The sequence below is a fragment of the Pelmatolapia mariae genome, linkage group LG7 (assembly GCF_036321145.2).
Source record: "Pelmatolapia mariae isolate MD_Pm_ZW linkage group LG7, Pm_UMD_F_2, whole genome shotgun sequence".
Taxonomy (NCBI): domain Eukaryota; kingdom Metazoa; phylum Chordata; class Actinopteri; order Cichliformes; family Cichlidae; genus Pelmatolapia; species Pelmatolapia mariae.
This window is the reverse complement of record NC_086233.1, coordinates 51,821,372-51,892,178: the sequence shown is the minus strand read 5'-3', so window position 1 is coordinate 51,892,178 and position 70,807 is coordinate 51,821,372. Positions and strand designations below refer to the sequence as shown.

Sequence of the window (70,807 nt, the reverse complement as noted above, 5' to 3'; positions counted from 1 at the left end):
CTGTGCCCTTCCTATTACTCTGTGATGCAGTGAGATGAAGTTGTGAGTTAATGTAGTTTTAGCTCAGCATGTCCATAACGGTCAGGCTCAGACAAACATGATCTCAGTGCTTTGTGCAGTCGTGAAGAATATGTAAATAACATTTACAGTACGGTAAACAGCCAGAGTGAAAACAGTCATTGTTGGTGTCAGTTGGAAGTCGCTACATGACTTATGTCTCGTTAGACTTGCAAAATAAATATAAACATTTTTTTTTTCCTATTGAACTGATTAAAATAGGTATAAGCAACACTATGTGATTCCACACACTGCACCACGCACAGGCTGTGGTGCAGTTCATCCACTCATCTCAGAAAAACTGATAACAGAATCGCCATGTTGTTCTGAAAGGACTGAAGGTGAAACGTATCTATTTGATTCAGTTTTGGTCACCAATCATGTACATATTAAAAAACAAAAGAAAAAAAAACAGCAACGCAAGTCTCAAGTCTTTGTGAGTTTTTCACTAAAGATGAGCTCAGTGAGCTGAAAGCCGGGTTGATAATGAAAAGTAAATCTCACGTCTAAAAAAGCACTCGGCTATTCTTTTTATTTAACAAATTTACGAAGAAAAAAAAAACAGTTTTATATACCTGGAATGTTGGAATAGCTGATTTGGAAGGCTGAGAACACAATCCCCAAAAACAGAAGGCCCGTCATCTTGCTGCTTGTCTTTGTGCTGTCTTTCATGGAGTGAGAGAAGGTTATAAACTAGAGTGGGAGTGGGTGGTCATAACTGACCTTTGGACTAGAGTTTCTCTAATGGGGACACCTTTAATCGAAACAAAGGGTAGTGCTAGTGCTTTATTACCTTTACTGTATAGAAACTGTTAAAACAGTTATTGCCACTCCTATTTTTTGTTATTGTGATCACCTACAACACAGCAGAAACATACACATATACACTCACCGGCTCTTTTTTAGGTACAACTGTTCAACTGCTTGCTAACAGAAATATTGCATTGCTGTAACTCCTTGGATTTGGATATGAAGATATGGTCAAGATGACCTTCGGAATTTCAAACTGAGCATCCAAAAGTAGAAGAAAGGCTAAAAGCTTCAAGAAACCAGTTTTTATATATATTGTTACAACCTGACTCAAAGGCAACATAAATATGGAGACCAACACCAGAGTTTCATAAAGAAGAGGTTTTATTTTAAATTACGTAATAAATTAGCTAAAATAGTTGCCTGAGCTCTCCAAAGTCAGCCAAAGTCAGTTTATCCACACCTCGCTAGGTGTGGTCTGTTAGCAATTCAACCCAAGCAACACCGGAAGACTCCTGCACTGCCACTGCAACGAGATTAGAGATTGCAGAGGGGTGAAAGCATCTATTAAAACTGGTTTCTTGAACAACGTTTTTTTTTAATTCAGACTTTGGGTTAAAAAGAAAAATATATTTGTCAATATAACTCGAAACAGCAAATTATAGAGATAGATGGGTCCCCTTTAATCACAAAGTAAAAATGCTGTTTGTGGGGGTAAATAGGTCCCATTGTGTTAAAGGAGAGGTTTAGAGCAGCTGTCCCCAACCCATGAGCCATGGACTGCTACCTGTCTGTGAGTCGTTTGGTACTGGGCCCCGAGAGTTGAGGCTCGGGTGTGAAATTTATGGTTTTCAGGGTTTTATCGGTTTTTATTGATAATTTTTTTTAAATCATTTTTATCATTAACTTGGTTTCCCTGGGCCTTTTCCCATGTGTTATTAATAAATCTTCTTATTTTTGGTACCTGTACTGGTTTTATTTTGTTGTATTTATCTGCGACACCTTAAAGGCCGGTCCATGAAAATATTGTTGGACACAAACCAGTCCATGGCGCAAAAAAGGTTGGGGACCGCTGGTTTAGAGTAGTCACTGTTTCCATATATTATTGTCTATATTTTACATATTCAAATGCATAAAAGTGTATGGAAATGTGTTTCTTTTGTGGAGGAGACCCAGGAGACCCAATTTGCACAGCTATCTCCAAAGAGGGAGCCATGACTGGTGAACACAAGCAGGCAATCCAATTTCTCAGCAATGAGCATAAAACACTCTCCTGATAAACAGGTGCTGATACTCTCGACCATGCTGGAGATCTGCTCCAATGCCACTAGCCCCATTCAGATAAAACCTATTATGGTTTTATCTAAGTTGGGCTAGCGTTCTTTGAGTTGGGCCACTGCAGCGGGTTTTTGTTGAAGCGCTCACTCACTAAATGAAGGATGAGTTAACTTACATGACGAACTGTCATCTTTCAAAAGCTTAGTTTCCTTTTTACTCAGGATCAATAATTGCCTGAGGGAAAAGGGAGATTAAAAAGAGGGATGCTATAGAGGAGTACATCTGTGAGTCTCTGGCAGCAGACATCATCCATCCGTCCTCTTTCTCCGGTAGATACAGGATTTTTCTTTGTGGCAAAAAAGGATAAGACTCTTCGACCATGCATTGAGTCAGTGGCTTGAATGAAATTACAGTAATGAATAAATACCCTCTTCCGCTCATTAACTCTGCCTTTGAACCATTTCAGGGGGCCACTATTTTCACCTCGATCTCTGCATTTGGAGGGCGACAAATGGAAAACAGCTTTCAACACTCCTTTAGGCCACTTCGAATACCTAGTAATCCCTTTTTGACCCACTAACTACCTGCTGTTTTTCAAGCTCTAGTAAACGATATACTAGGAAGATTTTGTAAATGTTTTTGTCTTTGTTTATCTGGATGATATTTAAATTTTTTCCAAGTCTCCCCAAAAGTTGATTCTGTTCATCTGGACATAGCTTTTTCAGTGGGAGTAACATTTTGTCTCTCATCCAAGTGACTTCTTCAGTCTCAGCTGACTGCAGGTTTCCCCAACCTTATAAACAGTACATTTGCATAATGACTGAAACTACTGTAGCACCACTGAGGGAACAGTGGGTTAGGAGGTCAGTTCCTTGATCATTAATATGCAAATTCTCATGACCATTGGTCAACAACCACCATCTGTCTTCTGTGTCCAAAATGAACATTGGCATGCTCAAAGGAATGACCTTTGTCCTTTAGATGCAGATGGACAGCCGAGTCTTGTGACTCTTCAAGGAAAGAGAATCAAGGAAAGAGAAGACAGGTGGTTTGAAAGAGGAGTGAAAGAGGCCATCTATGTCCACTTTGAGCGACCATCTTTGAACAGAGGCGGTGGCTTATGACACTAACTGTCTCCATTCTATAAACCAGTTTTGAGATCCCTTCCCAGACGCCTTAACACCCACTCACATCCTAGGCCTTCTGACCTCAGGAAATCACATGATAGGGTGGGGCTAGGTTTCACAAGGAGTTCACCTGAAACCTTGGCTAATTGTGACCTACACCCGTTGTGACACCTTGGCTCGTGTGATTAGGTAGAGGATCATTAGGGGGTCAATTGTCCTTCTGGGGGAGGGGGGACACTCTCCACCATTTGACCTTAGAACTGAAGAAGCTTCTCAGATGAGAGGTGGGACGCCTTCAAGCTACTTAAAAAAGTCCAGACGCTTTTCTTTCCAACCTCCTTAGACTACGATGACCTGGATGACTGAGAACCACAGACATATGTAAATACCATTTCCAAGGGATTAAATGTGCAGTAAATACCAATGGTCAAAATGGAAGACAGTCATTATTCACTTGCAAGTCATACTATGAACATGAAGTCAGTAAAAACCAATTATTACCAAAATAACAACTTCAGGATTTTAGAACCAAGCTTAAACATAACCCTGACAGAAAACAACGAGAAGACATCAGTCTATGTGCTAATAGCCTGGCCCGTTATGAAAAGTAAACTTAAGTTTGGAATAGGTTTTTTTTAATGATTTTAAATGAAGTCTTATTTAAGACAAAAACATTTTTATGTACCTAGAATGTCTGAATGTCCGATTTTAAAAGCCGAAAAGACAAACCTCCAAAACAGAAGGTGCTTCATCTTGCTGCTTGTCTTTGCGATATCTATCTATATATATAAGTGAGAAAATGTTGTAAACTTCAGTGGGAGTGGGTGATCAGTACTGACCTTGTATGGCAGAGTGACATCTTCCAAAGGTAATGGCAGAGCTATGGCTTTATTACCTTTATTGTATAAAGTTGGGGTTAATGTATGATAATCTTTGATGTAAGGTGTGGTGGGGCGTGGTCGGGCGTGGTCTGCGGTGCCACTGCAGGAGCGATGGACCCACCTGCACGGCATCTGCAATCATGCCTCGCCGGCTTGAAAATCTGCACTAGGTCCTGAGGGTTGCGTTGTTGTTGATGTGAGTCGGGCTGTGAGCTGGAAGGCTGCAGCCGACTGAGTGTGTTTGTAGCAGCCACCGGAGTTAATAAAAGATGCTGTAAAACATGTTCATAAAAACGTCATCGTGTCTGCCGTGGTATGTTTACCGAAGGCTTTAAGAAGAAAGTCATCCAACTATTTTCCTCTTCTTATGCAATTCAGGGTCTTGGGGGGAGCTAGAGGCTCTTCTTCTTCTGTCTCAGGTGATGCTGAAAAACTAGTTCATGCATTTATTATTCTAGGCTAGACTCCTAAAAACTAAAAAGCCTTTAGTTGACCCGAAATGGTGCAACAAGACTACAGGCTGGAACTAGAGAGCGCATATTTCTCCTAACTTGGCTTCTCTTCATTAGCTCCCTGTCAAATCCAGAATCCTTCTCACCACTTACAAGGTCTTAAATAAACAGGCCCCATCTTATCTTTAAAACCTCATAGTAACATCCCAAAAAGAGTACTGCAGAATTACTTTTGGTTTCTGGTATATTTAAAACTAGAATGGGAGGCAGAGCCTTCGGCTTACAGGCCCTTCTTCTGTGGAACCAACTTCCAGTTTGGATTTAGGAGACAGACGTTAAGGGCAGACATTTTAAGATTAGGCTCAAAATTTCCTTTTTGATAGAGCACATAATCAGAGCTGATTGGGTGACCCTGAATCCTTCCTTAGTTATGCTTAGTTATGTTGGTCTAGGCTGCTGGGGGGGCCTTCCCATAATGCCCTGAGCGTTTCTTCTTCACTCACTATGTGTTTACACACCAATCTGCATTTAATCATTAGTTATTATTAATCTCTGGCTCTTTTCCAAAGTGTGCCTTTCTTCTGTCTTGTCTTAAAGTAAAAAAGCACCTTAAAAAGAAGGCTCGGTAATACACTCCATAGAACAACGCTGAGAATATTTCCCGTGGTGGATAATAAACAGTAGATGGTAATTAACATGTTTTATGAACCTTTAGGACCATTAAAAAGGCACTGAATACTGAGAATGCATTTCATGCAGCTAGTACAATACTCAAGCAACACAACATAATATTGTAAGATTTATGAATATCTAGCAAGAAAACAGAGAGTCAAAAGGCATCACAGTGCAAAAACAGGTTTAAACATATCTGGTGTTTTTTTAATTGGCACATGCATTCAGATTTAGTTCAGTTTTCAACAAAACACTGGCTGATAATGCTGTTATACTTTGGAAACACTTAAATAATTATGAGACCACAAGACTAAAAGACTTTCAGGCAATTGTGCACAAGTGAATAAGTATGAGAACCTAAAATTACACTTTTAGGTTCTCATACTAAGAAAACCTAAAAGTTTACTGCTGTTGTTGAGGTTTTTTTCCCTCTTTTTCTGCTTCTGAGTGACGGGTGTCCAGAATTCCTGAAACACAACTCATAACATGTGAAATTACTTTCTGTGTCTGATCAACACTTTAAAAAAAGCCAAAATTTAAGTTTGTTATAACATAAGGCAAGGAAAAAATTCTCAATATGAAAAGTAGTTACTAAAAAGTGCTCAGAAAAATAATAGAATAAAAAATCATTACTTTACATTTGTAATGTTGATTAAGTAAAACATAAAACTGAGAACCATGTAAGACTTTTACATACATGAGGAAGAAAAATCAAAAGTAGAACATTGAATCAGTGACCACCATGATATTATTTGATAGAGTCAAATGTTGTCCTGAATTATCTAGTGGATTAAGGGCCTAAAGAAAGGAAAACAAAAGTTAAAGTTAAAGTTAAAACTGCTTAAAAGTGGACATTAACTGTTGAGTGCAATCAAAACTCCACATAATATGGTAATTAAAAAAAGACCTGTTTAAAGATTATAGAAATTAAAGACAAAAGATTGTTTCATCCCTAAGAATCTTCAAAATCTGTTAAACAGTACATATATTTATGTTGGCAACCAGGTTGGACTAAAGCAAACGTATCCTACATTGTCTCTTTTTACATGAGAGTGTGATCTACTGACCAGTTAGAGTATCCACCTCATCCTCCTCAAGACCATCTAAAATCCAAAACAGTTCATGTCAGTCTTGATGCATGCTCCATCATCTACATAAGGACATCGAAAAAAACGTTGATTCTGTTCATTTGGACGTAGCATTTTCGAAATGTTTCTCCCACTGAAAACGCTACTTCCAGATGAACAGAATCAACTTTTTGGGAGTTGATGTCAGTATGTATAATTACATATCGCTGTGTTGTTTTGGATAGAATTATCACTGACTAATTAGTTTTTAAAACATGTAATGATTTATGGATATATGAACACATGTTAATACCTGAAAGTGTGTATAGAAAAAAAGAGAGCACACTGTTCTTACCTTTGACACCTGAACAGGTGGAGTTGCAGCTGTTATAGTCGTGAAATCTGTTTCCATTTCCAGAGCAACCGGTCCAAATGACTTCTTTGCATTTTTTATCACTGGGATCATAGTAGTACTTCACACAGTTGCCATTGCATTCACCTTCAGCTCTTTTTAGGAGGCAAGCTTTAGATGCTGTTCAGAGAAAATGTGCTCGTCATTATCATCATCAAAGTAGGCATAACAGTTGTTTTGGTTGTTTTAGCATTTGTAATTGTCATTATATGAAAGGTTTTTGTCAGAGGTAAAATTTAAACACAAATCTTTTAAATACTAACACAACATATTTGAAGGCATTCGACTTTCAGATATGTAGACAATATAAGCCTCAGTAAACATTTACCAAAGCCTCAGGCATGCTGCCAGTAGATTTGACCAAACTTATGAATACTAAAAATAAAGACGCTGCTTCTAATTTTTTTATTTAGAAAAAAATGGCAGTTAACAAAAATTTGTACATAGTAGTACTGCTGATCTTTGAGAACTTGGTGACATCTGGCTGGTGCTTAGTGTGAACATTTTGTTCCTACAGCCTCTCGTGAAGTAATTATATGTAGAAAAGGTTCTGTCACGGTTCTGGGTCCGTTGGACCCAGTATTTTGAGTTGTTATGTTTTAGTGTGTTTTTGCATTTTGGATTCTTTTCTTATGATTATGAATCTATGTTTTGCTTATTCTTTAGGGATTAGTTCGTAGGGTTTGTGTTCTCATGTTTACTGCAGGTTGAGTTCAGTTTCATGTGTCATGTTCTGTCTGTCTCTCTGTGTTGAGTCCGTGTCTTTGAGTAGTGTTTCATGTTTCCTGTTTTACTGTGAAAGTCTTTGTCTTATGTTAGTGTGCGCTGCTTTGTTCCCCCTGTCCCGTTAGTCCTGATCTCTCCCAGCTGTGTCTCCCTCCTGTTGTCCATTCCCTCATTACTACCCTGTGTATATAAGCCCTGTGTTTTCCCATGCTCGGTGTCGCGTCGTACCATCAGATCATGCCTGTGTGTTCCCGGTTCTCCATGTTCAGTGTTCACTTCATGTTTTGTTTTTGTACCAGCAATAAAGCTGAGGTTTTTGAGTTTAAAGTTAGTGTCTGAGTCCTGCGCTTGGATCCTCCTCTCCGCCTGCCCGCACACAGAGCCCTGACAGAACGACGCGACCAGTATGGATCCAGCGGACTCACATTTTGCCTCCAAGGGAGAGAATCTCGCACACCTATGGGATTACTGTTGGAGGATAGCCCACGCAGCGAGCCCCGAGAAGAGGCTGTTGGAGGTAGTATTTTTTGATAATTTTTTGTCGTCCACTGCCTCGACTATCAGTTTTCTGAATATAAATGGACTCAAACACATAATAACAGCTCTAAGAGCGAGGCTAAATTTCGAACTGTTTGGCATGGGCGGCCCAGGGAAAGAGGATTCAGTTGTTCTCCTGGAGGCCCTCGCAACTTGGTGCTCTCAACAACAGCAGCATTTTTTGCCAAGGTTTATCGCCAAATCGTTTGATCCGTCCTTAAAGAAGAAATGCAACCCTCACCATCATCACCCAACCACACTTACATTCTCTCCTGTAGTACGGTCTGGTGTAGCTTTCATTTCCACACCTTCAGCTCAGCTAGCTGCTCAGCAGTCACCTGTAGCTCAGTGTCCAGTGTTCCCTGCTCAGCAGTCACCTGTAGCTCAGTGTCCAGTGTTCCCTGCTCAGCAGTCACCTGTAGCCCAGTGTCCAGTGTTCCCTGCTCAGCAGTCACCTGTAGCTCAGTGTCCAGTGTTCCCTGCTCAGCAGTCACCTGTAGCCCAGTGTCCAGTGTTCCCTGCTCAGCAGTCACCTGTAGCTCAGTGTCCAGTGTTCCCTGCTCAGCAGTCACCTGTAGCTCAGTGTCCAGTGTTCCCTGCTCAGCAGTCACCTGTAGCTCAGTGTCCAGTGTTCCCTGCTCAGCAGTCACCTGTAGCTCAGTGTCCAGTGTTCCCTGCTCAGCAGTCACCTGTAGCTCAGTGTCCAGTGTTCCCTGCTCAGCAGTCACCTGTAGCTCAGTGTCCAGTGTTCCCTGCTCAGCAGTCACCTGTAGCTCAGTGTCCAGTGTTCCCTGCTCAGCAGTCACCTGTAGCTCAGTGTCCAGTGTTCCCTGCTCAGCAGTCACCTGTAGCTCAGTGTCCAGTGTTCCCTGCTCAGCAGTCACCTGTAGCTCAGTGTCCAGTGTTCCCTGCTCAGCAGTCACCTGTAGCTCAGTGTCCAGTGTTCCCTGCTCAGCAGTCACCTGTAGCTCAGTGTCCAGTGTTCCCTGCTCAGCAGTCACCTGTAGCTCAGTGTCCAGTGTTCCCTGCTCAGCAGTCACCTGTAGCCCAGTGTCCAGTGTTCCCTGCTCAGCAGTCACCTGTAGCCCAGTGTCCAGTGTTCCCTGCTCAGCAGTCACCTGTAGCCCAGTGTCCAGTGTTCCCTGCTCAGCAGTCACCTGTAGCCCAGTGTCCAGTGTTCCCTGCTCAGCAGTCACCTGTAGCTCAGTGTCCAGTGTTCCCTGCTCAGCAGTCACCTGTAGCTCAGTGTCCAGTGTTCCCTGCTCAGCAGTCACCTGTAGCTCAGTGTCCAGTGTTCCCTGCTCAGCAGTCACCTGTAGCTCAGTGTCCAGTGTTCCCTGCTCAGCAGTCACCTGTAGCTCAGTGTCCAGTGTTCCCTGCTCAGCAGTCACCTGTAGCTCAGTGTCCAGTGTTCCCTGCTCAGCAGTCACCTGTAGCTCAGTGTCCAGTGTTCCCTGCTCAGCAGTCACCTGTAGCTCAGTGTCCAGTGTTCCCTGCTCAGCAGTCACCTGTAGCTCAGTGTCCAGTGTTCCCTGCTCAGCAGTCACCTGTAGCTCAGTGTCCAGTGTTCCCTGCTCAGCAGTCACCTGTAGCTCAGTGTCCAGTGTTCCCTGCTCAGCAGTCACCTGTAGCTCAGTGTCCAGTGTTCCCTGCTCAGCAGTCACCTGTAGCTCAGTGTCCAGTGTTCCCTGCTCAGCAGTCACCTGTAGCTCAGTGTCCAGTGTTCCCTGCTCAGCAGTCACCTGTAGCTCAGTGTCCAGTGTTCCCTGCTCAGCAGCCACCTGTTGCTCGGTCTCCACCTCCACCAATGTTTTCATCTCAAATTCAGTCACCCGTAGCTCGGTCTCCACCTCCACCACATTCAGCTCCGCTACCCATAGCTCAGTCATTTCCACAATCAGACTTACTACAAACTTTGTTACAGTCCATAACCCAGTCAGTAGCGCAGTTAGTAAAGGAATCATTAGCTTTGTCAACTGCTCGGTCAGCCACTCATCTTCACCCTCAGCCAGGGGTCCCAATTGCCTCTGGCCCTGCATCTGCTCTAGCTGGAGGGCCCGAGGAGCCCGTCCAGCCTCATGTCTCAACAGCTGGGGGTTCGGGAGAACCCAGCCAGCCTCAAGTGTCGTCAGCTGGGGGTTCGGGAGAACCCAGCCAGCCTCAAGTGTCGTCAGCTGGGGGTTCGGGAGAACCCAGCCAGCCTCAAGTGTCGTCAGCTGGGGGTTCGGGAGAACCCAGCCAGCCTCAAGTGTCGTCAGCTGGGGGTTCGGGAGAACCCAGCCAGCCTCAAGTGTCGTCAGCTGGGGGTTCGGGAGAACCCAGCCAGCCTCAAGTGTCGTCAGCTGGAGGGCCGGAGTCGCCCGTCCAGCCTTGTGCCACGTCTGCTGGTGGGTCCGAGGAGCCCACCCAGCACCACACCTCTTTAGCTGAGGGTCCTGGAGGACCCAGACAGCACATCCTCCCGTCTGCTGGCGGTCCGGGGAGGGCTGTTCAGCCGTCACCCACATCATCATCATCGCCGCCTGCAGCATCATCATCATCGCCGCCTGCAGCATCATCATCATCGCCGCCTGCAGCATCATCATCATCGCCGCCTGCAGCATCATCATCATCGCTGCCTGCAGCAGCCGCGGCCTCACCCACGCCTGCAGCAGCCGCGGCCTCACCCACGCCTGCAGCAGCCGCGGCCTCACCCACGCCTGCAGCAGCCGCGGCCTCACCCACGCCTGCAGCAGCCGCGGCCTCACCCACGCCTGCAGCAGCCGCGGCCTCACCCACGCCTGCAGCAGCCGCGGCCTCACCCACGCCTGCAGCAGCCGCGGCCTCACCCACGCCTGCAGCAGCCGCGGCCTCACCCACGCCTGCAGCAGCCGCGGCCTCACCCACGCCTGCAGCAGCCGCGGCCTCACCCACGCCTGCAGCAGCCGCGGCCTCACCCACGCCTGCAGCAGCCGCGGCCTCACCCACGCCTGCAGCAGCCGCGGCCTCACCCACGCCTGCAGCAGCCGCGGCCTCACCCACGCCTGCAGCCGTCTCGCTGCCGTCAGGTTCCGCAGCCGCTCCGCCTTCGTCCACGCCTGCAGCCGTCTCGCTGCCGTCAGGTTCCGCAGCCGCTCCGCCTTCGTCCACGCCTGGCCCGGCCTCTGCTCCGCCTTCGTCCACGCCTGGCCCGGCCTCTGCTCTGCCATCGTCTGGCCCTGCGGTTGCCGCACCGTCATGGGACCCGGTCCGTCCTGTTCCGCCTCGGCTCTGCCGGCCGTTTTCAAGGCCTCTAAGTTGGCATCGTGGCCGTCGAGGACGGCCTCCGGAAAGAGTTCGTCGCCGCCGCTGGCATCACGGCCGACCTCCAGACCAGCTCAATGGCCGCCACTGCCTTCCAAGTGGTCGGCCTCCCGATTGGTTTTGCCTGCGGCGCCGCCGTTGCCGTGCGCACGGTCGGCCACCAGAACCGTTTGCCCGTCGCCACCGTTGCTGTGTGCACGGTCGGCCACCGGAACTGTTTTCCTGTCGTTGCCGTTCGCACGGTCGGCCTCCTGAACTTTTTGTGGACTCGTGTTGAGTTCCGGTCTAGTTTTGTTTGGATTGTTTCTGTATCGCTGGACTTTGGATTTCTTGGACTGTTTCTAGGTCTCCAGTGTTTGTGTTGTGCTGTTTTTGTTTTTTTTGTGTTTATGGACTACTCTGGACTCATGCTCCTTGTTTTTTGTTTGGATTCTGTCCCTCCTTCCTGGACCCCCTCCACCCGCCCTGGCCTGGTGCTTTCTTGTGCTTTTTTGTTTAGGGCTGTCGGGAGCCAGCCCTTAGAGGGGGGGTACTGTCACGGTTCTGGGTCCGTTGGACCCAGTATTTTGAGTTGTTATGTTTTAGTGTGTTTTTGCATTTTGGATTCTTTTCTTATGATTATGAATCTATGTTTTGCTTATTCTTTAGGGATTAGTTCGTAGGGTTTGTGTTCTCATGTTTACTGCAGGTTGAGTTCAGTTTCATGTGTCATGTTCTGTCTGTCTCTCTGTGTTGAGTCCGTGTCTTTGAGTAGTGTTTCATGTTTCCTGTTTTACTGTGAAAGTCTTTGTCTTATGTTAGTGTGTGCTGCTTTGTTCCCCCTGTCCCGTTAGTCCTGATCTCTCCCAGCTGTGTCTCCCTCCTGTTGTCCATTCCCTCATTACTACCCTGTGTATATAAGCCCTGTGTTTTCCCATGCTCGGTGTCGCGTCGTACCATCAGATCATGCCTGTGTGTTCCCGGTTCTCCATGTTCAGTGTTCACTTCATGTTTTGTTTTTGTACCAGCAATAAAGCTGAGGTTTTTGAGTTTAAAGTTAGTGTCTGAGTCCTGCGCTTGGATCCTCCTCTCCGCCTGCCCGCACACAGAGCCCTGACAGGTTCATAGAAAAGTCTGAAAATCTTAACAAACCACAAATGTTCCTCTCTCTATATATATAAGATTCTGCCTTGTCAGACAATTCATGCTTCAAAGTCCTCAGAAAATAAGGAAGTAGGACAAATTTTTATCTTGTCACATCTGCTTTTGGTGGTCATTAAAGATACATGACGTACATTTACCATCTGAGGGATATCATTTAAACATAATAAATTATTCAGTTATTCTTTTGTCCTTATAAATCTTACCATCCATAGGGTAGATATTTTCTGCATTGGGTGAACAGTTTCTCATGCACTCTGCTTCATTTTCAAAGCGGTTGGCATTTCCTCCTTCACCTTTATATATGAAAGGACTGCACTGATCTTTGGTGGAATCATAATACACAGCAAAGTTGAAGCTTGAGCCATGACCTTCATCAGGAGGTAAATAACACTTATCTGATAGATGAGAAAAAATAATCAGTGACACACATTTTATTAAGAAAATGTAAGACAGTCACTGCACAATACACTGTCTGTTTCAGCTAAAATCAGTAGATGCATTGCAGAAAACAGACTTTATAAAAGAAAATCTTTAAATAATCTTCAACAGGCAGACAAATAGATACTGCAGGTAAGAAATCCAAAACTCCGTTTTCATTTTAAAATGATGCATTTCTATTTTAATAACTACAGAATGCAATGATTTGTTTATAAAAAGGTTTCTAAATTGCACATTTAAGAGGATTGGTCCTCAGTGTTAAGTAACAAAGAACGAGTGGATTAATAATCTATTTTGAATATTTATCATTAACCAAGTCACATAATCTAGAGAAAACATGTGTAACTGTCCTGTATTTTGGATAGAAGTATCACTGACTAATGATTTTAGAACATGTAATGAGTTATTGATATATGAACATGTGTAAATATCTGAAACTATGTGTAGATGCGACAGAGCACACCGTTCTTACCTTTGACACCTGAACAGGTGGAGTTGCAGCTTTCAGAGTCGTGAAATCTGTTTCCATTTCCAAAGCATCCGGTCCAAATGAATTCTTTGCATTTTTCATCCCTGGAATCATAGTAGTACTTCACACAGTTGCCATTGCATCTACCTTCCGTTCGTTTTAGGAGGCAAGCTTTAGACACTGTTCAGAGAACATGTCGTTATCATTATCAAAATAGGTATGACAGTTGTTTTTAATCTTTTGATTTATTTTCCAAAGGCATTTTGTTGACAGATTTCACCAAACTGATAAAGTCAAAGGACATTTTATCTATATTTCTTATATTTTATTTTAGATTTTTTTAGATGTAAACAAAATTGTTACAGTTTTCTCTCTTTCTTTCGTTTTTTAAATACTATAGTTTGTTACTATACGGGCATTACCCAAAGTGGGGGAGAAAGAGCAAAAACACAAACCAAAACCACTGTAAGCCTACTAAGACCATTATACTGAGTTATAATATTACCAACAACCAAAGAAAAATCACTGTACTGCTCACCTGTCAATGGGGTCGTGAAAAGAGAAGAAGAAAGACCTTTTTTAGATACATATACTGATTGTCCATTAAAATAAATAATCTAGATACAATCAACCTTTATTTGTCACATACACAATCATACAGAGTATAGCATGTAGTGAAATGCTTGTGTCCAAGCTGCGGACGTAGCCGCACCATACTAGTCTAGCCAGGACCCTTACCGGGTGGGAATCGAACTTTCAACTCCTGCTCCGAAGGTGTGTAGTTTTATCACTACACTATCCAGGTGCTGATACACTTCACTATAGAAGAATTTAAATTCTAGCAGTTTCACTAGCAGTCCTAATTTGCACTGTCACAGGACTACACACAAAGATATACACTGACATATTTGTGGAAAAAGTCTCTAACCCCTTGGGCTATTATGGCTAAAGAAGATTGTCAATGCAGACATCTACTTTTAACATCTCTGTGATTGTTGATGAATTCAAACACGCTTAATCCCAAAGTGTACCATGTAAAATCATCACCGTTTTGTATAAAATTTGAGTTCATGTTATCTGTAGTGTAAAGCATAATAATCTTGCAGGTTATCTGTATTGTTTCCCTGCATGTTTGATCAGTTTGGGACAATTTGTCTGCAGTGCCAAGAAAGTTAGAAATGTTTTGAGAAATGTGCTGAAGCAATTGTAAAATCATAATTAGTAGTCCTGCTGCTCTTTGAGCACTTGGTGGCATATGGTAATTGCGCAACACTGTGAACACTTTGTACATGGTGTACATGACATTATATTTTGCATCTTACCATCTGAGGGTTATCGGTCAAACATAATAAATTATTTAGTTTTTCTTTTGTCCTTATAAATCTTACCATCCATAGGGTAGATATTCTCTGCATTGGGTGAACAGTTTCTCATGCACTCTGCTTCATTTTCAAAGCAGTTGGCATTTCCTCCTCCACCTTTATATATGAAAGGACTGCACTGATCTTTGGTGGAATCATAATACACAGCAAAGTTGAAACTTGAGCCATGACCTTCATCAGGAGTTAAATGACATTTATCTGATGAAATAGAAAATATAAGACAGTCACTGCACAATACACTGTGTGTTTCACTTAAAATCAGTAGATGCATTGCAGAAAACAGATTTTGTAAAAGAAAATCTATCAGACTAATAGATACTGATAGATTGCAGGGAAGAAATCCAAAACTCTTTTTATTTTAAATGGTGGATTTCATTTCCAGTAACTAGTAACTAATCATCTGTTGCCCATATTAATCATTAAGAAAGTCAGAAAATCTGGAGAAAACAAATACAGGTGTCCCGTGCTTTGGATAGATTTAGCACTGACCTATTAATTTTAAAACATAAAGTGATTTATTGACATATGAACACAGTATCTGGAAGTGTGTGTAGAAGCAATAGAGCCCACTGTTCTCACCTTGGACAACAGAACAGGTGGAGTTGCAGCTGTTAAAGTCAAAAAATCTGTTTCCATTTCCGAGGCATCCAGTCCAAAGGAATTTTTTGCATTTTTTGTCAATGGAATCATAGTAGTATCTCAAATATTTGCCATTGCATTCACCTTCAGCCTTTTCTAAGGTGCAACCTTTAGATACTGTGTAGAGAAAACATCACCATAATTATCATCATCATCATCATCATAGTAATTAAAATAGTCATAGCAGTTGTTTTTAATGTTTCCAGTTATTTTATTTACTAAAAATCTCTGGTGAGTTTCAATCCCAATAACCTTGACCTGAAGATTAGATTAGTTTTGTTATCATTAGCTTCTGTAATTTTAGCCTTTTTAATATAATTGATTGAAAGGTTTTTGTCAGAGCCAAGATTTAAGAAATTCACCACAGATATGAAGTTTTCTCATTTCCTTATTGTTAAAAACTTCATTGCTATAAGGGCAGTGTCCAAGGTAGCGGAGAAATAGCAACACTTCAACCCAAATCCACAGTAAGCTTAATAGGACCACTATAGTGGGTTAAACACTGCCAGCAAATAAAGACAAATCAGTGTTTTATTTATATGAATACGATGTCATGTCTTCTGCTAGTAATCTCTCCACCTGGGTCAAAAATAGGTCTTAGTTTACTGTTCCTCCAAGTGAAGTGTAACCGTGGCACATTTGTGGAATCTGTAACAGACTGTATTCTTTTGGTATTTTGTTATTTTTAGTGAAATGTTTGAGCTGTTTGGGGCAATTTGTCTGCAGTGCCAAGAAGTGTAACAGTCCTGCTCTATAAACAGTTGATAGCATGAGTGCTTCGATCCTACAGTCTTTTGTGTGAGGTAAATACATGCTAAAATGATCCAAGAAAAAGGTCAACCTTCACATCTCAAGAAAGTCTCTCTCTCTTTCTTTCTCGATGTGAGATTTATCTTATTAGTCAATTCATGCTCCAAAGTCCTCAGAAAACAAGGAAGTAGGAGAAATCTTTAGTCTACATCCACTCTTGGCATTCTTTGAAGATTACATTTTGCATTTTAAGATCTTAAGGTCAGACGTTAAACATAGAAAATTATTCAGTTGTTCTTTTGTCCTTATAAATCTTACCATCCACAGGGTAGATATTCTCTGCATTGGGTGAACAGTTTCTCATGCACTCTGCTTCATTTTCAAAACAGTTAGCATTTCCTCCTTGACCGTTGTATAGGAAAGGAGTGCACTGATCTTTGTTAACATCATAATGAACAGCAAAGGTGAAGCTTGTTCCCTGACCCACATCAGGCGGTAATAGACAGAAATCTGTTGAAAAGGAAATAATGTACTGTAAGATTTCTTATATAAGCAAAAAATGATTTTGGTGTTTTGGTTTTAAACAAGTTCTGCACTTCATAATGATCATAAGTAGCATTGGGCCACAATATGTTGTTTTAGTAGAAAACATGAACACATATTTCTTCACATACATTTTCAGACCTCTTGCTTTTGAATGATTTCAAAAGTTCTTTCATCTAAAAATTCACTGGACATTGTTGGAAAATGATCCTGTTATTACCGCTTGGCTGCTAAAATTAATCTCATCATGCTCACAACTGATGGGCTCGGACAGAAATGATCTCATTAGTTAAACATTTGGAATTATAGAGGAAGAAATCATCCAGTCAGCTTTGAAAGGCTGTCAGGAGTATATAAATAACATTTCCAGGGGATTAAATGTGCAGTAAACACCATTGGTAGAAGTAGAAGACAGTCATTATTCACTTGCAAGTCACAATATGAACATGAAGTCAGTAAAAACCTAAAATACAATTTTAGGATTTTAGATGTAAGCTTAAACATAACCCTGACAGAGAACGACCAGAAGATCAATAAACTTTGTTTTAAATAGTACCAGTACACATTCTTCTTTAAATGAACTGTAAATTGCCTCTAATTTAAGACAAAAACATTTTTATGTACCTGGAATGTTTGAATGGCTGATTTTGAAAGCCGAAAGGACAAACCCACAAAACAGAAGGTGCTTCATCTTGCTGCTTGTCTTCGGGATATCTTTCACAAGTGAGAGAAGGTTGTAAACTGCAGTCTGACCTTTGGAGTTTCCCTGCATGGTGACACCTTCCAAATGTAAGGTAGTCCTATGGCTTTATTACCGCTACTGTATAGAGTTTATAGCCAGATATAAATGATCTATAGATCACAAAAACCCCAGAAACATGTATTTTGACCACCTGCACTACAACGGAAATCTACACAGACGGAGTGAGGCATACTGTATGTCTACAAAAGCCAGGAAATTTTTGTAAACTAACTTGCCCTGTCCAAGCGTTACAAGATAGAGTTACTCTGTCTTATTATTTTGCTATTATTTCTACAATACTCACATCAGCTTTCCACTCTTAGATTTTTAGCATTAATGTATGATCATGTTTGATGTGAGGCTTTCTGTTAAAAAGAAAGTCATCCATCCATTTTCCCCTGCTTATCCAGTTCAAGGTCGTGGAGTTCGGGAAAGCTAGAGGGTATGCCAGCTGTATGTCATAGGGACGAGAGTTAGGCAACACCCTGACTAGGTCACCAGTCTGTTGCAGGGCTAACACATAGAGACAGATATCACTGGCATTCATGTTCACACCTGGAGTCAATTTAAAATCATGAATTAACCTGAACCCCGTGCACAACTTTGGAATGCAAGAGAAAGCCAGAGTACCCAGAGAGAACCCACACAGAGATGCTTCCATCCACAGAAGGGGCTCAGACTGGATTCAAAACCAGGACCTTTTGGTTTTATGACCTATTTCCGTGAGGTAACCACTCTGCACTAACCAAAAGAAAATTACATTTGTCACATCTTCAAACAGCAAGTTACAGAGACAGATTGATATCCTTTAATCAGGAAATAAAAGTGGCGCTGGCGATGGTAATCAGTTTCCGCTGTGCTGGAGGAGTGGTTGAGAGTAGTCGCTGTAACCATCATCACAACCTCAGGTCATTTAAAGACATATTTTTTTAATCTGGGCATGCATTTCTTCCCAGATTGCATTTTGATGCTGTCCCCTTAGTTACACCTGTTCAACGATGATCTCATGTATTTAAATATGTGAGTATGAATGTAGCTACCATTTGTAATATTTAAAAAAACACACTCCAGTTGAATGGATCTGTGTTTTGTGACACTCCTTATGTTGGTAAATTGGCTATACAGTTTACAGTTTTTCCAACAGTTTAAACACATTTCCAGAAACTCCTGTGGCTCAATTTCTCAGAATTCTAAACACAATCTGACAAGAAGTTAACTACTTTGCCACAATTCGACACATCTCTCAAAAGGAAACAGAGCACTCAAGGTCGTATTCTTAAAACTCATTCTTTCCTCCAAAATAACAGACACAGTTGTTTTACACTTTTGGCTTACAGACGATTGAACACTGATGTGATTAAATTCAAAACGCTATCAAAAGTGTTCATGTATACTTTGGTTTCATGAAGCCATGTTACATATTTAAATGCATAAAGTGTGTGTGGAAAGGCCTTTTCTTTTGTAGGGTACTACATGTTACGCCTATGCAGTGTAAGGACAATGAGAAGCACTGCAAAGAAAGGAGTGGTATCAGATACAAAAAAATAACAAAATTAATATTTATTCCTTACTGAGCTGACAAAAAAAATTGCAGTGAAACAAATCAGTCTGTATCTCACCTCTGAGCCTGGCCAGAACTTCATCCACATGGGCTGCAGTGTGCTCCGTGGCCAGTCAGGGTCATCAAAAATGTTAGTAAAAGGAGAGTGAAAGATTAATGTTACAAGCTGTTCATAGTAGGAACAGCTTCAAGGAAAGAGGAAAATACTTTTCATAGCCCTATAAACTGATAATCAATGAAAAATAAATAAATTGAATAAATTTGATTTCACTAGATTTTTGTTCTCTTAGCTCCAATTTTCACTGACACAGGCAGACACAGTGTCAAATGGATGGCCAAAAATAAACTGTGAGATACATTTTATTGTTGAGAATAGCTTCTGACTTGATGGGCAAGATTGTCTAAAAAGATTGTCAACACTGACACGTTACTTGATCATGTCTGTCACTTTGAATTCAACAAAACATCGCATTTAAAATGATCAGATTTTTGGATGCAACTTTAACTTCGGGTTAACTACAGTGCAAACTATAATTCAGTGCCAGGAAGTTTAGAAATGTGACCATGCAGCTAACAAAAAAATGGTCCCACGGTTCTTTAACCATTTGGTGGCATATGTCTGGTGCTCAGTGTGAACAGCCTACAGCCTCTTACATGAAATAAGTTCACCTAGAAAGGATTCATGAAAAGTAAAGATTAACAATGCATAAACATAGATAGATTTTAAGGTAGTTATAAACCAATTCCCCTTTATGACTAACACAGTAATCCTTTACAAAGATGGGTCTCTCTCTTGCTATCAGACCACGTCATCAGCCAGTTCAAGGTCCAAATTAAGTAGGACTCTTTTTAAAAGTGTATCAGTAATATCAGTCATATAACATTACATTTTGCATGTCAACGACCAAAGGTTCATGGTTAAACACAATGTATCGTTCAATTGTCATCCATTAGGTAGATACAGAAAATGTCTGACATTGCATACTTTACCTTTGTAATATGACTGCACTGATCTTTGCCTGAATAACAGAACACAGCGAGGTTGAAGTGTGAGCCATGACCTTCACCAGGAGCTAATAGACACATTTTATTCTTTGTATTGTATATAAACTGGTTCTTGGATTTACCTTTAAATCAACAGTCACTCACTTTCTTTAAGTGATAGAGTCATAAATAACAGTGCGAGCAGGTACTCGTTGCTGACTTTTGGACAAGATAAATTTTAAAAAGGCAATGGCAGTGCTAGACATTTATCAGAATCAGAATACTTTACTATTCCTCGTTTACAGCGAACACTTTTATTGTATAGGCAAGATATGTATATGTGTACGTATATTGCTGACCTACACCCTCAGTATCAGAATCAGAATACCTAAGGAAATTATGTGGGTTACAGTTGATCCAATACAGTAACAGTAACAGACTAGACTATTTAACAATACAATAAGTTACAGATTTAAGAAATAGAACAAATATATACAAATCACTCAATAATATATATCAAGGATTGACAGAGGTGATTATAAATAAATATCAAGAATACTGACAGCAACATTACTGAGTAGAAAACAACGTGTGCAAAAAGGGTGTAGCTATTGCAGTGTTTACAGTGTATACTGTGTATAAATGGAGGAGTTGTACAGGGAGATGGCCACGGGCAGGAATGATTTCCTGTGTCATTCAGTGGTGCTTTTTGGTACTCTCAGTCTCTCGTTGAACGTGCTCCTGTGGCTAGCCAGCACGTCATGGAGTGGGTGGGAGGTATTATCCAACATTGGCTTTATTTTGGACACCACCTTAAGGGAGTCCAGCTCCATCCCCACAACATTACTGCCCTTGCAGAACAGTTTATTTAGTCTGTTGGCATCTGTGACCCTCAACCTGCTCCCCCAGCATGCAACAGCATAGAGGATAGCACTGGCCACAACAGACTCATAGAAAATCCTGAGCACTGTCTGACAGATGTTGAAGGACCTCAGCCGCCTCAGAAAATAGAGACGACTCTGGCCTCTCCTGTAAAGTGCAGTGGTGTTTTTAACCCAGTCTTGTTTATTGTCTATGTGTACTCCAAGGTATTTATAGTCCTCCACAATGTCCACATCGACCCCCTGGATTGAAACAGGAGTCAAGGGTTTCCTGGTCTTAAAGTCCACGAGCAATTCCTTGGTCTTTGCCACATTGAGCTGCAGATTATTCTGCTTGCACCATGTGACAAAGGAGTCACCCACAGCCCAGTACTGTGACTCATCACCCTTGCTGATGCATCCGACCACCGCAGAGTCATCAGAAAACTTCTGAAGACGGCAGGTCTGTGCATAAAAGTGTATAAAAGTGGCTGTAGCTAAGAAGGTAGAGCAGGTCATATACCAAGCTGAAGGTTTAAGCGGGACAGTGCGTGGAGGTTATTTTATATATTTTTCTAAAAACAAATCAAGTCAAGTCAAGTCAAGTTTATTTATAAAGCACATTTAAAAACAACCGAGGCTGACCAAAGTGCTGTACAATAAAATACAAATATAAAATACTATAAAACACAGGTACATAAAATACCTCACAGATGTCCACAAATGTCCTCTATGCACCTGTCATTGATTCAGGTGAGTTTTTTTTATTATTGCCATCACAAAATGATTGTGTCTGCCTGCAGCAGAGTGAGAATCTACACTTTTGGTAAATATAGTGGTTCTTATATACTGTTTTTCTACTCTACTTGTGTGCTCAAAGCACTTTATACAATGTGCCTCATTCACCTAAGTGGATTTTCTGTGCTTTGTCAACCTAACTGCTTCCTATTCACACTCCCACAGATACATCGGAGAGCAATCTGGGGTTCAGCATCTTGCCCGAGGATACTTTTTGCATGCAGACTAGAGCTGCCAGGAATTGAACCACTAAACCTTCGGCTTAGTGGCTGACCAGCTCTACCTCCTGAACTACAGCCGCATTTTGACGGTGTACGTCAACAACAGCATGCCTATGGTCACTAGGCCCACTAATGGCGTAGTGAGTAAAGGAAGGCCTAGTGACATTTTTGACATCTTTTGTGTAATTCATTTAGTACAAAATGACATAACAATGGTCAGTGGAACCAGAATTATAAACCTTTTCAGGCAAGGGTTAAAGTTGGATTTGGCAGGTGGAGGAAACTTAAGTTCTCACCTAATAGGGAAATGAAAGAGAATGTTACATAAACCGACTTTAAAGTATTTTCTTTTATTTTCATTCTAATGGTCAATGAGACATAAAAATGCATGCACAGAAAATTATAAATGTGTGTGAAAAACAATAACCTAAAAACATTACCTTACTTGCCCCACAAATAAAAGCCTTCCCCCTATATTTTATCTTTCTAGCACTACATTTGCTCTTGCGAAATTCTTACATTTCCATAGCTGTTTCTCTTATAATGGCCTTGCTGATACCGAGGACCTAAATAAATAATGTCCATGTAAACTCTACCAAAATACTGCAAAACCAGTTTTGCATTTAATGTCCATCATAACCTTTGAATAACATCAAATTCTTATCATGTCATTTGTTAAACACATTATCCAATATGAAATATCATAACTTCAGCAAAACATCAAATACAGATCCTCTATTTGATTGAGAAAAATCTAACATGAGCTCGGTCATTAAATGTAAGGTCAAAATTTCCAGTTTATCGAATGTCACTTGCTAAGCAGGTCTTATCTTTGTTTTTAGTCTTCGATAGTCTTCAATTTGAGAATATCTTTGACAAGCTCATCTTCCTCTTGAGTCCTCTCTGTCTTACATTTTTCTTCATATATGATAGTGAACTTCTCACATACTGTTTTTTTCTACCTTGCAAATGCAGCTACAGTAACTGTGGACATCCGTAAGATGCTATGTGTGGCTAATAGCACACAGAGCAATATGTGTGTTTGATGATATTTGTTGAGCTTTTTGAAGTGTTGCTAACTTCACTTCTGTTGTGCCTGCAGCTCGTGGTGAAGTGAAACCTCATCTTGATATTATTTGGTTAATGAGCTGCCTATCAGATTTAACTGCAAAAGCCATTTCCACAGAAATGTCAACACCGAAAGCTGAAATATTTTCTCTTGCAGTGTCTTGAACTGCTCTCCTAAAAGCCAAATCGCTAAACTTATATAAAGCTGAAGCTTGTGTATAAAGAAACAGAAAGTTTAATATGCATTTGATAAAACAAACAAACAAAGCAAACAAAGAACATTGCACTTTTAAATACAAAGCATAGTACAATTTCAACCTAAAAATGAGCAGAATTATAATGCAGAAAGCTGTAGGAACAACATGTGTAATAAAATGTAATACTGAAAGTTTTAAACTTGGAGTATAGCTTTAAAATTTATGCAACAAAGAGATGACTAATTTAAAAAAAATAGAGTTGGGAAAATACCAAAAGCAAACTCAGATACTTTAAATATTTTGATCCTGGCATCGTGACTTAAAAACAAAAAAGATCTAAAATGAAGAATCTTAAATAAAGGGCCAGCACTCACAACATATAGTGCGACTTTTGGTTTTCAACTGCTCCACCAACACAGATATTGATCGCCATACTGTGAATGCTGACTCAGCACTCACACTAATAATGAAGATATCGGTCTTAATATTTTTTTTTTCAAACAAATTCTAGAGGTTAGATTAATTGGTGATTCCAAATAGCATAGCAACCGTTGTATTATTTTTTATTTTTTTGCCTGTCCCATTCAGTACTTTAGAAATCAGAATTGAAGGCCAGGAAAGAGCCCAACGGATTTATTTTTTCAAGTGGAGAAAATATGCCAATGCCATATTGTTCCACTTGATTAGTCTATATTATCATTGTTTATTTATTTTATTTATTTTAGACCCAAGAGAAGTTACCCTTTTCCCAGCGGTGGGGGCAAGCAGACCACCACCAGTAGCAGGGAGGCCCAGCGTCACAGACCCCGACCAGACTGCCAACTCCTCCCAGCCCCCCAGCCTCTATGGAGTACAACGAGGGTGTGAAGACCCCATACCTCACTCTGCCCACTCATATGTTGTGTTGCTGCATGCTGTTCTAAAGTGCATTTAAAACATGGGAGGGGCATGGTGCTTCCTGCCAGAAAGCAGTAGGTGTCAGCACGGCCCCTACCGAGAACACTCAATGTCTATATGCTTTTAAAATTAAGAGGTAGACACTGGCCCCAGAGGTTGGGTTGGATATACAAACTGTACTCTGGATGCCGTATATCGAGCCCCAGCCCGGAGGCGGAGCACCCCCAGAACAAGCTCCCAAGCCCACCCAGGGGCAGCTAGGCCACCCGGCCAGTGACCCAAGTCCACCAGCGCAAACCCACTCCAGCCCTGCTGCACGCAGCTGTAAGTGGAGACTAGGTGGTAGGTTGAAACAGAAGGAAAACCCTTCTAACGGGAAGAGCAGTGGACGAGCCAAGGAAGTAGAAAATATAAACTCATGTTGTTAAAACTATAATTTATTTACAAAGAAAACTCTAAAGTACTCTGGCCAGGCAGAACATAAATTGACATGATTCGCTCTGGTGCCAACTAAAAGGAAAGAGGGGCAGCGGCAGCCATTCTTTGATTTCACCAGAGATTCTTCTTACATGGGATTGATTGGGACTTACCCCGGATGGGCAGAGCTCCCAACTCTGCCCGCCACTTTGCTGTGTTTCCCGGGGACATAAGGTGCCATCCCGCTGCATCTCAATCCCCTGCCACGGGCCTCTCTCTGCCAGGAGCTACCTCCCCTCAGCACCAACACAGTCCTCTCGTCTCTGATCACTCTCTCCAATGTGCAGTTGTCCGTGATCTCCGGTCCCGTTCTCCTTTGCCGCACACCTCGGCCAGCTGCCTATAGCTGGGCCTCCGTGCCACTCTCCGCGGCAGTCGCCAACCCCGGTTACCACTAAATGTCTCTCCTCCTATCCCTCACGCTCTCTCTCATTCTTATTGAATAACTATGGCGAACCCTGACAGGTCATTCTCGCAGTCGCGACCTCCCAGGTGTGTCAGGTTAATGATCAGGAGGGGCGGTGGAATGGGCATCCCCCCGGAACAAATCACATATCAAAACAAAAAGCATGCAATAACCCCACAAAAATAAAACACTACACGCTAGTAAAAGATCAAAAAATAAAACACAGCACTAAATGCAAGGAGATAAAAACACCAAGTTAAACTTGTCCACTCCACCCTGTGACACAGCCACCAGGAAAACACCACCCAAGAGTTACCAGAGCCTCCACTGCCAGGCCCTAGGCAGTGCTCTCCAGGGAAAACGTCCCTAGGGAATCCCCAGACGCCCCAAGCCTGCACCTACCGCCGCACCAGCGATACTAGGAAAGGTGGGATAAAACCACGACCCCCCACCCCACTGGAGCGGATCACACTTAGTGGCGTTTGTAATTCAACTTGACTGGGTTTAAATTTCTCTTTGGTAATGGAGGAGGTGCGTCGACAGGAGGAAACAGCCAGACATGCCAGAGCCGTAGCGCTGGCCAAGCAGGGTCACTGGATGAATTGGGAGAGTGTTGAAAAGAGGAAACTCTCATGGAGTGAAATCTGGGAAATGGAGTCTTATAGACTAAGTGTCATCATCCGAGCGACATACGATGTGCTACCTTCTCCAATAAATCTGCAGCTGTGGTTTGGAAAGGACCCAGCCTGCCCCCTGTGTACAGTCCCAGCCACACTCAAGCACATCTTGGTTGGTTGTAGGACTAGCCTTACTCAGGGCAGATACACATGGAGACATAACCAGGTCCTCAGGTGTCTAGCCGAGAAAGTTGAGCGCAAAAGAAAATCCATCAACGCTCAACCTTTTACAAACCAGTTTTCATCAGCATTTGTCCGGGAAGTAGACAAGCCGAGGATAAGCCCCTCAACCCTGGACCTGGGCCCACTGAAGGTTGCCAGGGATTGGCAGATGCAAGTGAACTTGGATCAGAGGCTAATTTTTCCAACAGAGATCGTAACAACTACTATGCGACCAGACCTTGTCCTATGGTCTAACACCCAATAACTTGCGTACGTCATTGAGCTGACGGTACCATGGGAGGAAGCAATTGAGGAAGCATTTGAGCGTAAGAAGCTGCGGTATGCCAACTTGGCAGCTGAGGCAGAGGACAGAGGCTGGAAGATCAAGGTGGAAGTGGGGTGCAGGGGCTTTGCTACCAGTACAACAGCAAAGCTGCTTGAGAGAGTGGGATCAGAGGACAATCAACGGCAGGCTATAAGAGAATTAGCTAACACTGCTGAGAGGACCAGTCACTGGCTATGGCTAAAAAGGGCTGACATCACTTGGGCAGCTAAGGCAGTCAGCTAACCGCGAGACACACGCCCAGGATTGATCGACCCGTGGTGGTCCTGCCTCAACAGGGGGCGTCAAAAGGGTAAAACATAACATTAGAAGTTTTGCTGGTTGACTGATACAGCTGTCTCAGGGCCTCCTGGGGACTGTGCAGTTAACCTCATGGTAGTGAAACCAAAAGGAGGAATGAAAGAATAGGAAAGAAAAATGTTTCCGTTCTTCTCCCCTCTGCTCTTCTTCCCTTTTCTGGGAGGCAGTGGGGAGGTAGAGCGTACAGCCCAATCCGGCGGGGAGGTGTGGGATGCCAGATCCGTCGCCCCCCTTCTGGCTCTCTTCTCTGCTCTCTCCTATCTTGTCCCTCTTGTCTTACTTCTCTCTATCACCTTTTCTATCCCTTTGAAGAAATTAGGCTCCATAAATGTTAAAGAGGTAAGTATTATTTCTCAGTTGCAGTGAATAGTTAGATGAAAATAAACTGTAGAAAATTAAACAGCAGAAAGGAGAAGAGAAATAACAATTCTAACATAAACCAGTCACACACTCCAGGGCCTGATCAACCCTGGCAGGTCCTCCTTGGATGAGGGTTTCTAGTGATAATGGGTGAAACTGGATGAATCCAAAGTACTGACTACTGACGATATATCCCAAATTTTAGTATGATAATGTAGATCACATAATCTCTAAACCTAACCAAGGGCTGGTAAAGTTTCTGGGTTGCCTTTCTTCATAACAGCCATCCCTCAAGATTTTCTCCATTTAAAGCAATGCATTATTTGGATTGTAACATCTAGTCCTTTTACTGAATATGGATTTAATTTGTTGATATTCTAAAAATCTTTTCTTGTTGATCCCATATTGTATAACTACTTTGTCAAATGAAATAAAGTCTGTTCCTTCTGATATATGTTCCAAGTATTTAATTCCTTTGCAACTCCAATCTGGGAAGTTATTCATTGTTTTGTAATATGTCAGGGTTGTTCCAGATAGGTGTACGTTTGCATGGAATTAATGAAGACTCCTTCATTTTTAGAAACTCCCACCATGCTGTCAGAGAAGAGCTGATGTTGATGCTTTTAAAGCATTCATGTCGTTTGATGTTTGAACTGGTAAATGGTAGGTCTGATATCGCTAGATATCCACAGCGATGACAGCGCAAGAGCCCTTCTGGATGAAGTTGAGTCTGATTGGGAACGGGACCTTCGGTGAACTGGTCGTTCACGCTGAAGTGCGTTCCTTTCAGCTCCCTCCCGCGACTTTTCACCTGCTCCTTCTGTTTGAAGTGGCCGAATTTGGCCACAATAGAATGTGGTCCCCTGGCTCCGGTCCCCTTAGGCCCGCTGCAATGGACTCGATCGAGTGATGTTCTTCACGGTGTCCTCTGGCATCTTCAGTTGGGTTTTAACCCTTTAAGACTGGTCGGATCGAGCACGCTCCGTTTTGCGTAACTATTTTTAAAGCCCTGTAGAACTGCAACCACATAAGCTAGCGCAATAAATTTTTTTTGCATATGAAACCGGAGGAGTTGTTCTTACATTTTATGCCATCAGCTTGTCCTAAGTCACGTTTCCTTCCACAAATAGCTTTGCAAAAATTTCGTAAAAAGCATTTGGAGCAACGAAAACAAAATACTCCAGAAACATGCTTTGCCGATCTGATCAGCTGTTCATTACACTTCCTACGTTGGAATAGACGTCAGCATATCCGCCATTACCTGCCCGAAACCGGAAGTGATGTCATTTTCATGGAAAATGTAGTTTTTTATCTTCAGGGCCCTTTTGTTTTTTTTTGCAAATTTGCATTATAGTATTTATTTTCGGTTTTCCTGCAGTATATAAAAATTGGTGTATCTCAAAAATAAAACTATGAAGTGGTGGGAAACTATTTTGTGCAACTTTTTTGTATTTATAGTTTTGAGGGATAAACCTCTTAAATTTCTCTAACTAGAAATATATGTAAAAAAAAGACTACAACGATTTTCAATTTTTTTTGTAGTTTATTGCACTTTTTGCAATTTATGTAGTTACTATGGACTTAATGCATACATATGATTAAAATTTGGGATATAACGGTTGTATCGATGTATAGCAACTTGAAATGCACCCAAAAATGGCACTACAGCATGTAAAAATATAAAGATAAGCTCTGGCGGACTTGGCTCTATTAAAGAGTTAATGAAACCTCTCACCGTTTCTTCTGCATCCTCGTGGTCAGATTCTGTGATACCAGAAAACACAAAGCTACCTCTCATGATACAGGCTTCCTGTCTCACTTACCTCTCCCTGTCTCACCTACCTCTCCCTGTCTCACTTACCCCTCCCTGTCTCACTTACCTCTTCCTGTCTCACTTACCTCTCCCTGTCTCACATACCTCTCCCTTCTCACTTACCTCTACTAGGTTAATACCATTGTATTAACCTAGTAGTTTTTAACGATCAACCTTAATCAACTTAGTATTTAAACATCATACAAATGTTGTGTGAAAATCTGTGATGTGTTTTTAAGTGTGTTGAGTTTTAGTTTATTAAGATACCCATTATTGCAGCAGTGCAGCTGCTATTAGTGCTGAGGTCACAGATCTTTATACTTTGACAGTGCTCTATAACAGCAAAAAACACATAAATACCATAACAAAAACAGATGAAGCCACGCAGATGCAACAACAAAACGAATCTTTACAGCACAAATCGGGCTCCATAGGGTTAAGCATTAATAATATAACAATTATCAAACATAGCATTTAAATTAAACACCATTACTTTTAAGTTTAAACAGGAATTAAATTTATATTAACAACCTTCCTACCTGTGGTCAGAAGTCATGTTTTGCTGGTTGTGTTAACTGCAATTCCTTCCTAGGCTGGTATAAAACTTATTTTAATTGAAATGTGTCACTCAAACTTTGGTCTCTGGCCTGAAGGTCAGCAAAGCTTACTCCTCTACATAACTGGTAGTAGCTGTATTTTTTTTTTTAAACTGTTAGCATATACAGATGTTGGGAGTGTGTTTGGAGTGTGTAGGTCTGCATGTTTTGCGAGGGAGCGCATCGCCGCTTCTGCTGAACCCTCCGTCTGCTGGTACATCGGACTCGGAAACCTAAATGACTGATTGTACTTATATGCGGTCGCTGCTGTCACAATCCGGACCGTGACCAAATGACTGTGGAGGCTGGTTATGTTGTTGCTCTGACGTCAGCGCAAGCTACAGAGAAGCTGACGGCATGAGTATAAAAAGCCGGCCGGTTTGAAGGCTGGGGCTTCGGTGCTTCAAGCTCTTGCTCCACACCGGGTTGACAGCAGACTGCGAGGGAGGGCTGAGGGGATCAAGATGCAGTTTCTGACTCGCACTGTCATCGTTTCCCTTCAGCTGACTTTATTCAGCGCAGTGCATGGTAAGCGCTCCTACAATAAATAAATCTTACCATGCATTGAAAAGATTTTCTCTGTGTGTGTGTAGAAAATGATGCTTTAAAGCAGGTGTCTCAATCCAGCTGCATGCTTAGTGACGGAGACCAAGAAGTTTTTCTTTTTTACTTTTTCTTTTGTGTTTCTTTTGTGTGTAGTTTGATTCGTGATCGTTTTTAATTTATCAAAAGTTCTCTATGCAATTTTACGATTTGTATGTACAGTAAACTCTGGTTCTACAAGTGCTTTCTTTCTGTCTTGTTTAGGTGCCAAATGGACATATGATGGTAAGTGTGACAATATTTTACACACAATTTGTAATATATATATGGTAAATAAAATATAAAAAGTTTATATGATATAATAAAGTTGTTGTTGATGGGTTTTTGTTTTGTTTTTTTGGCTTTGCGCTATCCAGTAAGAACTGATATAGAGAAAGCATTATTTTCTTTTTGGCTCTTCATCAGTGTTTTAAGTGACAGTGTCAAACAGGAAGACAAAAGCGATGACAGTGTGGTAAACACCATGCACAGTCACCACTTTTGTCTGTGGTGAACAAAGTCGGACTCTACAATTATAACATTTCATAAGTGGCTGGCTGCCTTTGTCTGGTGCCTTAAGCTTCATGGAGAGGGACTTCTTGAATCATGTCTATCTCTTACATAAACTACTCTTACTAAAACCTCTCGTCATTATGTTACAGCAAAAAAATGTCTGAATGTTAAAGCAAAATCTTTAAAGGTGAAGCAATGGAAATGTATATAATTTGTCTTGACAGTTTTTTGTTTTTGTTTTCTGGAAAAATCTTAAGCAATCTTTGGGGGGAAAAAGTCATTGATCAAGCCCTCTATTATCTTTAAAAGTTACCCAAACGGTGGAGGGATTCTTTACCTCTGGTTCCTTTGGGCTGAATAAGAAAATACCCACTTCTCTGGTCAGTAATTTGTAGTCATGATTAATATAGTTAGATTAGAATGTATCTGTTCTTAATTAGGATAATGACTGACCTTATATGTCAGTACGGAGTACTGTGACAGTGCTTCTTGGTGCTTCATCCTTCCCCATACAAAACTGTGAAAACATACATATGTTCATGAAATATGCACAATATATAAATATGCAAAACATAGATAACACAAAATTACATAGATTAAATACTAAATGCCACATTATAGTAGTTAGCAGTCTGTCTACTGGTAGCACTTTCTGCTGGTGGTGCTACAGCTGAGTCATATAAATTATCTCCACCTCAACACTCCACCCTCTGGCAAAGGACATACAATGAGTCTTTGCACGAGAATAAAATAAATGAGATTAACAATGACTGTTGTATTCCTCTCGCCCTGCTCTGCTACCAGTGTGATGTTTAGAGGATTGCTTAGAAAAGCTTGTTAAAATCTTCTATTTTAAGATTTCTTTTACGTAGAAATTACCCACAGTCATCTATGTTCTACCAAGTACTGCCTAGGGACCACCAAGGGCCACTAAACATCCTATATTAAAGGGCAGCCAGCATCAAAGTAAAACACAAATGTTATGAATAGTGAGTAACAGAAAAAGTAAAATAAGAGCAATTTTCTTCTTAGTTAGAGAAGGTTTGCCTGGATTGAACTTGGAGCTTTTCATCAAACAAGTATTCAGTGATTTTGCTACTTTGCTTGACGACTTCTGGCATGTCTTATACAGTCAGTCCACATTTGTCTGAGAGGGAGGTTGGGGGCAATCTTTCATATTTAGCCATGGTCAGCTGGCATATGGTGAATGGTGAATCTTTTGATGAATGCTAAACAGATAATGAATTAGCAGCAATTGTGCTGCCAAGATGAGAACATACGCACAGCTTCTTCCATTTTGTCACAAATGTGACATTTCAAATTTGATGAAGTCCATTCATTGCAAACTATTAGCCTGACTTTCATGTTTGAAAAGCTCAGTGCATAGACGCTTACACTTAAAACATCACGCAATGAAAATGCACATTCAACAGCTTCCTGCTTTTCTTTTCAGTCCATTTTTAAAAAATAATTGTTTCCCAATTTTTGTATTATTTTAAAGCACACTGTGCCTCGTGGCCTTGGAGGAAACATTTTTGAGAGTTACCCCCCTGACAAAAAAAACTGAGGTCGCTTTGTAAACCGTATGACTCAATTGTAAATGTGGCCATTTTCGGTGTCTTGCACTTTATAGAAACCTCTCATTTGGAGAGAGACGGCATTCTCACTGCGTGGCGCTGCCTGCAAGCAGCAGGCTGGTTCTTTTTTCTCACTGCTTCAAAAAAAGCCCATGAGCAGAGCCGTAGGCTCCCTCCCACCATCTTGTTTATAGATAATAATAAGTCATTTGGACCAAAGATAAAACATTTATTACACACTAAAACAAACTCTAGCCCTCTTTGGAGCCACCCACTGTTCAGCCTCACACTGTGAGATGTTTGCCTGATAACATTAAACAGTTTAGTTTCTGAAAAATGTCCATGCTAATGTTTTCTGGTGAATCCACACTTTTAAAATTGAAATCTAGGTATTAGTACAAATTCAAATTCAAAAATTGCATAATGTAATAATGTTAATGTTGTTGCAGGACCCCAAGGACAGGACCACTGGTCCGAGCGTTATCCGTATTGTGGTGGAGCGCTACAGTCACCAATAGACTTTGAGTCAGATCTGCTAAGGTTCGATCCCACTTTACGTCCAATTGAGGTTCAGAACTACAACCTGTCTCCAAATGAGCAGCTCACTCTTGGAAACAATGGACACTCTGGTGAGTATACATCAACAGTGTTATCCAAAGAATATGTAAGACATACAATACAATGTAAGATGTAATGTGTACTTACACTCATCACAAGTAAGACAGTGTGTATCAAACTAAGCAAATATTTAAGTATGCCATGCTTTGTTTGGCCTGAAATCTAAAAGTTTTTCAAATCAAAGTGATGCGCTTGTCTATGCATTCATTAAAATGTCCACACATAAATGTGGAGACCTATTTTCTGGGCCAAACTTAGGAAAATGATAGGCAGATCTTTTTTCTTCATCTGCCACAGCAATTTTCTATAATCAACCTCTTATTATCTTAACTGTCTGGGAAAATATGACCAAAGACTACTCATCTGATCCGCCTCTCCTTGGACTGATGCATCTTAATGAAGGAAACCAGCTTAAATTTAATGTGCAATATTTATTTAGAACATAGCGAAGTGAAGTGAAACTATGCAATAAACTGTGCGCTGCAAAACTAGTTAGATAAGTTTCTGTCATGTTCCCTTAAGCATCATGTAAAAACTGCTCCATTAGGAATTTTAGTGACAATCATGTATAGCTGAGGATGCATGTCATGTCTGCCGAATGTTGGTAAGGATGCATTGCTGTTATATCTGCATAACAAAACTGCTTTCCGCACACAGAATGCAAATAACACAGAAATGCTTATGTGTGCATACCTGGTGGGCCTCAACACCACAAACTGAGTGGCATCATCAGTGTGATGTGTATTCCAAATGGCCTGACAAAGCATTTTCATGTGCAAGCATTCGTCATGCACTGACGATCATGCGAAATGCACTTTGCGTCACCCGGCTATAAATGGTCTTAAAAGCAGCTACACCACTTTGACAGAACAAGACAGTGGGGATAGGGAAGGGTGGGGGGTTGGGGGTTGGGGATTTGGCATGCTTACTTCCTCAGTTTAGATAAAGCTCATGTTTTGTGATGCCCAAGTGTTTACTGGTATAGTCATGACTCTTTATGTTGATGTGTGCTTTCATTTGCTTTGATTCACAGTGCAGCTTTCATTGTCCCCCATGATGTCCATCTCCAGCCTACATAGCCGATACACTGCGGCTCAACTCCATTTCCACTGGGGCTCCTCCAGTCGGCCTGCAGGTTCTGAGCATACGGTGAACAGTAAGCAGTATGCTGCAGAGGTAAACAATGCAAACTGCACTTCTCAGAGATAGTAGTGCAGTACAGTACTACACTTAAGTACAAATTCAAGGTAGCTGTCCTAAAGTATTTCACTATCTTTGCAACTTTCTACATGTACATGTCAGATATTCGTTCTGGTTGGTTCATCAACTCATTCATTTCCTGTTAGGATGAATGGTGTTAGGCAATAAGCTGTACCATCTTAATATCAAATGCAAGTGATATGACTAAGATGCAGCTTTCTCATCAGTCATGACCAATCAGTAGCCTATCTCACTTTCTCCTTGACTCTACCAACTCTTAGCTACTGATTCATTTCTGCCTTTTCTTTGCTACTGGTCTTCCTGCCAGCTCAACACTCTCAGTTGAGAGGTAGCTTCTCACCTCACCTCACCTCACCTCACCTCACCTCACCTCACCTCACCTCACCGGCATGTATGAATAAACTGCATGTTTTTCTTTGTAGGTGACTACCTTTAGTCCTAGAAAGATTCCAGCACAGAGCCTCACTGACTCTGACTTTCCATAGTCAATGTAGGGATTATTGTAGAGTCTACCTTAGAATATAAAGCGCCTTGAGGTGACTGTTGTTGTGATTTGGCGCTGTAGAAATAAAATTGAATTGAACTGAATTGAATTGAATGAGAAAAGCAACCTTCAATTAATATGGATGAGAAGGAAGGTGGACTAACAAAGTAAACTGAAGTAAACAGAACTGAAACAGAAGTTATAATATTTAACTGAGAGAGTGGAGTGAGGTTATTAAATATCACACAATATTTCTTCTGTCAGGATTTAAAGATAGGATTATCTGTGTCTGCTTATTTAAATAAGTTTTACCCTTATCTGTACTTAGAAGTGACAACTCTGGCTTCAAGCAAAGCATTAATACTTTGTGACTGAAACGTGTGACATTTGACTGGCAGGGGAATCGAAGCCACTGACACCCTTCAAAGATGATGTTGCTAAATATGAAATATGAAAAGCATTCGCATGTCACTGTTGTGGTTTGTTGAGACTGCTGCAAATATGTAGCTCACACCTATCTGTCAAATGTGTTGTTTCTATGCGCTGCCTATTTTGATGTGCAATCAAGTGTAAATTGAAATTATATGCATAAAAACCTTAACTCTAAACTCTCACTGCTAATATTACAGAGAACATAGATGATTCTTTTACCAAAATAAATCATTGGTTTACAATCATCAAATCAGCATATTTGGCATTTAGTTGCATATACTAAAAGTCAGAAAAAAGACATCGGTCAGTATCAGAATGTTCATTACTAGATGGTATGTAGTCTCTTACTTCAGAAGGGTTTTAGGGGATTGTATGTACCAGGCTATTATATACTGTGGTTTTAAACCACTTCGCTAAATGAGTGGCTGTCTGTGCTATTTAACGTGTGAAGCCCTGTAAACAGGTTTCACACAATAGTTTCATGTATTTACTTTGGCACTTCAGGTAAAGAAGACGATTTGAAAGTCAAGTTTAAAGTAAAGTAGGTGAAAATGGGATACCGTTGTATATAATTTGGAATTATTTGGATTACAGTGGGCAGACTGAAACGACTGCTGAAACGACTGCAACCTGTGTTCATTTTATGTGACCACGCTCCAGCTGCTGTGCAGCCACATTTAAGGTGCTGTGGTTTGACCTGAGTTTCTGTGTGGACACGTCGAAAACATGCGTCTTTTCAAGTCTCTCCAGACTCCAGAACCACAGTTCCTTGATGACATGTTGTTTTGGAGGCATGGCATGATGGGAAATTGAACATTTCCCTGAAATGGTGAAAAGGCCTTGCTTAATTCTCAAGACAGAGCAAAGTCTGTAAATAAAACTATATATTTGGTCAGAAGGGCTAAGAAGCCTTTGGGTTGTACAGTATATAGAATAACGTTCTGCTATAAGAAAGCTGGTGTAAAAATTTTTTTTTTGGTATTTTCTTCCACAGAAGATTGCATTCAATGCTTTCTGAATACCTCCACTTATGTTCAGTCCAACTAACATCTACTCTCTGCATTGAACAGCTGTTATAAGTGTACACTAATAACAGTTGTCATTTAAATAAAAAGGAGATAACATGGAGAGCAGAGACGTTATAATGACATGATATACCAACCTCCATGCTCGCCCAAAACTAAGTAATAGTCTGAACACAGGGTAGTAGTCTTAAGGTACTTTAAGGTTTATCACAGGGCTGTTGCAGTGATGCAGTGGTGTACATAACAATCTGGCAGTGTATGTGTCACTTTTTCCATGACCCCACCAAATCGCTGCTATTAGTACTATGTCACAGATGGCTTGAGTTATAAAATGAGAGTAATTTACATAAAATACCTTCTTGTTTTGTGTTTCTCAACAGGATCTTGACATATTGTTCTTTTTGTTCACAGTTGCATGTAGTGCATTACAATTCAGATAAGTATCCCAATATTTCCACCGCCGTGGACAAATCTGATGGCCTGGCTGTGCTGGGTGTGCTGGTTGAGGTGAGACCTTGTGGATAATGTTCTGTAATTTTGTTTTCTTCTGTAAAGTAGACCTAACTATTTGATTATCTGTGTTTCTATAAAGGTTGGGATGTTCAATCCAGCTTTTGAACACATTCTGAAGTTCATAAATGGTATTAAATACAGAGGTAAGACCTGAGTACTAGTTGTTTCTAAGTACTAATGTGGAGTAAACATAAGCTGTGGCTTTAGTTTGTGATTCTTTATCTAGGTTTGAGGTCTGAATCATTCATATGACAGTCATGGATTTTACACTAGTGTCACCCAACAGCTGATTTCTGTTTTGTCATTCCAACTGTCAGATCAGAAAGTGAAGGTGCCTGGTTTCAACATCAGAGCTTTGCTGCCTACGCATTTGGATGAGTATTATCGCTACGACGGCTCACTGACGACTCCTCCGTGCTATCCGAGTGTCCTGTGGACGGTGTTCAGGAATCCTATAACAGTTTCTCGCAAACAGGTGCTTCAGCAGCTGAAGTGAATTTTAACCAGGTTTAATATTAGAATAAGAAAGCAGTTGCAAAATTTTTTAAGATGTGTCAGTGTGGCGTCTTTCTCTCATTTAAACTTTATTGGTGTGGAAAAGCCTTTGTGCTAAACTTGCTTTTGTTTTGCTGTGCTTTATTTAGTTTCTGACCCTAGCAACAGCGCTCTACTCCTCAAATGCCCAGGACTCAGCCTCTATGTCGCTGAATAACAACTACAGGAAAACGCAGCCTGTTGACAATCGGCTCGTCTTGGTATCTTTCAAAGAACGTAAGTATGGTCTACAAACATGGCTTGCTTTATTACCTGAGCATGGGTGAAAAGGTCACATAAGCGACATGGCTGCTGTGCTGCTTTAAAAAAAGGCTGAAAGACACATTTGAATGAATTGAGGGCATTTATTCTGCTGCAAAGATTACAGCTGTCACACTGGCTTTGGCTTGTATGGTGTAACCTGCTTGTGGCTTAGATTTGATGCTGATAATTTTTAAATTTGATTGAGCTTGATGAGCTTGTCTGGAAGTACGCCATCTTTTAAGACATGTTGACTTAACCACTCCTCTGACATGCTGAAAACATCTGCAGCCCTTAAATTTGTCCCTAAAGTCTTACTTTTATGTGGTTGCCTGGTGTACCGCAATGTATGGTATTTAGGTCCATATTGTGTGGTATGAATGTGCATGGTTTCCTCAAAGCTTTCCACGCAGAGCTATGCTTTCCTAATGAGACGTGCTGTGACATGGCAGTGTGAAATCCCATGCTATGAGCTTCTCAGAAGCGCTAGTTAGCAGACAGTAGCTTGAGCTTTTACTGTATCGCTATGAGCAGTGCTGTTGCATGGTGGGCTTGAAGATCCATCATCGTCCAAATGAGTATCCAGCTTGCGGGGATGTTTAACAACATTGGCTCTGTGTCTGATGCAGGCAGAGGACTGCATGGTACTCTTACAGTTACATCTCCGTTAACAAGAAAGCAAATCATACAGCAGCTACTGGTTGGCGACTTAGGAGACCTGGCTGATGAAGACCTGTACAAGCTCCTACCAAGTGGTTCAGAGAAACACCATGCTGGCAAGAAGAAAGACCTCAAAACCCAGCAGAGTGAGAGACTGGCCAAATCCAAACAACAAACGCTGAATCCATCCCTTGGGAAGAAAAGCCAGGCCAACCGCCATGTGGGAAAACTCGGGCTAGCAAAAAACACACTGAGCTACGTCTCACTGGAGCAGAGAGTTTCCCACCAGCTCAAACAGTCCCATGCTGAGAATCAGATGGTTCAGGCTCTCAGAGATGCAGTTTTCCCTGAGCTTAACCTAAAAAGCTACCTAGAGTGCAGATCAGACTTAGCTCTCCCTACCATCAGGTATATTCTCCAGGGACGGCCAACAGATGAGGCTACTGAGTTAAATCATTCCCTGACTAAAGCCATGATGAATCAAAGAAAGACTTCCACAGCATTGGAGAAAGACGTGCCAATGACACAATATAATGGTCATTCCACTGCTACAGTTTCCAGGAAACCACAAAGCCAGGGTTATCCACATCCTTGGCTTTTGCCTATGGAGTGGGAAGACTAGAGAGATGCCTGGCATTGTTGAAACTCAGTGTGACTTTCTGTAGCAGACATCAGTTGTGTGTCCCACAATGACAGCCAAATTTCCAAGCCACGCCCTGCATTCTTTTAACCAGTTTATGCTTTATGTACGTGATATTACAATTTTACTTTCCTGTGTGTGCACATATTTGTAGTTTTCACAAACTTTAACAGTTTTTCTTTGTCACAGATTTTGTTTGTTTGTTTTTTGCACAAAATCAATCGGATGCAAAACCAGTGCCCAACAGTGACTGTCCTCAGTATAATGATAGGACTATCTCAGTGTGTATATTTTTGCTCTGAAAATATATATATTATTTTTTTAATATGTTAGTACTTTTGGTATCTTTGCCCACGTTTGCCTGGCTAAGCAATGCTTTTCAATAAACTATAAAAAATGACAAGTTTCCTGTGTGAAAATCTTTACGTGTCAACTTGTACGAGTGGGAGATGTCAAGGACCATTTAAAGTGTTTTACTGGATGCCAAGCTCAGTCCTATAGTATGGTAATTCTGGAGCCATGCTAGTAATTATTGTCGTACACAATGTAGAAATGTGGCTAAACCAAAAGAATTTATTTTGAGCTAACATGATTTTCAGATCTTTGCAGGGTAGCGGAAGCTTTTTACATTTCACTTCTATATTTATATAAAATAATAAAGTATTAAGGGTTTTCAGTTGCACATCTATGAACAGAATTAGATGCTTAAATAGAAGAAATTACAGCAAGTTATTAGACTACATTGTGTTTATTTTGCATGCCACGAAAAAGAAGTGTGTACTTTGTAGATTCTGCACCTTAAATATCTAGAGGAGGATTAAACAAGTAGTCAAATTAAAATGTTGAGGGTTAACTAGTTGAGATAAAGTTTTAGACTGAGCTTGTGTATTTAAAATTCTGACTTGATCCAGGTCACAGCACAGATGATTTCTTCTTTTTCCTTCATCTGGTCCCAAAAGGGAACCACTACACACCCTCTGTATGTCCTCCTCCACCACATCCATGAATATTCTCTATGGTCGTTCTCCTTTCCTCCTGTCTGGCATCTTCAGCATCCATTGTCAAATATATCCACTATCCCTCTTCTGCACTTGTCCAAGCCATCTCAGCCTTCTCTCCTTGACTTTGTCTCCAAACCACTCAACCTGAGCTGTCCCTCTGATGTAATTATTTGTAATCCTACCCATCCTGGTCACTCCTAGTGAATTTTACCGTCTTCAACTCAGCCATGTCCAGCTCTGCCCTCTGTCTTTTTAAGGATACCACTGTTTCCATACAATACATCATGGCAGATCTCACTACTATTTTTGTAAAGCTTCCCTTTCAATCTTGCATCCTTGTGTCACAAATCATCTCAGACACTTGTCTCCACCCACTCCACCACCCTGCCTGCACTCTGTTCTCCACCTCTTTTGTAGACCGCCCATTGCTTTTTGTATGGCTGACCCCAGGTATTTATATTCATCCACCTTCTCTATTCCTTGCATCTTCACCATTACACCTGTCTCACCGTCATTAACAGATAATTCATTTATACAGTATATACATTTTTTTTCAAATGGGGCAGCGGGGTGCGGCAGAAATTTGAGAGGAACCTCCTATGAAAACCACTGAAATGTAATTATTTTCCCTCTATTATCAGTCATGGGTCACCCTTTCACTATTTTCCTTAGGTGATGCTATATCTGAGTTAAAATCTGTTAAAATGCATTTTCACTATTTCTCTCTCTCTCTCTGTTACTCAGACGACCTCTCTTGGATAAACACTGGTACGTTGCTTTAGACTCAGTAAACAATTTTTAAAAAGGCATGTATAATCATGTTAAGCCACAATACATACCATGGAGGTTTTATAATAATAATTTATAAATAATTTACATATTTCTTAGATCACTAAGTCTAAAAGTAAAGACTTATTATTAAGACTTATTAAGTATTGATTTCTGTTCATTTATGATATGCCTCATGAAAATTCAAGTTTATAATTAGGCGTCTGAAATATGAACATACCCCATTGGAAATTGTTATTTAACAATAATTGCCACTTATGACAAAATATATATTTATGCTGCTCTGCAGGTTTACTGGTTCCCATACTGGTGAGCTGTACACTGGGACTTGTTTTCATTGTCACCTTGATGTGCTGCATATTAAGGCAAAAAAGGTAGGTAAAGGGCAAAATCACAGAAAACATCCCTTGCTGAACAATAACTTATTGTATGCATTTTGTTTTTTAACTAAACCACATCTGCTCTGCTTGATTATTTCCATTCCTCAAACAATGTTGTCAAGGTGCTCAAACCTGGTTTGCCCCACACTTTTTAAGGAAGTCTAAATATCTAAATACAACAAGAATTTGACTGGCTTTTTATATGACTGGATTTGGAGCCTGGAATATAAAGTACACAACACTATGTAAATTTGACACATTGAGACAGATTACTTTAATTGACAATCAAATATAGAGTTTAAAAGTCCAGGAGTTGATAGTGGTTGTGCCCTCGTTAAATGGATTTTATAGGTGGGAAACGTGTGTGCATTCACTTGTGCCGCTCTTAGTCACTCCTTGGCAGTGTGACAACACATGAATCATAAACCCATTTTTGTGCAGTTATGGTTTTCTATAAACAACTAGTAGGACACTAGACAATTTTTATGGGGTTACTTTGTAACTTATTATATAATTTTTGTGATACATAGTTACAAATACATGAAAATGATTAACCTAGAAAAACAAGCATGTAGAATTTTATGGCTGGTTAATTTATTGCTAGAGGAAGTAATGTTATAGCTGTTTTTAAATTCTGATAACTTCCACACTGATGAGGAGTGATATGTGAGTATACTACTGCATTCATACTTTTAGATATGGAAAAAAATAATAGTTTAAATATGTAAGGATAGGTTAGTAATAACCAGAGGGGAGAAATGGACCGACGTATCTACAGTACTTTTCTTGCTGACCACTCAAGCAGTTAAAGTGAAACTTTAATATGTTCATACAGCACTTTATTCTTTGTGTTTTTAATCACTTTCTATACCTCAAATCACCAATTAATATAAGGTGCATATCTTTGGACTGTGAAGGTAATACCAAAGTATCTTGGGAAAATCCATCCACACACAGGAACAGCATGCAAACGCCACACAGCCTGCAACTATCCAGGATGTTCAAACCGAGGTCCTTATTGTTGTGAGGCTCAGCAGTGCTCACAATGCCTTCCAAAACACATAAATGCATACTTTTAGCGATGAAAGGCTATGTCACAGTCTCATTCCAAATTACATCCTGGAAGGGATTGAAAGTTGTTTAACGTTACATCTTTGTCTAAATGCTCCCCCCATCATTTCTTACACCTCACTGGTAACTACAACTGTTTCTTTAAAGCACAGTATCACCTGTTGTTTTTTTTAGAGCTGCTGCTGAACGAGACAAAGGCATGCATGTTGGATACAATACTGGAGACAAGGACGAGTATGGCTCAAGAGTATAAATCCTTGTTCTGAATCACACTTCAAAGGAGCTCAGAAACTTCAACATCCTTAAGACTTCTGTCCCTTTGCATCACTCATCTTATTTATTTTTTGCCCCATCGGTCACTTTGGAGATTTATAAAGGCATGCAAGGTTTAATCACATCACATGATTAAGTTTGCGTGTGGCTCTAGGGTTTTGGGAAGTACTTTTTTCTCTCAAGCCACAATCTGGAGTCCTTTTGCTGTATTGTGGCAGGCAGAAGATGGTAGGCCTTCATGCTGGATGTTTTAAACTGCATGCTTCCTAAGAGCAAGAGGAACAGCTGTCCTCTTTAATTCCCCTTTATTTATCTGACATGATGTGGTGTGTTTCCTAAGGAGAGCTTCACACAGAGTCTACCAGGCAAGAGCCAAGAGCTGAACTGGTGAAAATCTCAGGTCAAGTCAGATCATGGCACCCATTCCCTAGGGCTGTCCCGGCATGGTGGAAAGCCCAACCACAGTTCAAACAATAGGGGGATAGCATTTGACAGACATCTCTGATGATAGGATGGCCCTAGAGGGATGGGCTATACCACAATTCCAACAACCCTGTACTTACAGTTGCTTTATGGATTTCATAATAAAAGGGTGCTTAGCTTCATTCAAACACAGCTCCTTCATTGTGAAAAATGTTGAGGAAAAAAAGGCTTTTGTGTTTCCAGCCACTCGTGGGCTGACCCCTAACCCTCTGTCCGGCAGTCGGATCACAAGACTAACTCCCCAGCACTCCTGATAGCTTCTTAGTTAGCCTGTAGGCTGTACAGTTAACCACAGGACTGCTGGAAAGTTATTACACCAACATGTTATCCTCATCAGGTTTCCCTTAGCCTTTCTTCATGCCATTCTTTTGTATAATTTGAGATGAGTTATTGCTTTGTGTATTTTAAGGACGTAGTCAGTTCCATCTTCCTGCAAAGTAATGACCATGTGGAGCTGTTAATCCCTGGTTAAAGCGTGTTTGTCTGGTGAAAGCTGTAATGTGTGGAGGTGATAGATGAACTGGAAATCATATCAGAATAATGGACTGGACCAAGCCTTTGTGTGAAAACTGTGGTCCCCAAAATGAGCTATGAAATGAGCATTCATTCTGGAGAATTGCTACAACCCCCCGTGCATTAACATACTTATTGCATAGAAGGTGACACATACTATAAAGCAAATAAGTAAATTTTAGATAGTTTAGACTGATTAAAAAGCCTGTGTAAATGAGAAGTACAATCTTAAAGCAAAATAAGCATGAGGTGACTCGTTTTGTCACAATAAAATGCTCCCTCAGTGTGTCAGTTCTTTAACACATTAACATACTTTTTTTGTTGTAATTGTTACTCATTTATTTATTTTGTTTGCTCATCACATTTTATTGTTGTTATACTGTTTCGTTTTGTTTGGGATTTTAAAAAAATAAATGCACAATTACATGTGTCAAGATGCATTGGCAAATTGTATGTCTGTCATAGTGAGCTATGCAGTTTTTTGTGTACAACAAATGCAGATAAAACTCATCATTAAAAATGTTCAAATACAATCAGTCTTACATTTTTGAGTCAATCTGCCTTTCGTGATTTCTTAAAGAATAAAACGTGTTCGTTGTTGCCAGGGTTTTTCTTTTTGGACAATAGTGACATCTAGCGAATAATTCCTTCAAGTGCAATAATAAAACCTTATTACTTCCGGGGTCTCGTGTGAAGAATTGAGCTAATTTTTCACGTCAAGTCTAGCTGTTCTCGTTGCTGCAGCTGCAAGTTTGCGAGCGTTTGGTTGCTTTTGTCGTCATGTATCACCTGCCTGTGCTGAAGAACAGGCGCACTCTCCTCGAGAGAGCAGAGAAATTCATCTCGGATATTTACTTCACTGACTGCAATCTGAGAGGACGGTAAGGTTGCTTTCATTCAGCTGCACTGACGTGGATAATCCGAATTTAACGATGTAGTACAGCAGAGATAAAGTTGTTGCTTTCTGTTAACTTATACGTCAGCGTGAGTCTCCGTGACTGCAAAATACTGCAATTTATTTAGCCCATTGCATTTATACAGAGAGTTGTTTTCTTAATAACTGTGGAAAGCATGTATGCAATACATATTGCAGGCAACATTGCGTTAAGTGTCCCAGTAGTTATGATGCATTAGAGTACAACCTCCTTTAAGCGGGAGAGGGAGGGGAAAACAGGAGGACAAAGGAGGGGGGAACAACTAAGCTGTAGTGCCTTTTCACTGTGCAATACTTTTTGTTAATAACCAACGGTGCAATAGACTTCAATACTTGAAATGTGCAATTCCCTTGTATTCTTATTCGTATTCTTATTATACGTCCTATTTATTCTATTTATCCCTTTGTATACTCTTTATTTATACATGTCTCTGTATTTATATATGTGTATATATGGTATTCTGTTCACATTCTGTAACTTCTGTTGGTGCTATTTCCCAGAGGAACCCACCCGAGGGATTAATAAAGTTCTATCTTATCTTATCTTATCTTATGTGATGCCGCTGTAGATTAACTGATATTTTCATCAGTCACACAGCCAGTATGAACGGACTTTCTGATTTTAGAGTCTCAGTATGAAGGTATTTTAAAGCTTCAACGTGGAAATGGAGATTATGATTTATGATTATGGATTTCTATGAATTTTAAATCATTTGGTCTTCCCAGGCTTTATGGAGACTCTTGCCCCCTGGAATCACTTGCCTGTTTCCTCACCCCTAAGCGGATCACGTTCGCAGAAGCTTCCAAACAGATCTTTGACCCATGTAAAGTTGGCGATACCTTTGGACCAACGTAAGTAAGATTAACAGATTTTTATCACTCTGGGATCTATTATTCCCTCTGATCTTGGCACTAATCCAAGTATGATGATTGTTGAAGGTGGTGGACTTGTTGGTTTAAGGTAACTCTGAAAATCCCAGAGTCCTGGAGAGGAAAAGCGGTTCATCTTCTGTGGGAAAGTGATGGAGAAGCAATGGTTTGGAGAGACAAGCAGCCAGTTCAGGTAACGCAGCGGCAGATTTATTTAAAGACAAAAGTGCAGAAATATTCTGCTTAACTTCCATCTTATCCATGCTGTTTGTATTTGTAGGGCCTGACTAAAGAGGGTGAAAAGACGAGCTACATCCTCTCTGAGTGTCTGCAAGATGAGGAGCCGCACAGGTGAGTTGATCTGATCTTATTTTTGCTGAATCAGCAGCAACCACATCTTTTAGACAGCTTTAACCCCAAATTTACGCATGTCTGTGTCTCTGTTTAGTCTCACCCTGTATGTGGAAATGGCCTGCAACGGGCTTTTTGGAGCTGGTCAGGGCTCTCAGATTGCAGCTCCAGATCCAAACCGGAAGTTTTCTGTACAGAGAGCTGAGCTAGTTGTATTCAACGGGGATGTAAGAGAGCTGCTGACAGACTTTGAGATGCTTGTTGACATTGTAAAGGTACTATCAACCAAATATAGTGCATGATGATACATTACTTAAAAAAACATTGTAAGCCAAACATGACATTCTGTACTCTTCTTCACAGGAGCTTGGAGAGGAAGAGCAGCGAGGCTACCAGGCGCTCTTCACTGCCAATGAGATGGTGAACCTCTGTGACCCCTCTGACCCCAGTTCTTTTGCTAAAGTACATAGTCTAGCAGGCACCTTCTTCAACCAGCGGAATGGAGAAAGCCAGCATACTGTCCATGCAATGGGTCACTGCCACATAGACTCGGGTATGAATGATTTTTTTTTAGCTTTGATTAAACTGCTGGTTGAGTCCACCTGGCCAGACAAAGTGTCGCTCTTTTCCCAAAGATGACCAGTTTAACTGCAGTCCAAAATGCAATGAAAATTGTAGGGTGAGCTTTGCCAAAGTAACAAACAAAACAATCCAGACTATGAGAAGAAAGAATTCAAGGGGGGTTGCAGCGATACAGAAACTAGAGCTCTATTCCACGAAGCAGGTTTAACTAACAACTCGCCGTAAGATGAGGGAAACTCAGGTTTTCTGTTCCATAAAGAGAGGTAATTTCAACAATGAGTCAGTTACCAGGGTAACAGACTCAGAACCAGCTGACCTGGCTGGCTGACACTGATTCATTTCGTCATTCATGGTGACAAACTGTGCAGCGGAGTGAATTAAACTGCAGAAGTTTACATTTTTACAAACACCTAAATGCTATTTTGTATACTTAACCATAGTGATTTTAAAGCCATTCAGTCTTTAGTATATGAGGTCGAAGAGCTAATTATGTCACGGATTTATAATCAGCTCAGAATAAAATCTGTGTGTCTGTGAGTCTAACTCTATGACTCTGTGGACATTAATGTTGTCAGATTGTGGGGGTGGCTGTAGCTCAGGTGGCAGAGCAGGTCAGCCACTAATCAGAAGGCCTACTGGTGGTGGTCAGAGGGCCTGGTGGCGCCAGTGTCCGGCAGCCTCGCCTCTGTCAGTGCGCCCCAGGGCAGCTGTGGCTACAATGTAGCTTGCCATCACCAGTGTGTGAATGTGTGTATGAATGAGTGAATGACTGAATGTAGTGTAAAGCGCTTTGGGGTCCTTAGGGACTAAGTAAAGCGCTATACCATACTATACTATACCTGCTGGTATACTATACCATCAGGCCATTTACCATTTACCATTGTCAGTCTCCTTGTACCACAGAAATTTACTGTATGTTACTGTAGCAGTCACAGGTTAACAATGATGTGCATAAAGCTTTAGAGGCACAACACACTGGTCAGTGATCAGTCATTTGTCGTATTTGTAATCAGTCGCACTGACTGAAAATATGTATGACCGCTGGAATTTTAGAGATGATGTGAACATTTGACTGAAGATGAGCAATGCAGTCTGCAGAGCGTTTGATTGCACTCTGAGGATTTCATGTTGAAATTTGCTCACATATTGAGATTCAGACATTAAATGGTGTTAACATTTTGAAAGGTATGGTGTCTGAAATTTAAGCCTTCAGATGATTCCCAGGATTCATCTGAAGGCATCATTGGCTCTGTAACGGCTCTGGATCAGGCCTAGATCCACTTCGGCTCCGGTCATTTCCCAGCTCATCCTGCCTGGAAATGTTATGGCTTTATTTTTCCCCAACATGATCTGTGATTTTTATTTAAAACGACTCATCCTCACAAAACTAATTAATATCTATAACAGCTGAGACATTTCTTATAACATGTTTGCCTTTACTGATAAAACTTTACATTTATTAAAGACTTGGACAGAGTTCATCCACTCAGAGTTTATTCTTAAACTCAGAGCTTGTTCTACTGCCTTCCTGGAATAGAGCCCAGGACTATTCACAGCAGATATTTTCAATATATACGACAGATCTCAAGTCAGCACTGCTCTCCTCACCTTAAGTAGTAATCACTATACTTTAACGTGGATGGAAAATGTCAATGCCACTTACAATATGCTGCTTAAAATGTGATGGCCGGTGTTGATGTGGATCTGCTGTAATAAAACTACAACTCTCGTTCCAAAACAGTCAAAATACTGTTTAAATGTAGATAAAAACAGAATTCAATGGTTCGCAAATCTTGTAAACCTGTATTTTATTAATGAATTTTATAGTAGCAGCATGTCTCAAATAAATTGGGATTGGGGCCAGGAAAAGGCTGGAAGCGGTACTAAAAAAGAAAAAAGAAACAGCTGGAAGAGCAATTTTGAAATATTTAGGTAAACTGGCAACAGGTCAGTAACACGACTAAGTATAAGAAGAGCATCTTAGAGGCTCAACCATCTGCAAGAAATCTGCGTCTACAATTTGTGGAACAATTTCAGAATAATGTTCCTCAGCATAAAATTGCAAAGAGCTTAAATATCTCGTCATGTACAGCGCATAATATTGTCAAAGGATTCAAAGCATCAGACAAAATCTATGCGCAAGACCAAAAGTCAAAATGAGGTCATTAAACAATAATGAATGTGACGCTCTTCAGGCTCTCAGGCAGCATTGCATTTAAAAATAGACTCTAACATGGAAATCATAATATTGACTTTTCCACTGAAGCCACGGTCTTGTTAGGAGCAAGTAAATATGGAAGAGGAAATTATTGTTTATCTGCTGATCTGGCTGCTTGTGAATAAGGAAGCAGCTGAAAAAATCTATGTTATCAGTTTTTTGGCCAGTCATCAGTTGTCCTCTGAAACTCAGCACACTGGGGAAACTCACAAAGACAGGGTGAACAGCACCACCTTCGGGTACAGATGGAGAATACCCACAGTCAGACCACATTTACAAATTATAATCCAGGTGCATAACAAGCATTTATCCAACATCAGTAACAGTACTGTGAAATGGAAGGAAAAAAATGTAAGAAATAGATTTCCATAGGTAGTATAGATTTTGTATTGTTTTTCAATATACAAAATGTGAAAATCTAATAGTCAGTTAAGTTCAAATACTAACAATAATTATGATTCTTTACCCATAGCCTGGCTGTGGCCCTATGAGGAGACCATTAGAAAATGTGGCCGTAGTTGGGTGACAGTGATCCGTTTAATGGAGAAGAACCCAGAGTTTGTCTTTACCTGCTCTCAGGTAATTTCACACTAACATAGCTTTACATGTCTCGTAACGCTTCTGAATATCTGAGCAGTCCCCTCCAGTTTTGACTGTTTTGTTTTTGTGCAGGCCCAGCAGTTCCAGTGGGTAAAAAGCTGGTACCCAGGACTCTTCTCCTCAATTCAGCACTATGTGAAGAAAGGACAGTTCATTCCAGTTGGAGGCACGTGGGTGGAAATGGTAAGCTAGATCTTAACAATAAAGGCAATACTACATATCATGTAAACTGATCTGCCTTGATGTATTTGACATATTTGCCTGTTAGGATGGAAATCTGCCTTCGGGTGAGTCCATGGTCCGGCAGTTCCTGGAGGGCCAGTGTTTCTTTAACAAAGAATTTGGGAGGTATTGCAGAGAGGTAGGAATTCATAAGAGTTAACCTTTCTGGCAGCTATCAGCTACATTTCTTGAGGCTTTTTGATTTTGTTTTGATTTAATGTGAATTTTTTAATGTCCCACAGTTCTGGCTTCCTGATACGTTTGGCTACTCTGCTCAGCTTCCGCAAATAATGCAGGGCTGTGGCATTTCCAACTTTTTGACCCAGAAGCTAAGCTGGAATTTGGTCAACACCTTTCCTGTAAGTGCACGTCTCCCACAGTGCATGTCTGTAAAAACAGTTGAAGGTTTTCATTTTTCAATTTTTATTTCTCTTTCTCAAAGCACAACACGTTTTTCTGGGAAGGCCTGGATGGCTCGACTGTTTTAACTCACTTCCCACCTGGAAATTCCTACGAAATGAAAGGCAAGGTCGAAGATGTAAGTTGTAAGATGTAAGATTAAAGTATCCAAAACATGGTGAATGCTGAGTCTGTTCTCATAAAAGATTTAATTCAGTGGGATCTTTCTCTGCCCACAGCTGGTAAAAACTCTGAAAAATAACAAAGACAAGGGCAGAGCCAATCACAGCGCAGCACTCTTTGGTTTTGGCGACGGTGGTGGCGGACCCACACAGCTCATGCTAGACAGACTGCGCCTTGTTCAGGACACAAATGGACTTCCTAAGTCAGTTCCTGTCTCTTACATTAACCCGTAATTCATTGATAACAATGACCAAGGCCCAGAAATGATCCAGAAACACTCCTCTTGATTGATTTAGTCATAACTCTTCTTTTGTCATTTCCAGGAGTTTTTAAAGGGAAGGGTGTGTAAATCAGGCTGATTCAAGCTTTAAGTAAAAAAAAAAATAAATAAAAAAGATGAGTTTTGTCTAGCTATGTCATTGTGTTATTTTTACAAAATAGTACAGTAGATTAAATTTCAATAGAGTCATTGAGTCATTCAGTATTTGCGTCATAATAACTAACAAAGGTTTAACCAGCGATGTCATAGCTCGTGCTCATCTCTCCAGAGTCCAGATGTCCACTCCTGATGAGCTTTTCACTCGGCTGGAGGCTGACTCAGCTTTGCTGTGCACGTGGACGGGGGAGCTCTTTCTAGAGCTACACAATGGAACATACACCACACAGGCACAGGTAGAATAATAGTTATAGTCGTCATTATATAGTCCACACCTTGTTCATCTGTGTGGAAAAGAAAACAGATGGAAAACAGGGAGTGACCACAGTAATACTATTTGTAATAAAAAAAATTATATGTATACATATTTTCTTACAGTAGGTTTACATATGATAGCGGCTTTGACAATCAGGTAGACTGTGTGGGAAGCTGCTTAGATCACTATGATTGTTTAATATATTTATAAGGAATCGTTAATTATTATGATAGAGACGCTAGATAAGATACACAAGAGTATATAAAGGGATTTAAGAACTATTACCTGTATAATAGAACATAATCCTGCTTAGTACAGTGATTCATGCAAAGTTTATACCTCACATCTAAATAAATATGCTTCAGTCCAAAAATATTTCATGTGTTTGATTGCTGTATGTCATTTTAATTGCCTTTTTTTTTTTTTTAGATAAAAAGAGGAAACCGCCAGTGTGAGACGCTGCTTCATGATATTGAGATAGCCAGCAGCTTGGCGCTGTACCGCAACAGCACGTTTCCATACCCTGCTGAGAAACTGCAAGAGCTCTGGAGGTTCAAACACAATCTTTATCGGACTAAACACTGTGAGTCTTTGTGTCTGCAGGTTGAAAATGTGTTGTTAATTTCCCCTTTGCAGGCTGCTTCTACTAAACCAGTTTCACGACGTGATTCCTGGCAGCTGTATAGAGATGGTGGTGGAGGATGCTCTGAAATATTATGAAGGTGAGTTTTTACAGCTTTTAGGTGCAGCTTAAATCAGCGCGGTGCTTATTTACATTTTCCAGAAAGTTTTCAATGTTAACTATTTAATTAGCATAATATGCTGGGATATTTCTAATTTGAGCTATTTGTATTTATTAGAGCTTTTGTAACTTTGTAATATATTGTAATATTTAATTTCGTTTAGGTAGTTACTGTTCTTACTGACCTGGAGCGCTGTGCCCCCATCATTTCCTCTGGGATTAATAAAGTATTCACATTCTGATTCACACATCCTGTCTCAGATATCCGCAGTGGTGGTGCTGCACTTCTGCGTGACGCATGTGAAGCCCTGGTGGCAAAAGGCAGCTCCATGGCCGTGTTCAATTCTCTGCCTTGGGAACGTCTTGAAGTTGTCCAGATTCAAGAGGGAGCTGAAAAAAGTGGTCTAGGTTTGTTGTGTATTTCCAGTATATCTATATTGTGCTCCTCACACAATAAACTTCATATCTGACGTTCACTGTTATGTGTGGCACTATAGCTCTGGTGAGAGCTTCCAGCATCGGTGTGTCTCCCGTGAAAGACACACCACCAGTGACTCCGGTTTCTGTCACCGTTCAGGTGTGTGCTACACATAGAAAGATGATTGCATAAATTTCATCTATTTTGCCATTTGATTTAGTTAACTGTGTAAAATTGTAGGCTGATGGCACAGTCGTCATGGAGAATGGTCTTTTAAAGACAGCCATAAACAGAGATGGTACTTTGGCATCGCTGTATTTGATCAGCGGAAACAGGTAAGACGTGTAAAAGGTGCATATTGTCTACTACTGTACTTGCAACAGTGAGTTTCTCACCCTGTGTTGATTTCAGGGAAAGCATTTCTGATGGTTGCCTTGGGAACCAGTTTGTCATGTTTGACGATGTCCCCCTGTACTGGGACGCATGGGATGTAATGGACTACCATCTCCAGACAAGGTTTCAGCCATTGCTGTCAAATGCATTTAAGTTCAAATATTTTAGTACTGTTCAGTATATCAGTATCATAAAACTAACAGAAAAAACTAACTCAATAGGAAACCAGTGGCAGAGGTGGTGCAGCCAGTTCATGTGGTGTCACCAGGCGGACTGCGGGGCAGTGTCAGCTTCACCCTGAGGATCAGTGATAAGAGCACAATCACACAGGAGATTATCATGGATGCTATGTGTCCTTACATCAAGTTCAGCACAGAAGTAGGCTGTAATGTTTCGGAAATGTGGCATTAAGGCATGTAAGATTTATTTTTCAGCATACCAAAAAACATGATGCGTCTTCCAATTTCAGGTTCAGTGGGCAGAATCTCACAAGTTTCTCAAGGTTGAATTTCCTGTGCGAGTTCGCAGCCCCAATGCTACCTACGAGATCCAGTTTGGCCACTTGCAGAGACCCACTCATCGCAACACTTCGTGGGACTGGGCTAAATTCGAGGTACGACACTGTAAAGCTGTGTTCACCTTAAAATTCACAGATTTTCACTGTTATGTCACACTTAACTGCTGTAACAAAAGTGTTTCTCGTGGATGTCATTGTATCATCCGTTTCCTTTCTCAGGTTTGGGGCCACAAATGGGCCGACTTGTCAGAGCACAATTTTGGAGTCTCACTGCTGAACGACTGCAAATATGGCTACTCTGTGCACAAGAACACAATGACTCTTTCCCTGTGAGGTTCCCATTGTTCATTTACAACACTCCTACAAGCAGTACAATTCAGGCATACAACATTTTAACTCCTGCATCTCACTTTATCTCAGACTGAGAGCACCCAAGGCCCCAGATGCCTCTGCTGACATGGGGACTCATCACTTCACATATGCAATCATGCCACACACAAGTAAGTTATACTGTTTTTTTTTCCTTTTGATGTGATCTTGGAAATAAAGCTTAAACCCAGTACATTTGGTTATTTGTGTCTAATGTAATATTGTGCTGTTTGTATAGGATCCTTCCAAGAAGCCTCTGTCATCCAGTGTGCCTACAACCTCAATTTCCCTCTGAGGTTAATCCAGTGCAGCCCCGACACTGTGCCCTGGAGTGCCTTTTCTGTGACCTCTCAAGCTGTTGTACTGGAGACAATAAAACAGGTATCAAAGTGAACAATCAAATCTGTAACGTCTTGCGTGGGAACTTTAGACTGCCCTTCCTGAAAACAATGAGCTCGTTTTATTCGCTTTTTAATCATTTACCACAACAGGCTGAGGACAGAGGTGGGGTGCTCGTAGTCCGCCTTTACGAGTCGCATGGGAGCAGCGTGACTGCAACTCTGAGAACCGCACTTCCAGTCAGGGAAGCTTGGGTGTAAGTGTTTCTATTTGAGTTTGGTGGTTTTTCTTTTTCCTGTGTTGTATGAGTAAAGCTTTGTCTTTTCCTCTTTTAGCTGTGACCTCCTGGAGAAGCAAGACCCCAACCAGCCAGTACCGGTTACATCAGAAGGAATCACTCTGGACTTTAACCCCTTTCAGATTGTCTCACTATTGCTGATCATGTGATAGCATGTGGGATTTCACTAAGCCTTAGGGAAGTAGAATACAGATCAACACTTAGACATTACATGAAAGCTAAAGATTACATTGAATTGGCTGCTGTTTTACTCACAGTTTATGAGGACACTTTATATGATTGGTACTGTTTATAAGCCGTGTAAAAGTAATGTGATTTGATTAATTTGTATCAAATTAATAAATGCTTTGTACAACAAGTTTTGAAGAAACTTTTTTATTTATAAAAAAGGATTTTTAATAGTATAAAAACATAAGTGTCCAATGTGGGGGTGCCTCTTCTTTTACCATCCTACCTGGTCGTTCTCATGGTTCGTCTCTGTGACCCTGCAACAAGGACAGCTATGAGATAAATCAGTTTTCATTCCTCCCCACTAGATAAAATATTTTCATTTTTACTCATGGCCGCACCTGCAGTCACTTCCACACTACTGGTCTTTCTCCTACGTGCATTTGACCTCGTTTCACGCTGGGGTGTATTTACTTCATGCGTCTCGCCCGTTTTCCTTCTCTTTGATTCAGCTTCCTCTAGACGTGCATCCTTTTCTTTTTTTGGCGTTTTCATCCCACCTTCCTGTTTGATCCTTGTTTTCCTTTCTCTAGCCCCCTGGTGAAATAAAACTGATGTTGGATACACACTACTGTGCAAATGTCTTGAGCCACCCCTCGTTTCTACTTTTTTTTTTTTTTTGCTAGGGAAATGGGCACAGCGATTTATTGAAATGTACAAACATACAGCATTAAGGTAAAGATGGTGTAAAAGTGAATATTTGGTATGACCACCTTATTCTTCAACACAGCCTGAACTCTCTTAGGCAAGCTTTCTTGTTGTTTCTTTAAGTAGTCTTCAGGAATAGTTCTTCAGACTTCCTGAAGAACATTCAAAGCTCTTCTTTGGATGTTTACTGTTGTTTGGGCTTGCTTTTAGCAAGCAAGTTATAAAGAAAAAATGAGGGTTGGCTCAAGACTCTTGCACAGTAACATGGAGCTCACTGTTGGTCAAAAGACAGTTCATGCTCACCTTTTTCTTGTTTGTGTAATCATGGTCATCGTCTTTCTTTGCCCACTTTTTTGCCTTGGGTGACTTTGAATCTTAAAAAAAAAAAAAGTTAGTTAATGGACATTCTCATGTACATTTCACCTGAAGTGCTAAACTTCTTGGAAACATTACCTTTTGGTGCCATGGGCCCTGGATCCCCCTAAAATTATAAAGGTAGACACAAAATTGTGTGATAAATAAAATCATCTGGCAGAGCTTTGTTATGTTGCATTTCCTTTTAACTCACTCTGAACCATATTGTTCTCCCATTATGGTCCCGGAGTGTTTTCATCCCGTCCACATAGTAGCACTGTAGCCATGCCTCAAAGTCAGAGAAGTCCCCACTGGCTGGATCATATCCTTTCCCACCTAAAAACCACGAGTTATTAAACACTGCGTTCATCTCATGAGCAACTCATACTATAAACACTTGACTACCCACCGAGGTTCACCACTTCCAGAGGAACTGTATGACAAAGTCTGAGCAAGTCATCCGTCTGGTGTTTCATCAGTTTCTTTTTTGTTCTTACAGATGTCTTCTGAGAAGAATAAAACAAAGACACTGTGAGAAAGAGGCTGGGTTTTATGGCGTTACTTTTGTCCCTCTATTCTGAGCACATGGAAACAATTTTGCAAGTGCAAATGTTGCATTTTGAGGAGAAAATTATTTTAAGTGAAGAAAATTCATTGCTGTGTGAAAGAAATGTATTTCATTGTTTGCTATTATTCTCTCACACACACACACACACACACACACACACACACACACACACACACACACACAATAACAGCCCCATCTCACCCAGTTGTTGGCATTTGCTCTTGCTCAGATCTCTGCTCTGTGTGCTGACAGACATCTGCAGACCTGCTCTCAGTGTGTCGCTCCCGTTGTCAACATGTCTGCTCCCTCCACGCTTAACTCTTTCTCTACACCATTATAAATGTACCACAGAACCAACCAATCACAGACTTGGATGCAGAAATTCTGATTGGCTATTTTGGTCTCCAATCAGCTCGCTAGCTACTGCATTCCGGAAACACTGTCCAAAGTGTAGCTAAAATCATTTTTGGTTAGTATGTTTAATTATTTTATTTTAGAATATAATATAAAGACCATTTTTGTTTTTAATCTAGTTTAAACCAAACCACTCCACTGGGTTTAGCTACACTTAGGACAGTGTTTCCGGAATAAAGTAGCTAGCGAGCTGATTGGAGACCAAAACACCCAATCAGAATTTTTGCATCCAAGTCTGTGATTGGTTGGTTTTGTGGCACATATATAAAGAGAAAGAGTTGAGCATGCAGGGAGCAGAAATGTTGAGAGCGGGAGCAACACACTGAGAGCAGGTCTGCAGATGTCTGTCAGCACACAGAGCAGAGATCTGAGCAAGAGCAAATGCCAACAACTGGGCAACAGGGCTGTTATTGTGTGTGTGTGTGTGTGTGTGTGTGTGTGTGTGTGTGTGTGTGTGTGTGTGTGTGTGTGTGTGTGTGTGTGTGTGTGTGTGTGTGTGTGTATATATGTGTATATGGATAATAGCAAACTGAAATACATTTCTTTCACGCAGCAATGAATTTTGTTCGCTCAAATTAAACTTTTCTTTGCTCAAAATAATTTTCTCCTCAAAATGCAACATTTGTACTTGCAAAATTTTTTAATGTGCACTCAGAATAGAGGTACAAAAATAACGCCATAGGGTTTGGGAAAGTTATGTAAAAATCACTTTTTTCACCTTCGTGTCTGACTCATTTTTCACAGGATTCTCATTTTGACATGAATCGTCCGGCCCAAGACCTTCCAGCACAGTTTTGGCAGCCACAAAGGGAGAGATGTTAGACCTAGAAAAAAAAAGGAAAAGAACAGTACTGAAGGTCTTTTCTCTTAGGAAACAAAAACACTCTTGTTAGCTCTCTGATTCAACAAAACCTTGTGTAGTTAAGCCATTCATATCACTGTTACTGTTTCTACCTTCCGTCATCACTAATGAAACAATCCATTTGCCATAGTTAAGGTCTTCAATTATCTGTATAATGGGTATTAGTAAAATTAAAATGTTTTAAAAATCATGTATGATTTTTTTTTTTATGCATGTTTACACAATAATCACCTGCTATCAGTCAGAATAAAAATGGTAGAGCAGAGTAAATCTTTCGAGGGGTAAAGATATGCACCTTACTTCAGATTTGGTGATAAGATAACAATTTACTGGTCGAGTGCAAAGATCTTGCTGTACATCCTCATAAGGTGCTACTGTCAGTATGAGTGCGGCCCTCATGCTAATCTATGTAATGTGTAATGTTGTCTTTGCGCATCACCTGAAAAGGATCTCAGCCCTCAGGTAGTTTCCAATACCGTTGAAGTACTTCTGATTGAGCAGGACTTCACAGATGGGTCTGTCAAAGGCTCGGTCAGACACGTGTGACACAACATTCTCCCTGAAAAGGTTTTTTTTACTGATCAGTGTGGCCGTGTTACTGTATTTCGTTGAGGCAGAAGACGCAAGTGACACTCTGCATCACTAACCTGAATTTTTTGTACTCAAACATAATGCAGGGACCTCTGCCAGGCTGCCAGGTCCCGTTGGGCTCCCAGCTCCCAAACCTGCGTGGATCCACGAAGCTAAGTACTCTGCAGGGCTTTTCTTTGGAATAAAAACGCAGGTGGGCATGTTTGGGCAGCTCATCCTCGCTGGTGAAGCGGAAATAGCCTGACATCCCAAAGCGAAAGACTATGTCCATGGGTTGTTCCACTTGTCCCGGTTTCACTCGCCGTTTTGGTTCATCTGTCTTTATGGGCGTCAGCGTGAGCTTCACTTCCTTCCCTCTGGAAGCAGCTGTGATGCGATAGGCCTCAGAGGTGAAGGGCACATCAGGGTTCTTGCTGACCTCTGACTTTATGACGGGACCACTGAACAGCACGCCTTCACACATTCTGTTCACATACAGGCTGGCCAGGTGGAGCTCTGGTCCCTCGGGCATTTTGGCTGAACAAATAAGGCTGGGCTGAAACTTCCAGAAATAAAACGTATGTCATCAAATATTAAGTCAAAAACGTCATTTCCAGGCCTATAACATTACTTCCACATAACGCATGTTTCAGAACCTTGTGTCCTCTATAGAGTGCAGGGATATGGGTAAAACCTTCTCACTTGCAATCAGTGACTGTTAATAATAATAAAAAAGCTTTGGGGTCAAAAAAATAAATAACACAATGCGCGTCTCAAAATCTCAAAGCCTTAACATTAAACCTGAGGTTCTCCTGAATATGTTCTTAATCCAATCACAGCAAAAAACTGTTCTGTGTATTTGCATAAACCAAAACATGTTGTCAGTAATGGCAATGCTGCATCTTTATCAAGTTACAAGTACATAACTCACCGAAACCAGGAAACGGAGCTCGGCGTTAAGTTCGCTCAGCTTGTAGCGTTTACTGTCTGCACGGCAGCAGCTGCTGATATAAATTTATAGAGGATATGGCTTTGTGCTAAAACACCGTGCAGGTAAATATTTGACCAATGCTTTTATCGAACGCGTAACCAGCGGTGTTACAAAACAAGTTGTACAGTCACCACGCGCCAGTCATTAAAATGTCGCGAGACCTGCACAACTGTGACAAAACCCATAATTTCTCGTTTATTTCTGGTCTAATGTGTATGTGTGTTTGTTTGGTTTTCATTCTTAGCTGTTATTATTCATTTAAAACGGCTAAAATAAAATACTTGGGTTGGCTAGCAAATAAACCGGTGCATGATGGGAACTGTAGGCGCTGCAGAAACCAGGAAGTGACTTCCGACTTTTTTAAAAATGTCTAATCTCTTTGATTATATTGTTAAATAGGCTGTAATCAACATGATTTAAGGAGGCATTATATATCAATTATATGTGTTACAAGTATCTTATGGATTCGGTGTTATTGTACCTACATTATAATCAATCCAGTTCTTTTTGGCCATCACTTTTTGACAGGTAAGTTTACATTGTTTTTATTTATAAGCACACAGAGGTAAAACACAAATAATTAACATAATTAAAATGTGTTGAGCGATACAAGCAACATTTTTATTAACAATGATCATTATAATTTACTTCAGTAACAAATATCACACAGTCTGGACACATTTCTACTAATTTTTTACTAAAATGCTAGAAAAATACAACTAAATATCAGTTGAGAGACACAAGGAATTACTTACATTTTTTTTTTTTTTGTAGAAAGAATACATAACACTGTACAACTTGTAAGTATGGCACTTAAGGCAGTTAATCATCATTATCATCGGTTTTCAGAAAGTGACGTCTGTTGTTCATTGTAGTGAGTTCATTAGAACCTGGGCTTGCTTGAGCTCTGAAAAAGTACAGAGACAAAAAAATAACATCACAAGTCTGGCAAATTAAAAGACAAAAAAAGGAAAGTATTTTAAAAGATGCTGAACTCACCAGCAAGCAACACTCTGAACTTGTCAGCAGAAACAGACACCACAGTTGTCTCTGGGGCACCTGATTCTGCTCCTTGCCTCTGCAGTTTGAGGTGAATTGTTGGCTGATTCACCTCCCTCAGTTCACTGGAGCTCAAAGTGTAGTCCACTCGCCAAGAAACAGAGTCCAGTCGACCTACTGATTACAGAGCAGAATGATGTCAGTGCTCAGTCATCAACTTCCCAACTTCAGCAGTCATCATTAATTTTGTCTTCCTTCTTGAAATGGAAAGGCAGAAATACTTACATCTCAGGCTTGTCTCTCTTAATTTCTCCCGCAGTGCAACGTGTTTGTCTTCGTAGGACTTGCACAGCCCTGTAGTGTGCTCTAAAGAAATATTGAGTAGAAAAAAATAATTAAGTATTTCAGCTGACGATTAGCTGAAGAACTAATTCTTCATTACCAGATGACTAAAAGAAAATCTAACAGTTACAAAGTTCTTAGAAGTATTTAATATTTATCAAATAAAATAGAACTTTTATTATTTCTGAAACATAACATACAATCTCAAAATCTCAGGCAGAAAGCAATCTGTCATTTTTATTTATAATGTAACAGACAAAAATCATGGTGAAACTTTGGGCCTCTTATTTGGGTGGACTGATGTGGCACAGATGGTCTTCCTGACACAAAGCTGTGGTTTATGCAGGGAGGGACCACTGGAAGCGTGCTAGCTTGTGTCTCCACTCGGCCTTAAATGGGGGATTGTCCATGTGTAAGGCAAATGTGTTAACACCACTTTTATAGAGTTGTTGATGCAGCAGTGCACCACCCAGTCGGCATTGCCTTTGTTGTTCATGATGTACTGCTTTTTTCTTTTATTGTCAATCCACATTTATAGAATGTAGTTAAAAAGGAAAGAACCAACACAATAGGCCATGATTTAGGGCCTAGAATAGGAAACCATAGAACAGAATAACTTTACTGTCCATGTTAGTGGAAAACTGTCTTTGGTTCACTAAGTCAAAAATCAATTCACAATACGAAAAATGATAATAATCAGCATGCATTCATACACATGCATACGTAAAAAATAAATTAATTACAGAAATACATTACAGCTTCTCATTTTTCAGTATACCAGTTTCACTTGGCAAAAATGATCCCTTACACACCCATTTAATAGCTAGAATATCCTCTAACATCATCCTGAGGACATTTGTTAAAAAAACACAATAAATGATTTTAAACTAATGCAATACAGGAGTTTCTAAAAATCCTTGCTCTATTATATTTATATGCTCATACTCTAGAAATAAAATATTAAAATCCTGTAACATAAACTCTGCATTTAGCTGCTCTTGTTCCACATTATTCCCATGTGAGACATTTCCCCAGGATATTAGATGTTAGATTAAAGTAGTCACTTATATTTTTGTTTGTTGTTTGTTGAACAGATCGGTGTATATCAAGTTGTAGACTGTGCATTTATTTTTATACCAACCTTTGGACACAAACACATGGGCTTACCTTTAGGCAGACCAAGCTGTTGCAGCTCACTGGATAGAGATTCACTGTCAACATCATGCTTCGCTGCACTGGAGAAAATAAAGCTGAGCACTGCCACACTAGCTTTGATGTCTCCACTCTCTACAAAATGGTTTATTGACACAAAAACAGCTTATTTGACAGAAAATGTAAATAGACAAAATGTAAGTTGAACAGTGTTAAACACTTGTGTGTAAGGCAAATTAGATAGACCAGGAATGCCGCACAACTTAGTCAATTTACAATGTGTAATCACTAATTTTTTCCATAAAAAGCTCAAAAAGAATTTTAATGCTGCTCCCCTAAAGCCAATTCTTGTGCACTTCTGGAACCCTTTGAGTGCCCCTGCTATGTTTTAATGACTTCCATGAAGTCCTGTTCTAACACATCACCTGTCCAGCCACTCATTCACCATAAACTACAAAGTAGCACAGTGAGAAAACATGGACTTTTGTGTCAAACCGACCCATTTATTATTGTCAAGATCATCACTTGTCATGCGATCTGGGTCTCTGGCTACTACCATGTGTCTAATCAGCAGTGTCAACTGGAAAAATGTGCAGGCTCCAAGTCCAGAGGTCACACGTCAAGTCAGGAGCACAAACAACCGAATGAATGAGAATGAGGCCTGGCCACTGAATTCAACCCCTAAAGGGTTAAACTGTTAAGACACTACTCTACTGTAATGTTCTCAGGGACCCGAGGAAGAAAACTCACCAAAAATGATGTGAACTCAGGATTGTGCTATCATGCCTTTTAGCAACTACTAACAACACTATGAAAGCTCAGAACTTTATTTCCACACAAGCAAGATCAGCTCCAGCCCAGCAACCAGATTTGTTTGTTTTTTTGTAGCTTTGTACTCTTTGCTGCTTTTTTAGACAGTGTTAGAAGTTGCACAGCACTACTTCCAGAGAAATTAACCTGAAGAGCACAATGTTCAAATTTAAATGAGGTAGAATTACTGCTTTTTAACAGGCATAGTCACAAAACCTTTTTATCAAGGACCAAGCATGTGTAATTTACAAAATCTGGGTTATAATATCCCCCCAAAAAAGATGCAAAATAATATCAAAAATACACATTCATGGAAATAAGCTTGGACGGGCAGGGTATGGTTTGTGACAGTTGCAGGGTAGGGGTGATGCAGCAATTTCAAGGGGCAGTGCCACGGGAGGCTGCCTGGCTGTGATCACCTAATCAGGTCTCTCCTGTATTTTATGCGTTAGCATCTTGGGAGGGTGTGTGGAGAGAGGAGTCTGAGTTAGTGGCAGAGTAGCTAGACCTGTCCAGGGAAGCTCAAACAATAGCCATAGGTCAAGATTGCTTTCCAAAAACAATGGTTTATTGCACAAACACTGTGTCTGCTGTGTCGTTTTGGAGTTGCTTTAACGCTATTTTAAGAAATAAGTGGGCTCATAAAAAGGTCAACTTAATGAAACGCTAGTTATAAATAGTGTTTAACAAAATAATAGAACTCAACAAGCTAACTGATCCAAATGAGAGACACCTCAACCTATATAGTAAGAGGCCATTTGGTTGGCCTCTGCAATCAAACCAGCTCCACCCTCAGCCATCATTCCCCCCTAACTACCACAGTTAAATGTTGCGTCATTAACAAAAAAATAAATAAATAAATTCCATCTCAAATCATCAAATGTATGCAACATTTTCTGATCGATCATGCCAGATTTGCCTAAAAATGTTGTGATCCATAGTTTGGAGATTTTATATACATATCTTTTTTTATATATATTTTTCATACTTTAAGTACATATTTTCATATTTTAAGTACAATATCTTACATAGTATTTACACATCTTTACAGTTAATACATAAATATAAATAATAATAATAATAATAATAATAATAATAATAATGATAACAATAATAAATAAAGTGAACAAATACTTGTATTCCCCCAGGGAGGGTTACTGATCAGTTAGGACAGGCAGATGATTAATCAAATGCACGAAGATCAAATATTATAGAAATATAAAGTTGGAACTTCTAGAATCTTGAATCTAAATAGAAAGAGCCAGTCATATGTCTGCAGACAGAAATGTTAAGCGCCTTGAAATGTAATTTTTGCATCTCTCTCAGAGAAACAACACAAGAGACACTTACCAAACTTTGCATCTGCAGTAAGCTTTCCAACTTTTTCATACTGTAAATGAAGCGAGAGAGAAGACACCACAGATCTGTGTGTGTTTCAAAACTACAGTCTACATATGATGAGCCTGTAGAAATGTCAAACAACTTACATCAATGCCCTCTCCAAGTAAATCCTTCAGCACTTGAGCACAAAGTAGCTTCATCTTGACACTTGACTGTTACATTAATGGAATAGAAAATATACTCGTTATAAAAAAAAAAAAAAAAAAATCAATAAACTGGTGCCAGTAACAACACATTACTTTATCTCTTATGGTTTCTTTTACTCACAATTTTTGCTAACGTGCTGATTTCGGCAAGTACCCAATCTGGGCAGTCCAAGTCTCCACAGAAACGGAACCGCTAGGACAAAGAGGGTCACTCATAAGTTCATACACTGTGCAATGATTACAGTATTTACAGTCACAGCAGGCTCAAAAAAATGGGCTACTGGCTTAGCCTGCTTGCTAACTAGCAGCAGCACTAAACCTCGGCGCCTTTGAGGTTAATTATCCGTCATTGCGTTTATACGTAAAGCGACTATATAATCGACAATTTCACAGAATTATCAATGAATTAGACAGCATTAAATAATGTGATAAAAAGCGAACGAGCTTACCATGGTTGTTGAAGAAGGAAGACAACCGGAAGACGAGTTTTTTTTTTCTTTGCATCTAATTGGACGTCTTAGGTCACGTGACGGCCTGGCTGCAGCACCCTTGTTCCTCCGTTTTTTGCAGGTTGTTCTCACTCTCCCATTCTCTCTCTTTCTGAGTTAGACAGTTTAGTGTGGGTTAGATGTGAGGTCCGTATTTTTTTTTTTCACTTGATCAGAGGTTTAGTACTATATCATAAAGTACACGCAGGTGACGCTTATGCACGTGCATGCACAGTTAACATACATTAGTCAACTGATCACATAATCAGATATTACCAGGGGCGAATTTAGAGGGGTGGCATGTGCCACCCTAATTTTGCATATGACGGTGCCATTTATTAAGATAAGATAGCATTAACAGTTTGAAGATGGAATGAAGTTGAGTGTTAACACTCTGTGTGCCACACCTCCAAATCACATGACCGGCATGCGATTAAGCTGACATAGCAACAAGCTGCAGCCACATTGATTCTCTATTTCAGCTTGTGTTGAGTGGACTTCAAGGTTTAAAAATTTTAATGACAGGCCACTAAATTCAGAGTTATGAGATAGATAGATAGATCTAGATATATCTATCTATCTCTATATATAGATATATTTATTATGCCCCCCAAAGTAATTTTGGGAGCAGATTAAACCACTCTTTGCAGCACTTTCTTATTGGCTTACGCAGTTTCCAATCAGAGGAGTTTAGGATGCTTTCGACCACACAATGCTAAAAAGAAAGTAGAGCTGCACCGATGACATCCTGCTTCAGCTTCATAAAAACAGCATTGGTGAGCTTAATAATATTGGCTGTATTTGTGAGTAATTGTTGGACATATGCGTACACAGGTAGTTGACTGTGGTCACCAACTCCACAGCTTCTCCTCTAAGGAGGGAATGAGGCATGTGAGCCCCTCCTAAAATTTACCACCATTTCTTTCATCTTCACCCCACTGATTGAGAAGTTCTTCCATCCTTCTCCTTTAGATAGACTCTGTACAGTACTGTTTTTGTTACTATTGTCCATGATATAAATATTTTTTTCTGTGAAAATTGTGTGTGTTTCGGTTCTGTGTCCTGTTCTGTTTCTATATGTGCTTTTTTTGCTGCTGTTACAACCAAATTTCCCCTTGTGGAACAATTAAAGGATTGTTCTATTGTATTCTATTCTAGACTCATTGTTGTTGGAGATAAGATAAACAACAGCTGTATCATCTGCAAACCTCCTGAAATTAGAAATATCATGTCTCAGAGCGACGCTGAAAAACTAGTTCACGCATTTATTACTTCTAGGCTGGACTACTGCAATTCATTATTATCAGGAAGTCCTAAAAACCGATGAATTCAAAATCCTGCTCCTCACATACAAGGTCTTAAATAATCAGGCCCCATCTTATCTTAACGATATTATAGTACCATATCACCCCATTAGAGCACTTCGCTCTTGCACTGCAGGCTTACTTGTTGTTCCTAGAGTATTTAAAAGTAGAATGGGAGGGAGAGCCTTCAGTTTTCAGGCCCCTCTTCTGTGGAACCAGCTTCCAGTTTGGATTCAGGAGACAGACACTATCTCTACTTTTAAGATGAGGCTTAAAACTTTCCTTTTTGCTAAAGCATATAGTTAGGGCTGGATCAGGTGACCCTGAATCCTCCCTTAGTTATGCTGCAGTAGACATAGGCTGCTGGGGGATTCCCATGATGCATTGAGTTTTTCCTTTTCAGTCACCTTTCTTACTCACTATGTGTTAACAGACCTCTCTGCATTGAATCATACTTGTTATTAATCTCTGTCTCTCTTCCACAGCATGTCTTTATCCTGTCTTCCCTCTCTCACCCCAACCAGTCGCAGCACTGAGCTCCCTGAGCCTGGTTCTGCCGGAGGTTTCTTCCTGTTAAAAGGGAGTTTTTCCTTCCCACTGTCGCCAAAGTGCTTGCTCATAGGGGGTCATTTGATTGTTTGGTTTTTCTCTAGTATGTATATTTATTATTGTAGGTTCAACCTTACAATATAAAGCGCCTTGAGGCGACTGTTGTTGTGATTTGGCACTATATAAATAAAATTGAATTGAATTGATATGACTGTCCAGGTACTTTTCTAAGCAATCATATCTTTGAGTGAAGGGTTAAATACATACAAACCCTTGCAGAAAGCCTGTGCTGAGTATGATGGTGGAGGACAAACAACCATACATGTTTGCAGACTCTGGCCTGCCTGTCGAGAAGTCTAGAACCAAGTTTTGCATTGATTTTCTCAACCCCGACAATAACATTTATTGGCTAGTGTCTGTGAAATTATGATATGCTACTGTTAAAAACCCCAACTCTTTGATCTTTGGGCTGAAGGAAGAACAACACTGTGTTTAATGCTCAGTTTAAGGTGTCCTGCATATGTGATATAAAGTAAATGGCTACAGGGAAAGCTAAAGGCTAGGCCTGAAACTCTGATTGTGGGTGACTCTGTCGTAAAGGATGTACAAAGGATGTGCGGTAAGAACACTAAAGTCCTCTGCTTTCCTAAGGATATGGTCAACAATCTGAAGGAGAGAATTCTTCAAATTGCAGATGAATATCCAACTGTGACAAACATTGTTCTGCATACAGGGTCAAACGATGTGTCCAAACAACAGTCGGAGGTTCTGAAACAGGACTTTACTGGATTATTAAATACTGTAAACTCTCTGAATGCAGCTGTATTCATCAGTGGACCTGTACCGCCCGTCAGAGGAGGAGACAAGAGATTCAGCAGGTTGTTTGCACTGAATAAATGGCTTATATCAACATGTACTGACCACTCAGTGCATTTTATCAACAATTTTAATATTTTTTGGGAACGCAAGCATCTGTTTAAAGCAAATGGATTTAATTTTAACAAGTCAGGGGTGAAACTGTTCACCTCCAACTTGTTTTATTCCATACGTCATCCATCTGTCCTTGGTGCCAAGGCTGAGATAAATGAGGAGTTATCTCATAAAGAGGAACAAACAGTACTGCAAGAACAGACAAAGCCCAACAAAAACCTTGAGGAAGAGCTCCATCTGCCCCCACCCGGGAAGAGCTTCAGAAAGGAGAGACATCAGAGGCAAGAAGAGGGGTCCCTATTTGCCTCCAACTCTCTCAATAACACCAACGACCAGGACCAGGGACCACGACCTTCCCCAGTCCCCCAAACCCCTGACAGGTCATTGCCCTCCTCCCCCTCCCTTTCTCACCTGAAATTCACTGAGGAGATGATGGAGCGGGTCAATGCTGGGCTCAGATCTACCCCCCGGCCCAATCCCTTTTTGTCCCCCATAAACCCCCCACCAGAGCGGCCAAAGTTTCGCCATCGAGCCCCGCCCCCAACAGAGCAATCGAAGTTACATTGCCCAGCCCCGCCCCCCTTAATTCCTGCTTACCACCTTCATGCTCTGTCTCCGCAGTCTGATGTGTGATGTGTGGAGGGTCTGGGCTGCGATGATTATGGCAGTGGTGACTTTTCCCAGGAGAAGCTGGGACCCTGTTTACTAGAAGGTTTTAAAATTTCTGTACTTTTAGGTGACAGAAGGAGACATGCAGCCTGGTCAAAACACAGAGTTGCACTCTAAAAGATCTTTAAATATAGTAAACATACCTTGTGTGCCTCAGACTGCTCCCAAACACGAGGGGGCAAATAATACCTCTAAAACACTTAAGTTGGCTTTATTAAACGTAATAGAGGACACACTCTTGACCTACTGATCTCCAAGGGCCTGAGCATTTCAAAGGTTACTGTGTCTGATGTGGGCCTGTCTGATCATTAATGCGTTTTCTTTGAAAGTAAAATTTCAGCCCACACAAATATGTCAACAGCAGTGATCACAAAACGGTGTATAACTGAACACAGTAGTGAGATCTTTAACCAGGTCTTCCCATTAACACCTGACCTGTCCAGAGGTTCAGTCAATGAGCTCGTCAATAGCTTCAGTGCCAAAATGTTAAATCTTATGGACACTATTGCTCCCAATAAGGTGAAGGTTATCTCTGGAAGGAAGAAGTCTCCATGGAGAAACGTCACACTGGTGAAAAATGAAAAAAAAGAGAGTGTCGGAAAGCTGAGCGCAGATGGAGAAAAACAAACATCCAGGTTCATTATGACATCTATAAAGAGAAACTTCACAATTATAATTTACAGCTGAGGAGTGCAAGGAAGTCCTACTTCTCTGACATCATCACCAAAAACAGTCATAATGCTCGGGTCTTATTTGCTACAGTTGACAGGCCAACAAACCCTCCTGTGTCAGTGGCAGCTGAACTTCATTCCACCATGGCCTGCAATGACTTTGCCAAATTCTTCACAGAAAAAATCCAAAAGATTAGACAAGCAATTGGTACATCAACAGCAGATTCAGGATATGTACTGTGTCCACCGAAAAACTGTTTAAACACCATGAAACAGTTTCACCCCATTAACAGCAAAGACCTGGAGGACATCTTAGGTCAACTGAACTCCTCCTCTTGCTGTTTAGATGTCCTGCCAACAAGTTTTTTCAAAAAGGTCTCAAAGACTTTGGAGTCCGACCTGTTACAGATCATCAACCTTTCTTTAATGTCAGGTGTGTTTCCAGAACCACTAAAACTGCTGTAATTAAACCTATACTGAAAAAGGACAGTCTTGACGAGACACAAATGAACAACTACAGGCCGATCTCAAATCTCCCATTTCTAAGTAAGATAACTGAAAGAGCAGTTTCTCAACAGCTCAATTACTTCTTAACACAGAATAACTGCTATGATGCCTTCCAGTCAGGTTTTAGACAGAACCACAGCACTGAAACCGCTCTGACCAAAGTGTTTAATGACATATGTTTGAATACAGACAGTGGAAAAATGTCAGTCTTAGTTTTACTGGATCTCAGTGCAGCATTTGATACAGTTGACCACAACATATTACTCAAACGACTGGAGAACTGGGCAGGTCTTTCAGGAACTGTACTAAACTGGTTCAAAACATACTTAGAAAACAGGAAATACTTTGTATCAATAGGTAACTTCACATCTGAGCAGACAAGTATGACATGGAGTTCCCCAAGGTTCCATCTTGGGACCTCTTTTGTTTAACATTTACATGCTCCCACTGGCACAGATTATAAAGAACAAGAAAATAAACTATCACAGCTATGCAAATGACACACAAATATATATCACAATGTCACCAGGAGACCGAGGCCCTGTACAGTCTCTTGGTAAATGCATTGAGGAAATTAATGACTGGTTGTGCCACAATTTTCTACAGCTAAACAAAAACAAAACTGAAGTAATAGTCTTTGGAGCCAAAGAAAAACGATTACAGGTCACCAGAGAACTTCAATCTATACACCTAAAAACCACCAACCAGGCTAGAAATTTGGGTGTAGTGATGGACGCAGACCTAAACTTAGAAAAACACATTAGGACAATAACAAAGTCAGCCTACCATCACCTCAAGAATATTTCAAGGATAAAAGATCTGATGTCTCAACAGGACCTGGAAAAACTAGTCCATGCATTCATCTTTAGTAGGCTTGATTACTGGAACAGCATCTTTACAGGTCTACCTAAAAAAAAAAAAAAAAAAAAAAAAAAAAATATCAGTCAGACAACTACAGCACATCAGTCCAGCTCTGAGGTCTTTACACTGGCTGCCTGTCCGTCAGAGGATAGACTTTAAAGTTCTGATGCTGGTCTATAAAGCTCTGAATGGTTTAGGACCAAAATACATCAGTGACCTCCAGTATGAACCTTCCAGATCCCTCAGGTCATCTGGATCCGGTTTTTTATCAGTTCCCAGAGTCAGAACCAGACATGGAGAAGCTGCATTCAGCTTTTACGCTCCATATATCTGGAACAAACTCCCAGAAAGCCTCAGATCAGCTGAAACAGTCAGTTTATTTAAATCCAGGTTGAAGACTCACCTGTTCTCAGCTGCATTTGAATAAAGCACCAAATCTGCACTCTTTTACTTTTAAGATTAAATTGTAAAACTCTTTTTTTTCCATTTTAAATCATGCTTTTTATTTGTTTCTGTTTTTTACTGTCTCTGTAAAGCACTTTGAATCACCTTGCTGTCGAATTGTGCTATATAAATAAACTTGCCTTGCCTCAATCAACAATCACTTTAATCAATACAATTCTTATAATTCCATACAAACACTTTAAGCATTACAGACGTCCGGATGGGAGACGTGCCCGGGAGGGTGTCCAGCAAAATCTCGAAGTGTCTGACCGTTTCTCACACTCTTATAACTTCGGCCCCCCTCCAAACTAAGCATTCACATTCTTCCTCTCTCTCAGTGAGCCTAAGTTACGACATTGGCTTCCTGTGCAGTATGTTTTGTTCTTTCTAATCAGACAAATAAGGCCATGTTTCTCTGCAAACAGTACTTCTTGTAAATCAGCAGTGTAATGCATCATAAAACAGTGTAATATCCCATTCCTGCGTTTTCTCAGAATAAACAATCAATCTGCTGGTCTCTCTCTAGTCTGAACAACAGTGTTTCTGCAACTTTCCAATAGGAGATGGTCCCCTGTTGTCTACTTTCTCCCAGGCAAGCGTGAGCGAGAGTCTGCAGCATTCTATCCCCAAGGACACGTAGTCTAATGCCTTTATTTTCAGGGCCGTGTCCACTTAATACTACAATATATGGTTATATGGCATTTCAGTTAATATAAAGCATAGAATTGAGGCACTTCAAATAACTTTATCCCAACACTACCCAGAAATAAAGTCCAGAAAGAGCAGCCTGCATATGCATCTTTGCCTTCAAATGAGTTAGAGCAGGGTGGATAACAGCTGATACTGCATCAGACAAAGCTCTTTGTGTACTCATACTGTAGTGGATCCACAGTAATGTCAACCGAATCCTTAATGTGGGATAAAATCAGCCATTCTTGGTAATGCCTTTCACAGCTGAGTCTTTAAGCACAGGGGAAATAATGGACCTCTTACAAACAGACAGGCAACACAGCTTGGGAAAGAGAGATATCAACATCATGGTGAGTTCCCCAACACTCTCTTAGAACCAGTTCTGTGATCTTCTCTCATACAATGTGAGAATGTAATCAAACTGCTTGTCAGAGGGTAACTTTTATGTATAGGGAGAGTGTGACTTTTATGACACTTGAGCCTAACATTAGCTTGCATAATGTTAGCTTATAACCAGCTGTTGTCGTGGTTTAGCTGGCTGATTGTCAGCTGTCCGCAGATGGGAGGATCACATGTCTAATCTGCTGACAACAAGTAATTACGGCAATATCTGGAAAAAATTACATATCTATGCACATTGTCTTGTGTTAGAGCCCTGACGTTCATCAGATGAATCTTGAGTTGAGAAGGAAACGGATGAGGTGGAAATCAGGGAGGAGAAAGCAGTGGTGAAGGAGAAAGATGAAGAGGAGCAGGAGAAACAGATAATGAAAAAGAAGATGACTTTACCGCATTGAAGGGCCAATGGACGGGGCTGTTTATTGTAAAATTCCAGGGGTGTCCAACTCCAGGCCTCAAGGGCCAGTGTCCTACAGGTTTTAGATGTGTCCTTGATCCAACACAGCTGATTTAAAGGGCTAAATTACCTCCTCAACATGTCTTGAAGTTCTCCAGAGGCCTGGTAATGAACTAATCATTTGATTCAGGTGTGTTGACACAGGGTGATATCTAAAACCTGCAGGACACCGGCCTTGAGGCCTGGAGTTGGACACTCCTGGATTACTTGCTGATAACATCTGCCCCACCCAATTCCAAACATGAACACTTTTAACGGAACACAGCAGAGCCACATTTACCACAAAGTCTTTTCTCAGTGTCAAATTCAGCACAATTTGCAGTAAATTGCGCATTCAAAATCTGAGTAAATCCTTTTTCTTAATGTTTCGTTTAAATACCTTAAACCAGGGGTCCCCAATCCCAGTCCACGAGGGCCGGTGTCCCTGCAGGTTTTAGATGTGTCCTTGATCCATCACAGCCGATTTAAATGGATAAATTACCTTCTCAACATGTCTTGAAGTTCTCCAGAGGCCTGGTAATGAACTAATCATGTGATTTAGGTGTGTTGACCCAGGGTGATATCTAAAACCTGCAGGGACACCGGCCCT

The 70,807-nt window shown here is 40.7% G+C and overlaps 4 protein-coding genes across 5 annotated transcripts; 2 read left to right on the top strand and 2 right to left on the bottom strand.

The window, feature by feature from the left end:
• The first annotated feature begins 29,403 nt into the window (after window positions 1-29,403).
• Window positions 29,404-43,108, top strand: ca12 (carbonic anhydrase XII). Of its 2 annotated transcripts, XM_063481107.1 has the most exons (11): window positions 29,404-29,595; window positions 29,875-29,895; window positions 32,189-32,368; window positions 33,391-33,533; window positions 35,931-36,026; window positions 36,112-36,175; window positions 36,350-36,507; window positions 36,677-36,803; window positions 39,873-39,896; window positions 40,207-40,291; window positions 41,543-43,108. In XM_063481107.1, the coding sequence occupies exons 1-11, from the start codon at window positions 29,532-29,534 to the stop codon at window positions 41,619-41,621; spliced, it is 1,041 nt and encodes a 346-aa protein (XP_063337177.1). In that variant the 5' UTR covers window positions 29,404-29,531; the 3' UTR covers window positions 41,622-43,108. The 2 variants fall into 2 exon arrangements, with proteins under 2 accessions (XP_063337177.1, XP_063337178.1); XM_063481108.1 differs by lacking the exons at window positions 39,873-39,896; window positions 40,207-40,291; window positions 41,543-43,108 and adding an exon at window positions 37,457-38,497.
• A 199-nt stretch (window positions 43,109-43,307) lies between these two features.
• man2c1 (mannosidase, alpha, class 2C, member 1) lies at window positions 43,308-53,076 on the top strand. Its single transcript, XM_063479611.1, has 26 exons — window positions 43,308-43,518; window positions 44,298-44,423; window positions 44,511-44,634; window positions 44,722-44,792; window positions 44,890-45,067; window positions 45,156-45,345; window positions 48,065-48,171; window positions 48,265-48,375; window positions 48,461-48,553; window positions 48,657-48,773; window positions 48,857-48,952; window positions 49,053-49,198; window positions 49,545-49,668; window positions 50,118-50,239; window positions 50,325-50,410; window positions 50,692-50,838; window positions 50,928-51,007; window positions 51,089-51,183; window positions 51,260-51,364; window positions 51,463-51,619; window positions 51,711-51,854; window positions 51,978-52,087; window positions 52,179-52,258; window positions 52,366-52,508; window positions 52,619-52,722; window positions 52,802-53,076. Exons 1-26 carry the CDS (start codon window positions 43,418-43,420, stop codon window positions 52,911-52,913), a joined length of 3,069 nt encoding a protein of 1,022 aa, XP_063335681.1. The 5' UTR covers window positions 43,308-43,417; the 3' UTR covers window positions 52,914-53,076.
• A 53-nt stretch (window positions 53,077-53,129) lies between these two features.
• neil1 (nei-like DNA glycosylase 1) lies at window positions 53,130-57,529 on the bottom strand. Its single transcript, XM_063479612.1, has 10 exons — window positions 57,340-57,529; window positions 56,486-56,970; window positions 56,278-56,397; window positions 55,695-55,800; window positions 54,404-54,500; window positions 54,209-54,330; window positions 54,094-54,121; window positions 53,944-54,014; window positions 53,334-53,529; window positions 53,130-53,249 (listed from the first exon to the last, which is right to left on the bottom strand). Exons 2-10 carry the CDS (start codon window positions 56,938-56,940, stop codon window positions 53,215-53,217), a joined length of 1,230 nt encoding a protein of 409 aa, XP_063335682.1. The 5' UTR covers window positions 56,941-56,970; window positions 57,340-57,529; the 3' UTR covers window positions 53,130-53,214.
• Window positions 57,530-57,998: 469 nt separating this feature from the next.
• On the bottom strand, window positions 57,999-62,769 carry commd4 (COMM domain containing 4). Its single transcript, XM_063481106.1, has 8 exons — window positions 62,699-62,769; window positions 62,371-62,442; window positions 62,190-62,255; window positions 62,053-62,092; window positions 59,908-60,027; window positions 58,684-58,764; window positions 58,399-58,575; window positions 57,999-58,306 (listed from the first exon to the last, which is right to left on the bottom strand). Exons 1-8 carry the CDS (start codon window positions 62,699-62,701, stop codon window positions 58,266-58,268), a joined length of 600 nt encoding a protein of 199 aa, XP_063337176.1. The 5' UTR covers window positions 62,702-62,769; the 3' UTR covers window positions 57,999-58,265.
• Between the last annotated feature and the right edge of the window lie 8,038 nt (window positions 62,770-70,807).

Excerpts from the sequence above, each read along its gene's own strand:
- commd4 (XM_063481106.1), bottom strand. Across the intron at positions 60,028-62,052 it reads TACTGCAGATGCAAAGTTTG|AGAGTGGAGACATCAAAGCT; the intron begins GTAAGTGTCTCT and ends ACCATTTTGTAG. Across the intron at positions 58,576-58,683 it reads AAGAGAGACAAGCCTGAGAT|TAGGTCGACTGGACTCTGTT; the intron begins GTAAGTATTTCT and ends CTCTGTAATCAG.
- neil1 (XM_063479612.1), bottom strand. The coding sequence starts at position 56,940 with ATGCCCGAGGGACCAGAGCTCCACCTGGCCAGCCTGTATGTGAACAGA. Across the intron at positions 56,398-56,485 it reads TTTGAGTACAAAAAATTCAG|GGAGAATGTTGTGTCACACG; the intron begins GTTAGTGATGCA and ends AAACCTTTTCAG. Across the intron at positions 53,250-53,333 it reads TAGTGTGGAAGTGACTGCAG|GGTCACAGAGACGAACCATG; the intron begins GTGCGGCCATGA and ends TCCTTGTTGCAG.
- man2c1 (XM_063479611.1), top strand. The coding sequence starts at position 43,418 with ATGTATCACCTGCCTGTGCTGAAGAACAGGCGCACTCTCCTCGAGAGA. Across the intron at positions 48,172-48,264 it reads TTGTCTTTACCTGCTCTCAG|GCCCAGCAGTTCCAGTGGGT; the intron begins GTAATTTCACAC and ends GTTTTTGTGCAG. Across the intron at positions 51,365-51,462 it reads GACTACCATCTCCAGACAAG|GAAACCAGTGGCAGAGGTGG; the intron begins GTTTCAGCCATT and ends CTAACTCAATAG.
- ca12 (XM_063481108.1), top strand. The coding sequence starts at position 29,532 with ATGCAGTTTCTGACTCGCACTGTCATCGTTTCCCTTCAGCTGACTTTA. Across the intron at positions 33,534-35,930 it reads GTAAGCAGTATGCTGCAGAG|TTGCATGTAGTGCATTACAA; the intron begins GTAAACAATGCA and ends TTTTGTTCACAG. Across the intron at positions 36,027-36,111 it reads TGCTGGGTGTGCTGGTTGAG|GTTGGGATGTTCAATCCAGC; the intron begins GTGAGACCTTGT and ends GTTTCTATAAAG.